Raw genomic sequence first — 65,646 nt, 5'->3', positions numbered from 1 at the left:
CTGTTTTCCCGAATGGAGTTACCGCCTTCCAGAATAACCGACCGCACAAGCATTTAGCCGACCGCTTGCGTTGTTTGCCGAACACTCTTCTTCCCGCATGTGGGTCTACCTGTCATCTTCCAGAATTGACCAAAATCCAGTGTTAACAGATTTATTTGAAGAATTATTTGTTTTTCTATTCCTTTATTGCTAGTGGTCATGCTCATTACTTATTTAAAACAAATAACATTCAAATATCACCACATAGAGCACCAACAGATAGATAACCATTTTACAGGAAAACCGGTACTAGTTTCATATTTTTCTGATTTAAATAAATTGTTTTTTGAGATTAAACTATATTTTTATTTTTAAAAAAATAGAAAACCATCTTCAAAACCGGTCAGACGACTGGATTTATTCGGTTTCGTAGTCCAGGTTGAAAGTTAGACTGTCGCTCACATGTACATTTATAAAACAAGAAGATCAAAGTAAAGTATAAAGGTAGGATGAAAACTGATAGAATACAAGTGGATATGATATGGCTATGAGTACTTGTATTTTTTTTATATTAAATTCCAAATGATAAGGATAGTGTCAAATGTATCGAATATTGATTTTCACCCTACATGTGTATCAAATATCTAACTCTGAGTATTTAGATTCAAATATGGCATGAATATTAGATATATGAATTATTCATTTAGTATCTAAACCCTTCAAAGACATCGATATCAGGAAATAACCATCCGATTTTCACCCTTAGAGCATCTCCAAGAGTTTCTAAAATTTACTCTCTAAATCGTTATTTGAGTAAAATCGCTTTCTATATCTTTGTACCCTCCAATACCTTTTCTATATCTTGTGCGCACTCCAGAGAGCCATCCATGCTCCCGATCTTTGGCTAGCGAGAAATCCAGAATAGTGGATTCCTATATTTGCATGTTCAATTAAAGAGACTGTTAGAGGGTATTTTTTCACTAAAATCCCTATTTCTATAAATTGGAAATGATATAATAAAGAGTCTTTTGGAGTTGCTAACCCTGCACAAGTAGCTACACTACTAGAGAACAGACTTTAGAACGATGTCCCAATTTAGCATTAGCCTCGGCATTTTTTGCCCCCGGGACTAAAGGACCCTTTAGTCCCGGTTGGTAATACCAACCGGGACTAAAGGTCCCTGCCCAACGGTCGTCCGCGGGGCAGGGATCTTTAGTCCCGGCTGGTATTACCAACCGGGACTAAAGGTTTACCTTTAGTCCCGGTTGGTAATACCAGCCGGGACTAAAGCTTTTAGTCCCGGTTTGGGTTATGCCCCGGGAATAAAGATTAATATTTAGTCCCAGTTTGGACCCCTAACCGGGACTAATTATCCCGGCCTATAATTCTGCTCAATTCTTCCTCCCCGAGCCCGAGCCATTCCATTATTCAAACTCACTGCCTCTGTTCTTCAGCTTGCTGTTGTTCTTGCACTCTCCCCCTCCATTGGTGTTGCTCTTCGATTTTGGAGGTAACAAACTTAATCCTCTTATGTTTTATCAGTAGCTTATCTCATTTTGTGATGTAGATGCATGTGTAACTTTATATGTTGGACTTTATTATGATTTTATATGTCATTTTTAGCTCAAAATCACATGATGATTTGCATATATGTTTGGATAAACAAAAGTTAAATTAGTTCATCAAAATCACGCCTCGCTCGTCCTCGCTGGAGCACGCGCCATTCTCGTCCCCGGTGGCTTACGTGATCTTAGAATTAATTTTTCCATGAAATGAAAAACTTAGAAAATTGTTAGAAAATTATAGAAAATCCGTACTAGTTGAACTTGCGGACCGTGTTCATGTCGGCGAGCATGTTCTCTGCCGAGCGGTAACGGACGTCAAGGAGGAGCTTTGATTCTACGAGGGAGAGCGGCAACGGTCGTGGAAGACCGTGTTCCCTTTCTCGTAGAATCAGAGCTCTTCCTTGGCCAAGTACGGTGCCGTCCGGTGGAGAAATGCTCGTCGAGATGATCACGTAAGCAAGGTCAACTAGTACGGATGGTTATTTATTGAAACATGTTTTTGAGCTATAATTTGATGGATATTTGAAAATATGAAATTTACACTAGTTTGCAAAAATAAGTATAGAAAGTAGATGACAACTGTTACTGGATCCTCGGCCTCTCGTTCGGTTGCTGAAACGACTGAGGCCAGAACTCCCTCTCATTATCTGCGGCAAGTGTAAGCAGAAGATTGTGATGGAGTACCGAGTCAAGAGACAGGGACCCAACAAGGGTCGTGTTTTCTACAAGTGCCCGGATCGCGATGTGAGTTTCTTACGTATTTTATAATTATGGCTAATTGACCTGCTTTTCTTGAATATTTTTGACTAAATATTTTTTGGCTTTAATTTCAGTGGGAGGGCAATGGATGCGATGGTTGGTACTGGGAGGAAGATTATGCTACATACGTGCAGAATTTGGGTGCGCTTGAGGTAGCGGATGCTGCTGATGAGGCAGTGAGCCAGCAGGAGAAGCTTATTGATATTCAACAGAAGAATGATTTGTCTATTTTAGTTGCGTACGATCACAAAATAATTATGTTACTGAAGTGCATTGTAGTTTTAGTTTGTTTAGTGATAGTTGGGATTGCTTACGTTGTAGCCAGGCTTAGTTAATTAATCAACCGTGTGTGTGTCATTTATGTTGTGTAATAAAATACTTAATTATGTTCAAGGTTTTCATAATTTGTCGTGTAATACAGATTATGTCACGCCATTGGATGTACAATGCCGATCGTCGCTCCCAAGACTTTATAGAGGGCTTGCACTATTTCTTAGGTGTGGCCGAGGCAAATAAGCGGGATGGTTTCATATGCTGTCCATGTGCCCTATGTAAGAATTTAAAGGAATATTCAAGCTCAATGAGTCTTCATTCACATTTGCTTAAGTCAGGTTTCATGTCAAACTATATATGTTGGACTAAGCATGGAGAAAGCGGGGTCATGATGGAAGAAGGTGAAGGAGAAGATTTAGACATTGATGACATTATTGCTCAGTATGGTGCCTTTGATGATACTACAATGGGGGGAGATGAAGAAGAGGTAGCGGTAGAAGATGATCTCGGTGATGCTCTTGGCGATGCCATTCGTGATGCACAACAAGAATGGGAAAGTGAAAAAGAGAAAGTTAAGTTGGAGCGCATGCTTGAGGATCATAGGAAGTTGCTATACCCGATGGCCGAAGAGGGGCAAAAAAAGCTGGGTACAACACTGGAATTGCTACAGTGGAAGGCAAAGAATGGTGTATCCGATAAGGCATTTGGGAATTTATTAAACCTCATAAAGAAGATGCTTCCGAAGCCAAATGAATTGCCCACCACTACGTACGAAGCAAAAAAGGTTGTCTGCCCTTTGGGATTAAAAATCCAGAAGATACATGCATGTCCTAATGACTGTATCCTCTACCATGGCAATGAATACGAGAATTTGGATGAATGCCCGGTATGTAAAGCATCGCGGTATAAGATCAGGCGCGATGATCCTGGTGACGTCGAGGGTGAACAACGTCCTAGAAAGAAAATCCCTGCCAAGGTTATGTGGTATGCTCCTATAATACCACGCTTAAAACGTTTGTTCAGAAATAAAGACCACGCAAAGTTGTTGCGGTGGTATAAAGAAGACCGTAAGGTAGACAATATGCTGAGACACCCAGCTGATGGGTCCCAGTGGAGAGCGATAGATAGAGAATTTTCAGAGTTTGCAAATGAGGTTAGAAACTTAAGGTTCGCCTTAAGTACAGATGGTATGAATCCTTTTGGACAGCAGAGCACTAGTCATAGCACTTGGCCAGTTACTCTATGTATCTACAACCTTCCTCCATGGTTATGCATGAAGCGGAAGTTCATTATGATGCCGATCCTCATCCAAGGTCCGAGGCAACCTGGCAACGATATTGATGTATATCTGAAGCCATTAGTTGAAGAACTTCTAGTTTTATGGAACAAACCAGGTGTACGTGTCTGGGATGAGTACAAACAAGAACACTTTGACCTACGAGCAATGTTGTTCGTAACCATCAATGATTGGCCTGCTTTAAGTAATCTTTCAGGTCAGACAAACAAAGGATATAATGCATGCACACATTGTTTTGATGACCTTGACAGTATATATTTGAAAAGATGTCGAAAGGTCGTGTACCTTGGCCATCGTCGATTCCTTCCTTTGAACCACCAAGTAAGAAAGAAAGGGAAGCATTTTAAAGGTAAGCCAGACCACCGGAAGAAGCCTCATAACCGAACCGGGGAAGATGTACTCGCAATGGTCAAGGATGTGAAAGTAGTATTTGGAAAGGGACAAGGCAGTGAATCTGTTCCCAAAGATGCTAATGGACATGCACCCATGTGGAAGAAGAAGTCCATCTTTTGGGAGCTACCCTATTGGCAAGTCCTAGAGGTCCGCAACGCAATCGACGTGATGCACCTGACAAAGAATCTTTGTGTGAACCTGTTAGGATTCATGGGTGTGTACGGGAAGCCAAAGGATTCACTTGAAGCACGCCAGGACTTGCAGTGCATGAAAGAACGAGACAACCTTCATCCAGAGAAGACAGGTGATGGACGTCATTACTTAAGTCCTGCTAGCTACACGCTTAGCAAAGAAGAGAGGGACAGCATGTTCGAATGTCTAAGCAGCATCAAGGTCCCATCGGGATTCTCCTCCAATATAAAGGGTATAATAAATGTGCCAGATAAAAAATTCCTAAACTTAAAGTCCCACGACTGCCACGTGCTTATGACGCAATTGCTTCCAGTTGCTTTAAGAGGAATTCTACCTCCACATGTACGTCTAGCCACCGTGAAGCTATGTGCATTTCTCAATGCAATTTCTCAGAAGGCAATCAATCCAGTGGAACTAGCTACTCTACAGAACGATGTGGTTCAATGTCTTGTCAGCTTTGAGTTGGTGTTCCCTCCATCCTTCTTTAATATCATGACACACATCCTAGTTCATTTGGTGAAGGAGATTAGTATTCTTGGACCTGTGTTCTTACATAACATGTTCCCCTTCGAGAGGTTTATGGGAGTCTTGAAGAAATATGTGAAAGTCCGTTCTAAGCCTGAAGGAAGCATCGCCCAGGGCTATGGAACAGAGGAGGTCATTGAGTTCTGTGTTGACTTTATTCCTGACATTGCTCCGATTGGCGTTCCCGAATCACGACATGAGGGGAGACTTAGTGGTAAAGGAACTTTAGGGAAGAAAACATATATTGGCATGGAAGACGATTATTTCAATAAAGCACACTACACAGTTCTTCAGAACTCGTCATTGGTGCATCCGTACATCGAGATACATAAGGAGTTCTTACGATCCAAGTTTCCAGGGAAGACTGAAGCTTGGATTAGGCGTCAGCACATGAAAAGTTTCAGTGGTTGGTTGCGAAAAGAATGTCAAGGCGATGACAATATTGATGAGCAACTGTATTTGTTGGCTAGGCAGCCATCGTGGCATATCCTCACGTACCAAGGGTACGAGATAAATGGGAATACATTTTACACAGTTGCCCAAGATAAAAGGAGCACCAATCAAAATAGTGGTGTTCGCATAGATGGCACAGATCCAAATGGGAATATACAAACATATTATGGCCGCATAGAAGAGATATGGGAACTAGACTACGCACCTAATTTTAAAGTCCCTTTGTTCCGGTGCCAATGGGTGAAGCTGACCGGAGGAGGGGTAACAGTCGACAAAGAGTATGGAATGACAACAGTGGACCTCAACAATATTGGATACAAAGAGGAACCATTCGTCCTTGCTGCCGATGTGAGTCAGGTGTTCTATGTGAAAGACATGTCTACAAAATCAAAGAGAGGAAAAAACGAAGACATCAACTCAATGATCAATGAGCCAAAGCGCCACATAATTCTTTCTGGGAAAATAAATATAGTAGGAATTGAAGACAAGTCAGACATGTCAGAAGATTACGAAAGAAATGTCCGAATTCCACCCTTCATAGTGAAGAAAGATCCAAGCATCATGTTAAATGATGAAGACACTCCATGGTTACGACAAGATCATAACCAAGGGTCATACGTCAAGAAGAAATTCACTGTTGTGCCCGCATGATACAACGATGCATGTTTAATATATTATGTTTTAGAGACGGATATTATGTAATATGTTTTCGGAACCCTAGATTGTCTAAAATTGAAAAGTTTTGAATACCAAGTTTGTTCATATCATCAATATCTACAATCCTTATATAGACCATTTTTTCATTTGAGAAAGCTTGAACAAAATGTAGTTCAATTTTCACAAGTGTGTGACATAGTTTTAGAAAGTCTATAAGAGATAAGGAAAATTGTGACTAGTGTTTGATAAAAATTTCTCAAATGGGAAAATGATCTATGTAACAATTGTAGATCTTGCTGAGATGATCAAACTTGGTATTCAGAGTTTTTTCATCTGAGGTCATTTAGTGTCTCATTTGAGCAAGTTTGACCAAGTCAAATTTGGTCAAATGAAAAAACAACACTTTGACCCTAGTATTATGGACTCTAAATGACTTCGAATTGAAAAGTTTTGAATACCAAGTTTGTTAAACTCAAAAAGATCTACAATTGTTGTTTTGGTCAACTTTCCATTTGAGAAAGTTTGGACGGTTCAAATTTATGATTTTTAAATTTTGACGCCTACAAACTAGTTTTCGGAACCCTAGATTGTCTAAAATTGAAAAGTTTTGAATACCAAGTTTGTTCATATCATCAATATCTACAATCCTTATATAGACCATTTTTTCATTTGAGAAAGCTTGAACAAAATGTAGTTCAATTTTCACAAGTGTGTGACATAGTTTTAGAAAGTCTATAAGAGATAAGGAAAATTGTGACTAGTGTTTGATAAAAATTTCTCAAATGGGAAAATGATCTATGTAACAATTGTAGATCTTGCTGAGATGATCAAACTTGGTATTCAGAGTTTTTTCATCTGAGGTCATTTAGTGTCTCATTTGAGCAAGTTTGACCAAGTCAAATTTGGTCAAATGAAAAAACAACACTTTGACCCTAGTATTATGGACTCTAAATGACTTCGAATTGAAAAGTTTTGAATACCAAGTTTGTTAAACTCAAAAAGATCTACAATTGTTGTTTTGGTCAACTTTCCATTTGAGAAAGTTTGGACGGTTCAAATTTATGATTTTTAAATTTCGACGCCTACAAACTAGTTTTCGGAACCCTAGATTGTCTAAAATTGAAAAGTTTTGAATACCAAGTTTGTTCATATCATCAATATCTACAATCCTTATATAGACCATTTTTTCATTTGAGAAAGCTTGAACAAAATATAGTTCAATTTTCACAAGTGTGTGACATAGTTTTAGAAAGTCTATAAGAGATAAGGAAAATTGTGACTAGTGTTTGATAAAAATTTCTTAAATGGGAAAATGATCTATGTAACAATTGTAGATCTTGCTGAGATGATCAAACTTGGTATTCAGAGTTTTTTCATCTGAGGTCATTTAGTGTCTCATTTGAGCAAGTTTGACCAAGTCAAATTTGGTCAAATGAAAAAACAACACTTTGACCCTAGTATTATGGACTCTAAATGACTTCGAATTGAAAAGTTTTGAATACCAAGTTTGTTAATTTTGGTCGAATTGAAAAAACAACAATCCTTATATAGGCCATTTTTTCATTTGAAAAAGTTGTACAACAAAAAATACTATATTTTCTTTATTTTTATAGGTTTAACAAAAATTTCCTGTCAATTTTGGTCAAAAACCGAGAAAAAATTAAAACATTGACGTTACAATAATGTGATAATAAATTTCCTATCGAATAATATTAGTTTTATTAATTTTAAGTTACAAATATATTTTTGCATTAACAAAATACTTAGTATTAGTAACATTTATATTCTATATTCATAAAAGAAATTAAAAACTATAGGTTACAAAATTTTCCTATTTACAATAAATAATTAGTTAATCAATAGAATTTTTTAAAATAAATATTGCAAAGTATTGAAGTTGCTATGGAATTAATTGATTAACCTAGTATTAAACAAAATCAAAATCCCAGGTCTTTCCAATTACGCTGGCGGGTTGCCAAAATTTTCGGTGCCTTCAGTCCCGGCCCAGACCAAGAACCGGGACTAAAGGGTGAGCGGCAATTTCGGTGCCCGCCCAAAATACTTTTAGTCCCGGCTAGTAACACCAACCGGGACTAAAAACCCTTTAGTCCCGGCTTGTAAGGCGAGCCGGGACTAAAGGGTTGGGCCTTTAGTCCCGGCTGGTAATACAAGCCGGGACTAAAGGGTTTTTAGTCCCGGTTGGTGTTACTAGCCGGGACTAAAGGGTCCCGGCCTATATATATCGAACGGTTTCATCTTCTACCTTTCGATCTACACGTCGATCATCGCCGCCGCCACCGCCATCTTCGATCTCGCCTCCGTCGCCCCAGCCCCGCCCGGCCGTACATCGAGCTCGTCTCTGCCGCGCCGCCGTCGTCTTCTACCCCCGCCCGGCCGCGCCATTCGCCCGGCCCCGTCTCTGCCCGCACCCGAGCCCCCTCCGTCGACCGCTTCCCGCGCGCCCGGCGGCCTCGTCGTCGAGCCCCGCCGTCTCCGCCGCCGTACGTCGTCCTCGCGCGATCGAGGTGCTCAGCTCGGCCCCGCGCGTGGCCGGCCAGCACGCCCTGCCGGCCCGCGCCATCCGCCTCGATCCACAGCCTGCTAGAGCTTAGCTTGCTCTCGGCCGGCCAATATTAGATTAAAATGTTAGATTTAATTAGTAGTTTTTGATATATGTTCGATTTAAATGTATTAAAATTTAATTAGTACTTTATTTAGATAGTTTTTTTAGATAGTTTTTTATTATAGTATTTGATATATGTTAGATTAAAATGTATTAAATTTTAATTAGTACTTATTTAGATAGTTTTTTTTAGATAGTTTTTTATTATAGTTTTTGATATATGTTAGATTAAAATGTATTATCTATTACTAGTTTATCTAATTTCATGTTAGATTTATTTAATTGGATTTAGTAATTATATATTCTATCTCTCTATATATATATATCTAGAGAGAGATTCTATATGTATACATATGGTACTTAATTAATTATTTCTATATGTATATATACATGTACTTATTTTCATGTGTTGAGAGAGAGAGAAAATTGTATCTAGAGAGACATTCTATGTGTTATCACATGCATATCTAGAGATATAGACATATGCACTTATTTCTATGTGTTGAGAGAGAGAGAAAATATATTGTATCATTCTATGTGTATATATATACATGTACTTATTTCCATGTTTTTGGATCGAAAGTGTTTTTGATTCGATTCCAAAGCCTATACCTTATTATTGTTTATCCTTATGAAATATTATGTGTTATTATATTTAATTGGATTTAGTAATTCTATATGTGTTATCACATGTACTTATGTTATGTACCATAATAATTCTATCTATGTGTTATCTTGAAGATACAAATGGCTGCTCCGGATGATAACTTGAGTGATGACATAATGGCGGATATTATCAACGCCGGCACCAATGTGGATGTAGATGACACGAGTCAGTACTTTGCTGATTATGAGGATATCCTGAATATGCCGGTGGTTGAAGATCAACAAATTGTCGCGCAAGAAAATACTGGCGAGGTATATTCGATTATCTATCATCTCTTATAGATGCATGCGTACGTATATTTGTTGTTAATCGTTGTGTTTCTACTCATGTAGCCGGTCTCTGGATCTACATCAACCACCGACAAAAGTAGGAAAGTCCGAGGGCCAAAAAAGCCATTAGAGGGCCGTTTCATAATATCAGAATTCGACACCGACACCGGCAAACCATTGGGACCACATGCTCAGACATATGTCAATCAATGTGGGTTCATTGTAAGGGATAGGATCCCAGTTAGTGCTCGTGAATGGAAGTAGAAGATATCCGCTCCTAATGTTAGTTTTGTATCTGATCGTGATAAGAACCTAGCTTGGAGAGATATCACTCAGCATTTCACATTACAAGCAGATGATGCTTTGAAGGAGCTAGTGAGGGATTGGACAATGAAGAAGATGGCAACATTGTTCCAGAGTTGGAAGAAGACATTGTATAAAAAGTTTATCTTGAAGAATGCTACGCCGAATTTCAATGCTAAGGCGTTTGTCAAGTTGGAGTCCCATTGGGATGCCTTCGTAGAATACAAGACATCTCAAGACAGTGAGGAACGTGTGATGAGGAATCGGCAGAATGCCCGACAGAAGCAATACCATCATCGCATGGGATCAGGTGGTTATAGGAGTGCTATTCCCAAGTGGCAGAACCTAGAAGCAGAGATTACTGCCAAGGGAATCATACCTGAAACAATAGAAAAGAACTGGCCTCAACGCGCGAAGAATTGGTTCTACGCTCATGGGGGAAGCCTAGACCCAGACACTGGCAAGCTAATTTTCGGCCAAAAAATTGAGAGAGCAACACAGAGACTAGCTCGTGCTAGGGAAGAAGCTGATAGTGGTGTTTTCAAGCCCAACAGAGAGAAGGATGAATTGACATATGCCCTAGAGAATCCCGAACACGGTGGTCGAACAAGAGGCTATGGGGCGGTTCCGTGGCTACACGCATTCCCAGCAGACAAGGATACCTACAGAAGCCGCCAGAGAAAGAAGGATGAGGAGGCAGAACAAATTCGTGCATTGGAGCAATTTGTTGATGAGTCACGACAAGCATTGCTTGAATCACGTGAACGAGAAAAATCTCTTGAGGCAAGAATGCAGGAGGAGATCAAGAGGCAAGTGCAGCTAGCAATGAGTCAAATGCAATCGCAATCAACGCCGGGAGTCACCATTAGCCCCGTTGGTCAGATGAAAAGCAGTTGTGCTTCTACGGAGCTGCCAGTTATTCAAGACGACGCTGGGTTGCGCTTCCCTGTTGATGACATTACCGAGCCTCTAACAAAATGTGAGCTGCACATTCCAGATGGTAATGCATCAATCATGGTGGCTGTCGGGGTTGTATCTCCAATAGACCGAACGAAGACACCAAGAATCCATGGGTCAGTTATTCAACCTGGATATGCTAGCGTCTCGGTCGATAGAGTGCTCAAAGGTTACAGCAATGTTCCTCTTGACATTGAAGGCGGTGATGGGGAGAAGACACTAGGAGAAACAGAGAAGACATTTATTCAATGGCGCAAATGCTTCATCATCATTCCTGGGGCGCCACCGCTTCCCCTACCTCACCCTAGGTACGAATGAAAGTGAATGAAATATTATTTTCCATTAATTTTCTATTGGCTTCAAAAATAATTGACACACAAATTGTTTTTATAGCAGGGTCTCTCCCCAGCCTAGCCTAATCATTCATTCCCCATCTCATCACAGCGTCGCGGGGGGCGAGACGACTTCATCCCCACGGCGATCGCCAACTCCTACACCGGCCCCATCGCCTCCACAACGATCTCCAACTCCTACACCGGCCCCATCGCCTCCACAACGATCTCCAACTCCTACACCGGCCCCACCGCCTCCACAACGATCTCCAACGTCTCCACGCCGGTCTCCACCAACACTGGCCTCATCGCCTCCACGCCGATCTCCAACACCGCCCCCACCCCCTCCACAGCGACGCACTACAAAGACGTCTAAGGTCCCGGCGGCAAAGAAGACCCCAAGAAAAAGAGTTATTTCTCAAGAAATACTTCCTGAAAAGACTGATGAGCAAATAGCAGCTGAAGAAGACAAAAAAGTAAAAGATTTTTTTATAGATATCAAAAACAAGAGTCAAGCAAAGCTTAAGGAGAAGCCGTACTTTTACATACCACGAGATGTGCTGAGGCAGAAGGTCGATGCTCACAAGAAAAAGATGATTGAACTTCGTAAGCCTTCGCCACTATCAGACTATGACCGCTCCCTCGTGAAGTCACATGATGCAGATAAGAAAAGGAAAAGAGCATCAGGGAAGGATGTCCCACAGCTCGGACAACAGAAGCAACCAATGCAAAATCTTGTTGTTGCTAATGAATATGGTTCCAACATAGAAGTCTATCGACCAGACAACTCTGGAGAAGTGTCGGTTCAAGCCCTTAATGCTTTTTTTAAAGATACTGGTTTAACCTTGGATCAATTGACGGGCAAAGCTCCAATCCAGAACCTGGAAGTTGATACCTGGAAGACTTATAAATATGGCAAAAGTCTATACAACCCTGCGGCTCTGAATGAATTGGGTACGCAAATGTACTTGCTCAACAAGTGGTACATGCAGGCGTGTGGCAGGGGTGAGCAGTGGATCTTTGTCAGATTTAGAGACCATCATTACTTCCGTGGCGATGACATCTTACATATTAGTTTCGAAGAATTGCATCAACTATTCCACTTGGACGCTCTGGACAAATCAATCATGAGCTCCTTTTGTTTGTAAGTGATTCTTACTTTTATTTAATAAACTCACTTCCATGCGTACGTGTATATAATTATCCTCACATGTAACTTATATTTATATATAGATTCCAGATGTCAGAGCTCCAAAGAATACAAGACACCAGTGTTGGCTTCATTGATCCTTATATCGTATTCAAAACCGATATTATTGTCAAGGACCACTGGGTATCTGAAGCACAGACGAATATCATGAAGTTCTTCGTGAAGCAGCACGACAAGACAACAACACTTTTCCCGTACAACTTTGAGTAAGTGTTAATAATAATGTAGTCTACACATTTTATGTAATATCAATACAACTTATATGCATGTACGTGTGTGTATAAACCAATGCAGTTTTCACTGGATACTCATTGTCATTGAGTTAAACTCAAGTCGGTTACTAATCTTTGACTCGTTGAGAAAAGAACGGGCACTATACCAAGATATGATAGACATTATCCAGGGGTAATTTCGATCTCTCGCGCACAACTATTATTGAATAGACTTTGCCATAATTTATTAACGATCGTACATTATTGGTCGCACAGGGTTTGGAAAGAGTTTATTCGGCAACATCGCAAGGATTGCAAGGCACCACTTAATGTAGTTGAAATACCAGTAAGTTGTACTATATACACTTCCCCACGTGTTTAATTACTATATCGTACTTCAATTTACGTGTGAGATGATGAGAATAATCTTCTTCTCGTACAGTGGTGTTTGCGGCAGGAACCAGGTAATAACTTGTGTGGATACTACGTTTGTGAATTTATCACTGCGCACATAAGAAGAACTCCTGAAGATGTCCTCAGAGTACGTATATATCAATTTTTATTTATTTTTAAATGAATATATATACATATATGTGTATTAATACTTTTCCTTTTATTTCAAATGCAAGACTGAATGGTTGAAACGAAGGGTCATGCAAAAAGACCATCTGAAAGCAGTTCAAGAGTCAATAGCAGGATATCTTCTAGAAAAAGTGCTAAATCCCAACGGCGAGTTCTACTTTGATCTTAAGGAATAAATGATGTAAATTAAATGTTTATTGATATCGTTATTTTCGAGAACAAGATTATGAAAGTGTTGTATATATACATATATATATATATATCTATAATATATATAGTTTCATACTTTATTCGAATATAATAATGCTCAAGATGAGAATTAGATGTAATTATATGCATGCGTGTATTTATATTAGCAACGTAGAATATGTACATAAAAACATATTATATATTAAACAAATACGTGTAACTGAACTGAAAACAAATTAAACAAAAAAAAAGAAAAAGAAAAGGAACCTTTAGTCCCGGTTGGGGTTACCAACCGGGACTAAAGGGTGAACCATTAGTCCCGGTTGGTAACCCCAACTGGGACTAAAGGGTGCGCCAGGTTCGCTCGGCTGGAGGGCCTTTAGTCCCGGTTGGTGTTACCAACCGGGACTAAAGGTCCCTCTTTAATCCCGGCTCGATGACCCGGGACTGAAGGTTCCACCTTTAGTCCCGGGATCATTGTCCCGGCGCGGTAACCGGGACTAAAGGCTGTTACCGCCCGGGACAACAGGTCCATTCTGTAGTAGTGCTAGTTTCTCACTATAACATTTGGTGTTTTCTATTTGAAAACAATTTCACAAGTAGTATTGTTGATTTATTGGATTATACTTGTCCTATGTCCATGCGCTTTCAGTGCATCTATCTGCAGAAACTCTCTATAGCGATCATCGACCCATTTTTTGGCTTAAATCTATTGATTTCTCCATCTACTTTTATAATCTGAATTAAATCTAAACGACCTAGATTAAAATAACCCATGAATAGATTATTAATAGTCCTGTTTATAATCTGAGTTATAATTATCCAAATATAATCAATCATGCCGTATGTTATGCTCAAATTCTATTAAGAAGTCGTTCGCACAAGCCATCCTGTTGTAGTGTTGTGTGTCTTCTCCCATACGCAGACAAGCACAACTTTGGTTTGCGCGTTAGTGAGAATGAAGGGACCAGATAGTTAGTGAGAATGAAGGGACAAGCACAACTTTGGTTTGCGCGTTAGTCAGGACTCAGGACTCGAGAGCTCGGTTCGTGCTTTACTTATTATTAGTCTTCAACCAGTGGCATCGCATGGCCAAGTTGCCCGCCGGCCACCACCACTCGTCACACGGCTTACGGACAAAGGTGGCCCAGCCGAAATAGATAAACGGAGGGAGAGTTGGTGAAAGGAAAGTGGTTACGGAGAAAACTGGAAGGAAACTTCGTGTCGTTCCCAGTGCTCCCGCGCAGAAATAGAATCCCAAAGATTTGTGCCACCATATATCCTCGGTGGCATCTCCACACCACCGCGCATGCTAGCTAGCTAGCAACCCACATAGAGCGAGTGCTTTCGAGTTGAGATGGCTGAAATGGTCGCGAGCGCCGCCACACACTAGGACAGAGAAGCTACGGCTCACAATGTCACTTAGTGACGGGAAACAAAGCTGTGCTGTGGACAGTACTAGTGACGGGTGCACAACCGTCTCAGATAAGTACATAAAAGAGATGGAAACCGTCTCTGATATGTAACAAATAGCGACGACTCCTAAGGCACTACCCGTCTCTGATAAGTTCATAAGAGTGACGGTTAATAACCACAAACCGTCTGTCATATGTAACAAATAGCAAAGGCTCCAAGGCACTACCCGTCTGTCATAAGAATAATACAGACGGTTGCCGATTTTTCACAATTAGTGATGGTACCGAACACAAATGTCTCTGGTCTGCTTAGTCTACTGACGGATATTGCTCAAGCGCCGTCTCTGATATTGCTCAAACAGAGACATTAGCGTTAATGGAGCCCGTCTCAATTTTGATACAGTACGTTTAGGCGCGGCTGCAATATGCTTGCATTAGAGACAGGTTTCTTGTAGAACGTGTCTCTGACGATGCTTATCACAAACGTGTTAGAATGCAAATCTATGTCTCTTTATATGCTCATCACAGGATAGTCATGAATTTCTCATCAGTAAAGTAGTTATAATTGTGCACAGATAAATAAACATACTGGCTAATTAAGTAACCAACTGCAGCACATGTCTCACAAGATCAATGTTTACAAACCCGCATAAGTCCAAAGTAAATTTCCCCTTCTCATTCATGCCTTCAGAGTTGTGACATCACGAATGAGGCAATAGTTTCTCGGATTCCCAATAGTTTCCCCTTCTCATTCATGTCGTCCATATGGCTGTCCTGCAGGTCTTGATCGTTAACGCCTTCCTCGCCATGCTTGTTCCAACATGGATAGTCATCCATGAAACCACGAATGATCAGGTGTGCATGGACCGTACATGAGCTGGAGTATTTCTTGTTATTCCTACAATGTTTGCATGGACACCACATAGCATTAGTTGCAGTGAGTCGACATATCCACCTCTGCTGCTGTAATGAATGACTTGAGACCCTGCAAATACTGATCACAGGTACGGTTCTTCTGATACATCCACGTACGGTCATCCATCTAAAACAAAATTAAATGTTCAATATATAGACAAACCTGTGTCAGTATGCATACATATATATATATCTATGTGCATCTCACAATTAATCAATCATTTGATTATATTATTAACTATACAAGTAGTTAATTATTGCTACAAACCTTAATAAGTACGTTGAAGATTGTCGGCCGAGAGAGATCAGGTGTGTGTGTGTGTATAAATATATATATATATATATATATATATATATATATATATATATATATATATATATATATAGAACTGCTACCCTATAATATATATAGCAGCAAAATCTTAATTAGGATATTAGACCTACTAAAGAAGGGGAACAATATAATATCGATTTGCAAGACAGCCGAGGCATGCGCAGCTAGCAGAGATTGAGTAGGGGGTATACCTATAAGCTCGATCGATCGACGGCCGGTGCGAGCGACCCATAGCCGGCTGCCGGCGGGAGACCTAGCAAGCTAGCTAGCTAATTCCACGCGCTGCCGCCGGCACCCCACGTTCCAAAACGATAGCACACTACACATATCCAGAGGCTAGCTAGGTCGATAGGGGATCCATCTAATAGCTAGAGCGTCGACTAATTGGACAGACACACCCAAGCGGCAATAGGTCAGAGTAATAGTGCTCAAGAGAGAGGACACAATAAGCCGGCCGGCCGTGTTATAGCTTTAGATCGATATCTAGCGAGGAGAAAGCCATCTTTGATACGACACTGATGGGGTGTAATATGCGCGCATCACTGCTACAGTTAGCACATAGACGGGGATATTCCACACGTCACTGATATTTTATTGAAAAATAGACGGGCTACAATCAAAACCGTCTCTGAATTTCTAGCCGTCTCTGATATGTATTTTAGAGCAGACTGGTAACAAAAGATCATGTCTCTGGATAATAAACCGTCTCTAATATATTTTATAGAACAGACGGGCCTGTCTTTGATATATTAGAGATGGCTTATAGTAAGACGTGTCTCGGATATTATGTCATCAGAGATTATATTGGTTGTGCGGCTGTGGACTAATATTTTAGAGACGATTCTTTATGTCACCCGTTAGTACTACTTTAGTGACGGTGTCTGACTTAGCGTCTCTGATTGACGCGTCTCCTTTGTTGCTTTCTGGTGCAGTGACGGGCGTGATGGGCTCCGTCATCGGCAAGCTGGCCGCCTTGCTCGGCGAGAAGTACCAGCTCACCAGAGACGTGGTGTGCGGGATCTGCTTCCTGAAAGATGAGCTGAGCACCATGGACGCCGTGATGCAGAGGCTCGCAGACAAGGTGTGGAATATCAGTGACGTGTGGAATATCCTTGATCCACTCGCCACTCGCCTATGTGCTAAGGTGTGGAATATCAGTGATCCACTCGCCACTCGCCACTCGCCATGCTGCAGAGGCACCTTGATCCACTCGCCAAAGACCAGAGGAACAAGGTGCATGAGCTATCCTACGATATCGGGGTTTGCTTGGTCTTCAACCAGTTGAATATTGTTTTTACTTCCTGGCATGACATCGCAAGTTGCGCGCTGGCCACCTTGGCGACATGGACAGACACCCTTGCCATTCAACGGCAGTCGCCAAGTACCTTCGTTTTTACAATCTTTTCTAGCTTGGGTGTGGTACTTGCTTGTTTAGCTCACTAGAGTAGAGTTAGTTGTTTAGTGAAGTAGATTGTTTTAGTTGCTTAGCTTGTTTAGCTATCTAGTATAGCTAGTAGCTGTCGAGTGGTGTTGTGATTTAGATTAGAAACCTGTTGCTACTATAGTTAATATTGTGTAGGGCAGTGCTTGGGTGAACCAGAGCTAGAGCAAATAGTGGCTATTAGGGTAATTTGTTGTACTAATCAATTTGCGCTAGTCTTGTGATCTTTGTAGAAATTTTTATAGGCTATTCATCATCCTCTAGCAATCTAGATCCTTTCACTAGTTTAGTCTAGGACCAGTGCTATGGGAGATGAGTTTTCATAGGATTTCAAGGGCCCTAGGTACATTGTGTGAGGTGGTGGGTGGGGGGGTGGGGGGGAGATGGCTCTAGGCATGATCCTAGTCTTATTTGTCATGACGCATGCTACTACGGTTTAGGTGCAGTCTGGTGTTAGTCAGCTAGATCGAAGAGCGGTGGTCACCTAGACATGGGCGTGCATTATTGATGGAGGACATGCGGGTATATGTGTACACACTCTTCAAGTTAAAATTTTATTTATAGCTACGATCTGAGTCATGACAATTCCTGTAGACTATTGGAACCTTATGGTTTCTCTCATACTTTGCTTTTCTTCCCCGAATATACGCTTGGCTAGAGGTCACTGAGACGAGGGGCATATGGAGGTTGCCTCGTTGCTTAGAGAATGTCCAAGGTTGTGGTAAGATAGGTAACATTTATGATGAGCACTACTAAATAAAAGATTTTGCGAGACAGTGCCGAAGGATTAATGGAGCCAGGCATAATAGAGTGCCTCCTCCGTTAATGTTTGCCCAACCCTAGGGACAAGTGACCACGTCCTTTAATGGTCTATTAACGGAGGCGGGCGCAGTAAGGGGACCACCTCCATTAATTGATTAACCGGGGTGGATGTTGTTAGGTAGCCACCTTGGTTAATAGACCATTAATGGAAGCAGATGTTATACGACAACTGCCTCCGTTGCTAGGCGATTAACAGAGGCAGGCTGTCTAAGGCACCCGCCTCCATCAGTCTTTAACAGAGGCGGGCTCTTACATTGTTTCCTATGACTCGTGACATGATTTATTTCTAAATCCACAGCAAAAACTACGTGAGAAAGAGTCGCACCATAAAAACGACAGGCGCTACTCAGGGTCTGCTGATAAAAGAGCAGCACATGACAGTCTCCTACTGGTAAAAAAATGCGCAAAACAGTATATTGCCATAGAATTGAAGGCCAATATGAATATTTTTTTATCAAATACTACATTGTTTCAGCAAGATCAAATAGAATAAATTGTACTCAAACATTAGTTTGGAATTGTATTTTTTAAGTCTACTTGTTGTAACCAATAAGACATAAAAAGTCCAATATATTCCAGGTGGGTGTAAACCAAAGACAACCTGTTGTAACCAAGAGCCCATCCGGAACTGACAAAAAAAGGCACGGTGTCCATGTCGAGAAATTAATTCCTTGAGCTCGATGGTCATGGCCACGGAAACCTCTAAGCGCCCTGTCCGTTTGGGCTGGTTTAGCTTATAAGCCATGGCTGAAAGTATTGTTGGCTGGTTTGGTGTGAGAGAAAAATATTATTCGTTGGCTGATAAGCCATGGCTTATAAGCCAGATACGAGCAAGCGAATAGGCCGAAGATAACTTGGCGATGACGACCCGTCTCTCAAGTCTTCCTCCATTAGTAAAAACAAAATAGTAATACTCCATCCGTCTCAAAATAACTATCGTCATTGGTGTACGTGCTGTAATTTGACTCGATTTATAGAAAACGAGTGCAACATTTATATCTCCAAATAAATTTATTAAGAAACTAGATTCACAGATGTTTTCAATGATATTAATTATGTACCATAAATATTAATATTTTTAAATATATATTTAGTCAAAGTTGTTTCTCGGAAAGTCGGAGAAGTTGGCTAAGGTTCATTTTCAGCATTGGCTAAGGTTCATTTTCACCGTTCAAGACGCGATGACTTACCCGGCTCTCAAGTCTTCCTCCATTATAAAAAATAGTACTATGTAGGAGTAGTTGGTTAAGGTTCCTTTTCAGCATTCAAGTCTCTTTCTGTGGGCTAGCAGGGTTGATGACAAGGCGGAGTACACGAGTATTTATCAAAGGTTCCAATTCGTCTCCACTGTTAATAGAAATCCTACAACTGGTGGATTGATGAGAGATTAATCATCCACATTTACAAAGCTAAATACGAAAGGTTCAGATTTTTTTTGAGGGAATGCCATTCGACGTGCTTTATTGATTCCTAAGAATAGTCATGGTTCATATATTATTTAATTACAAGGTGAAAACCTTTGTGAAATACTTCCTCCATCCACTGAAGAATGTAATTATGGGATCCGTGCCGGTCAAAATAGCTCACGTTTGACAAAATTTATAGTAAATAGTATTAGCATTTATGTCTATAAATAAATTTCTTATAAAAAATACATTCTATAACTAATCTAATGGTATTTAATTTGTATCATGAATGTTAATAATCTTTTGTATAATTTTAGTCAAAGTTCAAAGTGGTTGATTCATCGAAAAATAAGATTTACATTTTTTGTGGATGGAGGACGACCAAGTTACGTCCTGGTCATCAACCCAATTAAACTGAGTTTTTTCTGATCTTTATACGAGATACTTGTGGCACTCATTTTTTCAAGGGCTATTTGGTTGGAGTCCTAGCAGGCAAAGGCCTCTCAGGCAACAGATCCTGGCTCCAGGGGTCTAAAATCGGACGTCTGTGAAGCCTCTCTGGTCCAGGCAGTATATTTTTCAACCACCAACCAAACATGCCCTCAAGCATTGGCATTGGCTTATTCAACTGCGTGTAGTCAGTATCAAAACAACAGAAAATGAATAGCAACTTGTCAATGCCTATATTTCTGATATCTTCATCGGTGAGCCGTTGGATCTCAATGTTAAATCTATAAAGAAAAATTGTAGTCATCATATATTTATACATATTTATTAAACTTAAGATTCTATCGATGGAGGGAGTACGACAACATATTGGTTGAGAGTTGAGACAAGCTGACGGGTGAAGGCACCCTTACCTATAGTTCGAAACCAGGCCCGATGCAAATCCAACGGAAAGGCATCCAATGTCCAGAAGTAAAGGAAAAAAAACTTGAGAACTCCAAGGTCCAAAATGACCTGAGGGCGCCCTCAACGGTGGTCGAAGTAGCTAGCATATGTCAGACTTTGTCCAATGAGGAAGAAAGAGAATGGAAAAAGGAAATAAACTAGCAAGGTGCAAAGCGATAGTCTCGCACATGTATCGATGAACACTGTGTCTTTGGTTCGTCCCGTGATGCGTAGATTTACTCTTAAATTTATCTTTTTAGTGTCTCTCACTGCCACATGAGCTGACAATTTAGGATTGCTGTTAAAGACGCCCTAAGGACGTCTCCAACGGTATGAGCTAGCACTAGTTCTAAGCTACTAAATTTGGCGGAGAGATAGACTGCCCTGAACATTGTGTTGTTAGAGAGGAACACATCCTGAAGTGTGCGATACTATCTCTCAAATCCATGTTAGTTTCTTGTCTTGTGTACTATTTATTGATTAGAAAATTCATGAGCTCGTTCTAAGCTAGACTTTCGAAGACGCTCGGGTGTGGACTCACCGTGGCGATGACTAATAACCTGCCTCTCAAGTCTTCCTACATCTGCAAATACTCCCGGAGTTCATTAGGATTCCTTTCAGCATTGGAGACTCGCTTTCTATGGGCATGACTTATGTACGTATATATACGTTAGTTAGACTAGTAAATGCGCGTTAGATGAGGCAGGACCAAGAAGGTGTAGTACTCGTTTTCTTTGATGCGACGTGGACCATGTATTTTCAAGAAATTTGTTTCCATCAATTTCTATGAAGTTTTTCATATTTAGAGTGGTAATAATAATATAAAACAACATAAGCTTTTTGTGACTAAACTCATTAAGATGTACAAGATGAGATGTTTAAATAAGATATGAATAGTGGAACACCAACTGAGGGAGGCGGTGGATTTGGTTCATTAAATAATAGCTATCTGCTAATAGTTATCTTTTTTTTATCCAAATAGGTGCAGCTAATAAAATAGCTAATTGTTAGCTCGATCTCTAGATAATAACTATCTCACAACTTGGAGTAAATCAGATAATAGCAGCTAATTAATAGTTACTCACTCCATACAGGTAATTCAGGTCGTTTTGGACAAGACTTGGTCAAACATTGGGAATGTAAATCATGAATAACTTTTAAGTTGTTAAGTGGCAATGTAGAAACCATATGAATAGATTTGCCTTGAAAAATACTTTCATAAAAATAAACATATATCACTTTTGAATAAATATTTTTTATAAAAATAAGAAGCCAAAGTTATGCTTTGGAGACCGTGTGGCTGTTCAAAATGACTTTTTTTAGCAACCTAAAGGGAGTATCTTAGTAGTATTTTTCATTAGTATTTTTTTAGCAACCTAAAGGCAGGTGTGTCATTAGCCCACCTGACGTCAATCACCACTGTCATCATCGGGTATGCCCCAAGTACAGTACCGCTGGATGCGGGATCACTCAGCATGGCCGAAGGTAGACACCCTTGCCATGGAACAGCCTACAGAGAGCAACACCAGACATAACCTTCGAAGGTGTCACAAACGGTGGTGTGCCAAGTCAACGATAGGGGCTGGCGTCCCGGAGGTGCCAGGTTGGACAGGACGAAGCAGGGTCGAGATGTGACCGGAGGAAAGTCTGGTGGACCATAGCCGCCCCCGCCTTCGCCCGTCTGAGTTGTAGGGTTGGGATGTTTATCTTCTGTTTCTTATCGTCACATGGCTTGCGGATTGAGATGGCCAGGCCGAAATAGAAAAACTGAGAGAGAGAGAGAGAGAGAGAGAGAGAGAGAGAGAGAGAGAGTTGGTGGAAGAAAGTGGTTACGGAGGAAAGTGGAAGGAAACTTCGTGCCTTGGAGTGGTACTCGCGAATCTAGAGGAGAATTATATATTTAACTAATGCGATGCGTTGTTGTTAGCTGGCTAGCATTTCACCTATCCTCCCTCATGCCACCCCACAAGCTAGTTAGCATTTCACTCAGCCAGTAGTCGCGAGTCAAGATGGCCGAAATGATCTCAAGCGCCGCCACGGGTGTGTTGGGCTCCGTCATCGACAAGCTGGCCGCCATGCTCACCGACAAGTACAACCTCGCCAGAGACGTCAAGCAAGGGATCCGGTCCCTGCAAGACGAGCTGCGCACCATGGAAGCCATGCTGCTGAGGCTCGAAGACAAGGACGACGACCAGATCGATCCACTCGCCAAAGACTGGAGGAGCAAGGTGCGTGAGCTGTCCTACGATATTGAGGATTGCATCGACCGTTTTGTGCTCAATCACAGCCATGGAGATGGAGGTTCCACGGCCAACTTCATGCACAAGGCCATTCAAATGGTGAAAACGTTGTTCAAGGACAGAGGAATAGCAGAGGAGATCCGACGACTCAAGAGGCTCGTGAGCGAGCAGAGCGAGCGGGGGAAACGCTACTACGACATCAATCAATGTCTCCTCGCCTCTTCATCTCAGCCAGTGCTGTTGGATCCTCGAGCACCTGCACTCTTTCAGGAGGCCAGGGATGTTGTTGGAATCGATGCTCCTTGTGAGGAGATCACCAGCTTATTGAGATGTGAAGACAAGGAGCACAAGGTGGTGTCCATCTATGGGATAGGTGGACAGGGCAAGACCACTCTCGCCATGGAGGTGTACCACAAAATCACTGAAGCTGCTTTTGATAGCCGGGCTTTTGTGTCTGTGTCACAAACTCCAGATATGAAGAAACTTCTTAGAGATATATATATTGTCTCAAATAAGCAAGAGCCATTTTGACCAGTCACAGATGTTAGAGACAGTTGAGCAGCTCATCCGCACAGTGAAAGAATGCTTAAAGGACAAGAGGTAATAAATATTATTTCTTTTTCTAATAGTTAACCAGTTCATCTAGCTAGAATAATGTCGTGCAATATTTGTTCATCACATGAGCTCACCTAATTATTAGGCCATTTATGAAATTTTCTGGGAATTTTAAAAAATGATTCATTTTTTCCTGGCCTAATGAACTTGACAGCATAAAATTACCTCAGATACTTCAATGGCTCAGCATATCTATCAAATGTCATCATTAAAGATGTTGCAACAATGAACAAACTCAAGTCAACTGTGCATCATTTTGGTAAAAAAATTACTTTACACCATCTAATCCATATTCAATAAAATTACTTCTTGGAAAATATGACCAGAATTCTAAATATCCATAAAAATCTCATTTTGGAACTCAGTTTTTAAACTGAATGCATCATGTCTTTTGAGTGGGTCTCTAGGTGTCTAATGCGGCACTTACCATTTTGGAGGTTGTAACATATTTTTTAAATAATGGTAGTTTACAGACTGCATTTCTCATGTGTAATAATTACTGATAAAAAAGTGTGCCACTACGATCCATCTTACATTTCTCCGACATCTTTAACTTCACTGGAATACGCTTCAATTCATGGTTTGCCTTACATAATTAATAAGGTGATTCCACAACCAACGTATGCAGGTACTTCATCTTGATTGATGATATCTGGAGTGTATCAGCATGGGAGCTTGTACGATCTGCCTTACCTGTCAATGACAATGGAAGCAGAATTATTACTACAACACACGCATTGAAGCAGTAGCCAAATCTTGTTGTACTGGTATTGCTGCACAAATGTATCAAGCAAAGCCCCTTAGTCATGAGGACTCCCAAAGATTATTCTTTAAGAGGCTATTTTTGTCCGGTGATGATTGCCACCCAGATTTGAGGAAAGTATCCGATGATATTTTAAAGAAATGTTGCGGCTTACCACTAGCCATAATCAGTATAGCTGGTTTATTAGCAAACAGAAGCAAAGCAGTGGAAGTCTGGGTCAATGTATTGAGGTCTATTGCTGCTGTAGTTGAAAAAGATTCTCCCATTGATAAGATGAAAAGAATTCTGCTGCTGAGTTACGTTGACCTTCCTCACCATCTAAAGAGTTGTTTGCTATATCTAAGTGTGTTTCCAGAGGATTATCCCATTGATTGCCGACAGTTGATATTGCTATGGGTAGCCGAAGGACTGATTCCTGGACAGGACAGGGAAAGTATGGAGCAGCTAGGGAGAAGTTACTTGAATGAGCTCATCAATAGAAGTTTGGTGCAGCCAACCAAGGTTGGGGGACACGGCACAACAGTGAAACAGTGCAGAGTTCATGATGTCATACTTGAGTTCATTGTATCAAAGGCCGTGGAGGACAACTTTGTTACTATATGGAATGGTAATGGTTTTTCTAAAAATTATTCTTCGAACAAGATTCGCCGTCTATCCATCCAAAAAGACATTTCTTCCCGGGCGGAAGAGATTGCCAAGACAATAAAAAATGGAGCTCAGATCCGATCCATCAATATCTTTGGCTCAAATTCAGTTCTGGTTACTAAGCATGCCACAGAGTTCTTAAACAGACAAGTCTTGCGAGTGTTGAATATTGAAGTTGAATATTGTGAGGTTGGTGAATGCTCTCTTGGAAATGTCAAAAGTTTAGGTCAGTTGAAGTACTTGAGGATACACGGTCATGCTTCGGTCGGCAAGCTTCCACAAGATATAGAAAAGCTGCAACATCTGGAGACACTAGATGTGAGATGGCAATGTCTTGAAAAGCTACCAGCAAGTATTATCCAGTTGCAGAAGCTAGTGCGTCTTCATGTCGATCGGTCGGTGCGCCTACCCGATGGAATCGGAAGTCTGCAGGCGTTGGAAGAGCTATCATGGATTGATTTGTGTATTCAATCTGTAAAGTTTATGCAAGGACTCAATGATCTGACCAATCTGAGAATACTTGAAATTCATCACAAGGAAGCATGTATCTCTACGCTCTCCAGGCTGTTCGGGCACCTGCGAGAACTACGCGTGTGGGAGAGTGAACCTGATGCCACATGTTCATTCATGGTTTCGTGTGTCCCTACTCCACCACCGCTTCAAATGCTTCTTCTTGATACACATAACTTAAATAGGGTGGGCCCTCAAATTAGCTAGTCAACCTGACCCGCCTCTGCATTTTTGTCCGTGGTGAAGCAGGCAAGGAAGGAATAAATATCGTAGCAAGTTTACCCATGCTGCTCTCTCTTACTGTTGGCTTATTCAATGACTTAAATTGCATCGTCTACACAAGGCATGCAATCAGCAGACAAGGATTCCAGCGTTTGGTCAAGTTTCATTTCCGCTGTTGTTTGCGTGACGCGGCATTGGAGTTTGTGCCAGGAGCCATGCCAAAGCTCCAAAGGCTCAAGCTGGAACTGCATGCACGGTGCCAGTTCAAGTTTGGGGAAGGTGGCCTCGTCCTTGGGCTGCAGAATCTGGGACTAGGCCTCAAACATGTGGCTGTCGAGGTTGCCTGCGGTGCTGCTGTTGCTGACGAGGTGGAGGCTTTGGAGGATGACATCAGGGGCGCAGCAGCCGTCCATCCTAACCGTCCCATACTCCAGATCCAAAGAATTCATCAAGATTGCATGGCTCAGGGGTGCAGCAGGCAGGCGTCCATCCGACCATGCCATACATGATGTGGAGAATAAGTATGACCACCAATTATCATATTTGTTTTTCCGTTTTTAGGTACGTACGGAGTATGTAGGAATTGAACAAGGCAAATTCGACCTCTCGGATGGCAGGCGGCACCGCTGGTTGATAGCTATCTCAGTCTTTCAGGGAGCTTAAACTGGTGGTTCCAATTGCTATGTGGCTTTTAGTTCTGACAATGCCTAGATAGGTTTGCTTGCGTAGTTTTGTCTGGTACGACACTTCATTTTATTTTAGAAATTCTAGTCTTCTTTTTTATGCATTGAGTTCATCCGTCACATGGTTCATTATTGTATTTGTTTCCAAATTAAGATCGATCAGTATTTGTAACATAACTCCCAAAATTTTTGTGTCATGTGGAACGTTATTTTAAGCTTGAGTAGAATACATCAGTTACTCTTCTGTTAATTATTAGTGACATGTGTTACGGTGCTTGAGGGCAAACTGTGGTTCCTCCCCTTTGACCATTAATGAGCCGTTGAGACTAACTAGAAGTGCTTTAATGTTAAGAAGGGTCTTGTGCACTTGGAACTGCTATTACTTATCCGTGTCTCCTAGAGCCGCCAACCACTGCTCTGGGCCAGTAAAAATAAAAACAGTCGCGATGGCTGGTAACCTCGGACAAGGGCACCGCGCGTGTGTTTGTAGTGCAACTAGAATTTCGCTTGCAAGTCGAGATGGCCGACAAAGAAAAAATTGGTCTATCGCAAAAAGACGAGAATGAGGCAGGGAAAGTGGACATCGTATCTTTAGGAATAAATAAAGAAAAAAATAAAGTGTACTCCCTCAGTCCAGCAATAATTGCACGTTTACCATTCCAAATTTTTCCCAAAATAAAGAGTCACAATGCAGGTTATCACATCCACATGTCAGACTGAGCAGCCGCAGGTGGGATAAAAAAAATAAAAAAGTTCACTTGTGTCATCAAAATAAAAATAAAAAAATCAACCGAGGCTGTCTGGACGTGGACTCCAGAGGCTTCCAGATGCTTCTCGTGCGGATCACGGCAATAAAAAATCCCCTGATTCACCGGTTCCACGTGCCCCTGCGTCAATCAACAGTGACAACAGCAGCACTTTTTAGGGGTAGAATTGTAATTTGCCAGCTACAGTATTTTGCACATTCGAATCCTAGCCGTGCATTTAAACTGGGAGTGAGTGAGCAGGAGACTTCGAGGAAAAAGAATCCCACTATTTGCGCCCCCATGAGCTACGAATTGATGTGACATTCCTCCCTCACAGTACTCAAAGCAATAAATTCAGAGTGTTCAGCTGCTGGAATAAGCCGATGCTGCTGGCTGTTGGCACAGCGCTTTTGTGAGAGCCCGAAGCAGCGGCAGCAGAAAGCACTGTTCAAAACCGGCAGTCGAATTTTACAGGACAGGTGTAGTGTACGTACAGTAACTTGCACCTGGGCGGTCTGGCAGAGGCTATCATGTGCGTCCACAGTCTCCGTTCTGTCTTGGTCTCTCCTGGCGCAGGGCATGTGGGTCCACACCTTTGATCCCTCTCCGGCTCTCCCCGCCTCCCCGATGAAAGTGTCCCACGGGCAAGCACTGACCTCTTGCGCCGTGGCCCAGCTGTGCTCCCTGCTGCTGGATCTCGGCGGTCGACAATTATTTGGACGACAACGCGGGGACACCTTGACTTGACTTGAGAGTGAGGCACGGCCAACCCGCGTTGCTTGCATTTCACCACCAAGACAAGGTAGCTAGCATTTCACTGAGAGCGAGTGCTCTGCCTCTGCGAGTCCAGACGGCCGAAGTGATGGCGAACGCCGCCACGAGCGTGTTGGGCTCCGTCATCGGCAAGCTGGCCGCCATGCTCACCGAGAAGTACCAGCTCGGCAGCAACGTCAAGCGCGGGATCTGCTTCCTGCGAGACGAGCTGAGCACTATGGAAGCTGTGCTACTGAGGCTCGAAGACAAGGACGACGACCAGATCGATCCACTCGCTAAAGACTGGAGGAGCAAGGTACGTGACGTGAGCTGTCCTACGACATCGAGGATTGCATCGATCGTTTCGTGCTCAACCACAGCCATGGAGGTTCCAAGGCCAACTTTGTGCGCAAGGCCATGCAAAAGGTGAAGACGCTGTTCGAGGACGGAGGAATAGCAGAGGAGATCCGAAAGCTCAAGAGCCTTGTGAGCGAGCAGAGCGATCGGGGCAAACGCTACTACGACATCAATCAGTGTCTCCTCGCCTCTTCATCTCAGCCCGTGCTCTTGGATCCTCGAGCGCCTGCACTCTTTCAGGAGGCCAGGGATCTTGTTGGAATCGATGCTCCTCGTGAGGAGATCATCAGCTTATTGAGATGTGAAGACAAGGAGCACAAGGTGGTGTCCATCTATGGGATAGGTGGGCAGGGGAAGACCACTCTCGCCATGGAGGTGTACCACAAAATCACTGAAGCTGCTTTTGATAGCCGGGCTTTTGTGTCTGTATCACAAACTCCAGATATGAAGAAACTTCTTAGAGATATATTGTCTCAAATAAGCAAGAGCCATTTTGACCGGTCACAGATGTTAGAGACAGTTGAGCAGCTCATCCGCACAGTGAAAGAATGCTTAAAGGACAAGAGGTAATCAATATTATTTCTTTTTCTAATAGTTAACCAGTTCATCTAGCTAGAATAATGTCGTGCAATATTTGTTCATCACATGGGCTCACCTAATTATTAGGCCATTTATGAAATTTTCTGGGAATTTTAAAAAATGATTCATTTTTTCCTGGCCTAATGAACTTGATGATAGATTATAGAACCTCTAAAATCGTAGATCAGGGGATAAACTTGACTTAGATGGGGAAACTTGTTCCTGTACCTCGCCCAAGCGTAGTTGCATCCATGGCGCCGCAGCGTAGGCGCGGTGGAGTCCAGAGGACGGGGCGCGGCCGGCGGCGCTTCCCGTCACTTGCAACGCGCCCGCGATCGGAGGGGCATCTAGGGTTCTTCGGTAGGGTCTAGTGGCGGCGTCGAACCTCATGTATAGCGCCCCGGTCCCCACCTCTCTCTTATAGCGCTGTGTGACAGGGGCCCGCCGACCAGTGGTCAGTTGTGTGTCCCGATCAGGACACGGTCAAGGGGTCCGACTCAGTCGTTGGACTGAGTCGGATGAGATCAATCGTAACACTTGACAGCATAAAATTACCTCAGATACTTCAATGGCTCAACATATCTATCAAATGTCATCATTAAAGATGTTGCAACAATGAAAAAACTCAAGTCAACTGTGCATCATTTTGGTAAATTTTTTACTTTACACCATCTAATCTATATTCAGTAAAATTACTTCTTGGAAAATATGACCAGAATTCTAAATATCCATAAAAATCTCATTTTGGAACTCAGTTTTTGAACTGAATGCATCACTAACTATTTTGGTGTTCTAATGCAGCACTAACTATTTTGGAAGTTGTAACATATTTTTAAAATATTAGGAGTTCACAGTCTGTATTTGTCATGTATAATACAGACACACAGTAATACTTACTGATAGAAAAGTGTGCCACGACGATCCATCTTCTTGTTACATTTCTCCGATTTCTTTAATTTCACCAGAATATGCTCAAATTCATGGTGGCCTTACATAATAACATGATTCCGTAACTAATGCATGCAGGTACTTCATCTTGATTGATGATATCTGGAGTGTACCGGCATGGGAGCTTGTACGATCTGCCTTACCTGTCAATGACAATGGAAGCAGAATTATTACAACAACACGCATTGAAGCAGTAGCCAAATCTTGTTGTGCTGGTATTGCTGCACAAATGTATCAAGCAAAGCCCCTTAGTCATGAGGACTCCCAAAGATTATTCTTTAAGAGGCTATTTTTATTCGGTGATGATTGCCACCCAGATTTGAGGAAAGTATCCGATGATATTTTAAAGAAATGTTGCGGCTTACCACTAGCCATAATCAGTATAGCTGGTTTATTAGCAAACAGAAGCAAAGCAGTGGAAGTCTGGGTCAATGTATTGAGGTCTATTGCTGCTGCAGTTGACAAAGATTCTCCCATTGATAAGATGAAAAGAATTCTGCTGCTGAGTTACGTTGATCTTCCTCACCATCTAAAGAGTTGTTTGCTATATCTGAGTGTGTTTCCAGAGGATTCTTTGATTGATTGCCAACAGTTGATATTGTTATGGGTAGCCGAAGGACTGATTCCTGGACAAGACAGAGAAAGTATGGAGCAGATAGGGAGAAGTTACTTGAATGAACTGATCAATAGAAGCTTGGTCCAACCAACCAATGTTGAGGTAGATAGCACAACAGTGAAACAGTGCAGAGTTCATGATGTCATACTTGAGTTCATTGTATCAAAGGCCGTGGAGGACAACTTTGTTACTATATGGAATGGTAATGGTTTTTCTAAAAATTATTCTTCGAACAAGATTCGCCGTCTATCCATCCAAAAAGACATTTCTTCCCGGGTGGAAGAGATTGCCAAGACAATAAAAAATGGAGCTCAGATCCGATCCATCAATATCTTTGGCTCAAATTCAGTTCTGGTTAATAAGCATGCCACAGAGTTCTTAAACAGCCAAGTCTTGCGAGTGCTGTATATAGAAGGTGTGGTTGGTGCATGCCCTCTTGGACATGTCAAAAGTTTAGGTCAGTTGAAGTACTTGAGGATACACAATTATGCTTTTGTCGGCAAGTTTCCACGAGATATAGAAAAACTACAACATCTGGAGACACTAGATGTGAGATGGCATCGTCTTGAAAAGCTACCAGCAAGTATTATCCAGTTGCAGAAGCTAGTGCGTCTTCATGTCGATACGTCGGTGCGCCTACCCGATGGAATCAGAAATCTGCAGGCGTTGGAAGAGCTATCAAGGATCGATTTGGATATTCAATCTGTAAAATTTATCCAAGGACTCAGTGATCTGACCAATCTGAGAATACTTGAAATTGATTGGCCGTACTTTACTGAATTTTGTGATATGGAGGGCCACAAGAAAGCATGTATCTCATTGCTCTCCAAGCTGTTCACGCGCTTGCGAGAACTGCGCGTGTGGGGGAGTGATGCTGTTGCCACACGTCCATTCATGTCTTCGTGTGTCCCTACTTCACCACCACTTCGAAAGCTTGCTCTTAATACACGTGACTTAAATTGCATGGGCCCTCAAATCAGCTCCCTAGTCAACCTGACCCGCCTCCGCATCTTTGTCCGTGGTGAAGCAGGCAAGGAAGGAATAAATATTCTAGCAAGTTTACCCATGCTGCTCTCTCTTACTGTTGGCTTATTCAATGACAAAGATGGAGATTCAGGCATCGTCTACCCAAGGAACGCAATCAACCCACAAGGATTTCAGCGTTTGCTCAAGTTCCATTTGCGCTGTTGGCGCGAGGCGGCATTGGAGTTTGAGCCGGGAGCCATGCCAAAGCTCGAAAGGCTCAAACTGCGCCTGATGGCACGGTGCCAGTACAAGTGAGAAGGTGGCCTGGTCCTTGGTCTGCAGAATTTGGCAGGCCTCAAACATGTCGACGTCGATGTTAACTGCTCTGCTGCTGTTGCTGATGAGGTGGAGGCTTTGGAGAATGACATCAGGGACGCAGCAGGCGTCCATCCCAATAGTCCCATGCTCCAGGTAAGAAGACTTGATCAAGAAATATTTGGTTCCATGGCTCAGGGGTGCAGCAGGCGTCCATCTGACCATCCCATCCCATACTAGAAGCCCGATGACCAAGGGAATGCTATTTCCAGTTGTTATCCACTTATCCTCATGCACTACACGGCACCTCTGATTGTACTTATCTCAGTTCGTCCGGGTACTGTGTCTTTTAGTTCTAATAATGCTTAGACGTTTGCAAGGATTTATCTTGTGTTTACTTGGTTTCGTTTTAGAAAAGTCTGTTTTTTTTTCTTTTATGTGTTGAGATTATTCTTCGCATGGGTCATTATTGCATTTCTTTCTCATGGTAGCTCACTAGTTGCTTTAAACTAGTAGAGCAAAATGCATCGGTGACCCTCAATTTGTCCCGCCTTGTATATGGTCTCTTAATATATATAGAAAAACTTGCAAACAATGGCTTTGACATTGATATGTGGGCCTTAAAGATATTAGTCCAGATTGTTAGAAATAATCTGCCGCTCCCTCTGTACCCGCGCAGCAGGGGATGGCATAAAAGTCAGCCCTGCTGTCACATCTAGTCACTATAGCAGTATAACAATAGGACATGTCTGTGTACTAGAATTAGATAGGAGCAGTTGAGGGTTGGAGTACTTGCCAACCACCCTTGTACCTGGCAAGCTATGCAGCTTAGATACGGATACGATACGTATCGGATACGCGGATACACCATTTTTGAAAAAGCAATGACACAGGGATACGGCTGGTATACTTTAATAATATATTTAGTAACTAAATAACAAACCGATTGTAAGTTTCATGAGTTCAACAAATAGATATCTAGGGTTGAACTTAAATTACAGAACAAACTAATGCAGCGATTTAATTTAAAAAGGTGAAATAAGGAGCATAGAGACCTTGCGAGAAAATTCAATTATGACTCAATTTTCTTCTCCAGCCTCTGCAATTTTGTTTTGAAGTTGTTGAAGAACGGCTTCTGTCACATTGGGGCACACATTGATTCCACGTTATGAATAGGAAGCAAATGTTGATTTAATTGTACAGTAGGATACGAGGATGACCACACAGTATTTGCATCTGAAGTGCGCGATTCTTCCAACGCTAGTGGTGGCGCTGTAGATGCTGCACCAGGCGACCTCCCGTGACGGCGATGGGATGGATGATACAGAGAAAATCAAGCAGAAGATTCAAGGCTTCATGCCGGTCGAATTCAGCCAGAGATGGAGCTCGCCGGCCACCGGCCGCTGGATCCAGTCATCCCGATAGGCGCGTGAGAGAGGGATGTCCCGATGTACTAGCTCATGGCAGCGCGCCTGTGACTGCCGATTGCGGCGAGGGGATCGAAGGTCACACGGAACGAGCGGGCCTGGAGGTCTGTTTGACGTATTGGGCCGTATCCCATGCCGCCCAACCGTATCCGATACAAGTATCCGAGCCAATACGTGTCGGTGTTTCGGACCGGGAGGTCCTCAACCGACCAGTGAATTTGTTCTGCGTGCTCCCGATTCCGGATGGTGATGCAAAGAGACACAAGATTTATACTGGTTCGGGCAATCGGTGCCCTACGTCCAGTCTGAGAGATCGAACTTGTATTCCTTGCACCGAAGTGCTCGTAGTAGGGGGTTACAAGCTAAGGGAGAGAAGGAACTAGTCCCAGGTCTCGGCAGGGTGTCGTGTGGGCCGTCTGAGACGTTGCTCTCAAGCGGCTGGGATGTGTGCGTGTGTGTTACCCAGTGTTCTTTTTTGTCCCCCCCCTTAGTGGCCCAAGTCCTCTCCTTTTATAGTTGAAGGGAGGACAAGGGCAGTACATGCATTACTATGCGGCGTCGTACCAACAGGGGTGGCATGTCTGAGCCCTGTGGCCTGTTCCTGTGGCGACGTGGTCGTCGGAGAGGTCCGTCCTTGGAGCACTGGGGCGGCGTGGCCGTCACATCCGATCCTGTGCGTCGTGGGAGCCCCGGGACAACCTCGGAGTGGGTGCGGCGGCGATCGTGCAGACCACTGTGGACGGACTGTGTGCGAAGCCGAGGCTTGGTCGGTGCCGAGGCTGCATTGCAGTGGAGGGGTATCGGTAGGCACGAACCCCAAGATAGCCTAGACCTTGGTGTACGGTGCCGAGGCCTCGAGTGGGCGGCCGGTCGTGGGCACAACGTTAGGACACAGTGGCCGGTAATCCCTACCGTACCCTGTCCCAGCCGGTATGGCGCAGATCGTGGACACAGCGTTAGGACACAGTGGCCGGTAATCCCCGCCGTGCCCTGTCCCGGCCGGTATGGCGCAGATCGTGGACACAGCGTTAGGACACAGTGGCCGGTAATCCCCGCCGTGCCCTGTCCCGGCCGGTATGGCACTGATGCGACCTCGGGTCCCGTCGGCCATTCTGTGGCGTTGAGCCATCGTCCGGCTGAGATTGCGGGAGCGGTTGAAGCATTAATGAGACATGACACGCCGTCGGGAGGGTCGGCCGAGGCGGGGGGCGACGGGCCGCGGACGAGCCGGCCTCGAGCGACACGGAGAATGAGGCCTCGCGCGAGACGGAGATCAGGCTCCTTGCCGAGGCCTCGCGCGAGAGGCCTCGCGCGATACGGAGAACGCACCTCCTGCCGAGGCCTTCCGTGGAGAGCCTCGGGCGAGGCGGAGACGGCGTTCCCTGCCGAGGCCTTCCCTGGGGAGCCTCGCACGAAGCGGAGTTTGTGTCAGGATGCCGAGACCTCCCGCTCGAGGCTCGAGGCGAGGAGGAGGACCCAGTGGGCTCGGTCGTGGCGGGCGAGGGGCCCTCGACTTACCTTCTACCTTTTATTTTTTTAGATGGGACTTTAGCGACCCATTTGATGTTTGCTTGGGGTACCCCGTTCTAAGGTACCCGACAGTAGCCCCCGAGCCTCGGGGGGAGTGCGTGCACTCCCCCTGAGGGTTTGCCGAGGCTTGGTTTATATCTGCCCCGTAGGAATTGGGGTTTGTTTTTTGAGGTTCCGGTGGGTGCGCGCGAGCGCACCCGCCGGGTGTAGCCCCCGAGCCCCTAGAGGAGTGGAGTTACTCCTCCAGGGGCTTTCTTCATTTTCGCGTCTGAACGAGTAGTTCTTATTGCATTTGCCGAGCCCCCAAGCGCAAGTTCGGGTTGCGGGGGTCTCGGTGAGGCTGCAGGAAAAAGCCCTCTAGCCTCCGCACGGAGCGAGAGGTTCGTCAGGGGTCCCCTGACTTTGGGTATGATCCTCACGCTTCCTTTCGCTCGGAAGGAGGGGTGGAACGTGCCAGGCTACCCTCGATGGGCACGAGCGTGGACACTTCCGGTGAGCTGTTAGCGGGTAGTCCGAGTGGAGGCCCGAGCCCCGTTCGCTAGGGGACGGCTAGCGGTCCAGAGACGCACTCCAAGAGTACCAGGGGGTTTCTCTAGTGGGTGCCGAGGCCGTTCGCCGGCCTCGGTGGCTCGGTGCCTCCCTACGGTGGGATCCCATTCGGATACTTCCCCGCCGGTCTCGAACACGACTTAGGACGCCCCGAGCAACCGTTCGCTCGGGCCTGGGACATTCGTAGGCTCACCCCGATGTCGTCCCTGACTCTGTTGCCCTAGGGCGGCTGTCGAAACCTCTTGGAGGCCCAGCCTTCGAACCCTTGGACCATAACGGGCTTGGTGCCCTTTATCGTGTTTGTAGCGAAACCTCTAGCGCAGTTTTAGACCCGTTTGTCTTTGTCTTGGGTGTCCTGGCCCTTTCATCTGATCTTCACATGTCCTTTTCGTTCGGACGGAGGGTTAGTTTGCCGAGCCCATTCTGGTCTCGACAAGGTTGCAGGAAGAGCCCCTAGCCTCTGCGTGAGAGGGCCGTCGGGAGTTCCCCTAGCTTTTTATACGCCCCTCGCGCGTGAGGGTTTGTTTGCCGAGGCCCCTTTGGGCGCGAGCCCGGGTCGTGGGGTCTCGGCATATTTGCAGGAGGAGCTCCCTAGCCTCTGCATAGAGCGAGAAGGCCGTCGGGGGTTCCCCTGACTTTTTATGCGACCCTCGCGCTTCCTTTTCGCTCGGAAGGAGGGGTGGAATGTGCCTCGCTACCCTCGATGGGCATGAGCGGTGGCACTTCCGGTGAGCTGTTATCGGGTAGTCCGAGTGGAGGCCCGAACCCCGTTCGTTAGGGGACGGCTAGCGGTCCAGAGACACACTCCAAGAGTACCAGAGGATTTCTCTAGTGGGTGCCGAGGCCGTTCGTTGGGCCTCGGTGGCTCGGTGCCTCCCTATGGTGGGATCCCATTCGGATACTTTCCTGCCGGTCTCGGACACGACTTTGGGCGTCCCAAGCGTTTCGCTTGCTTGGGCCTCGGCCCCGTATAGGCTCGCCTGCAGTCGCCCCTGACTCTGTTATCCTGGGGCGGCTGTCGAAACCCTTTGGGGTCCAGCCTTCGAACCCCTGGATCGTAATAGGCTCAGAGCCCGGTTCCTTCCTACGAAAGGAACAGGCCGCGGGGAACATCTTCCCTATTGGCTCGGCAACAGGTGGCGCGCCTTTTGAGGCGGTTTCATGGGGAGGCGAAACGACGGCTACTGCCGTAGTGGCCGAGCGTAACGTGATGGACGGGACGTAACTGTCCTCGCATTTAATGCAGGAGACGTGGGCGCGTGGGCCGACGAAATCGGCTCGTGGTTAACTGCGCCGGACGGGGGGAAAACCTCCCCGATTTCGTCGCCCGTTTGTTTTGCCTCCTCCCTGCATAAATATCCGAGGAGTCTCACCCCTCCTCGTCTTACCTTGCCCACATTAGCATCGCCTCCGTCGAGCCGTCGCTACAGCAGCGGGTGCCGGGAAGAAGAGGAGAGAAGAGCGAGCCTAGCGAGAAAAAAGCGAGAGCGCGGGAGGGACAGAAAAAACTCACCGCCGCACCCGATTCCTCCATCGCACCCATGGCCGGCAACGTCGTCGTTGTCGAGGCGGACCCCTAGAATCCGTCGGACGTCACCGAGGAGATGCTCCAGTCGCTTGTCGACGGTGGACTCCTCCGCCCGGTGACAGACCCCACTAGGCCAGAGTGGATTGCTCCGTACGGCGAGCCGGAGCCGAGGGCTCACGACGGCTACGTCGTAAGCTTCGTCTCGTTCCACGAGCGTGGCCTTGGCGTCCCGGCGGACCAGTTCATGCGGGCGCTCCCGCACTACTACGGCGTGGAGCTCCACAATTTTAATCCTAACTCCATCGCTCAGGCGGCTATCTTCGTTGTCGTCTGCGAGGGGTATTTAGGGATCGCTCCCCATTGGGAGTTGTGGCTCCATCTGTTCCGGGCGGGGCATACTACCAAGCCGACGGGCATGTCGGGTAGGAGGAAGGCGTCGAGGGCCGGAGGCTGCACTCTCCAAGTGCGCTAGGACCGCCTGCACCTCTACATTCCGGCCCACCTCGCGTCCTCCAACCGCTGGTGGTACACGAGTTGGTTTTACCTCCGCAACGATGACGGAGGACTTCCCCCCTACACTGGGCGAATTGTGGGGAGTTGCCCGGAGAGATGGAAGTGGGGTGTCCCGAAGGTCGACCAGCCCAAGCTGGAGCCGCTCCTGGAGGGGCTGGCGAGGCTGCGGAGCCATGGCCTCACCGTGGCTGTGGTCGTGGCCGCCTTCCACCGCCGAAGGGTGCTGCCGCTGATGGCTCGGCGGCGGCGGCTGTTCGAGATGAAGCCGGGTGAGCCCATTGAGGGCACCCGGATGTCCTCCTTCGCCCTTTCCGACGAGGAAATTCTCCGTCGGGTGGGGGAGACGGTAGAGGCGAAGTTGAAGGGCGGCAACTTGACCCCCTTCGCGATGCGACCATCATGGGGGTTCCTTTCGCTGGTAAGTTGTGTGCCGCTGTAGCCTTTGAGCCCTCTCAATCTCCCCTTACCCCTTGTTTCCTTATGCGCGTCCATTGTTGCGCTCCTCTCCACCGCCTGTTCCCGAGGACGCGAGGCGGCGGGCGATCAACCGCGCGCACACTGACGCGTAGAAGAAGCGAAAGGACGCTAAGGCGGCGAAGCGTACGAAGCACATCCTCGCACGCGAGGAGCTAGATAAGCGCCGCCGTCAACAACGGAAGGATGGCCTCCCGTTGGAGGAATCCCCGTCGCCGTCACTGTCGACGGAGGCCTCGGACGGGGATGACGAGGGCGAGGGGGGGCGAGGTCCCCTGGACCACCTCCCTGACGCAGTGGAGGTGGTGCTTGGGGCACCGGCAAGCAGCCCGGCACCCCCGGGAGGGGGAGGAGAAGCGGACCCGGGGCCGGCGGTTGCCCGCTCCGGGGCCGAGACCAACACGCCCGAGGTGCGGGCGTTAGGCAAACGCGCCGTCAGCCCGGTAAGCTCGGCGTCCATGGTGGAGCAGGTGGCGGTGGAGGCGACGCCACCGCCCCCGCAGAGGACCGAAGGGGCGCCGGGGTCCGCTGAGGACCGACCGGCGTCGATGGATACGGATGCGACGCTACTGCCGCCGCCTCCGCCGTTGCGGATGAGGTTTGCTGTGGCGAAGCGGGTGCCGCCCCGTTCAAAGTAAGTGTATTTTTGGCAGGGTCATAGTGTCTTCCGTTCACTTTTTTGGTCTCGCGCTGACCCTGTAGGTTAATTTTCTTTAGTCGGAAGCGGCCTACGGACGACCTCCCCTTGGTGCCCCTTAAGGCGCTTAAGGCGAGCCCCGGCTCCTCCGCCCACTGGGTGGCGGAGGCACAAGCCGCTATCCAACGCGGCGCGGCGTCGGCGAGGGTCGACCCAAAGGGACCGGCTGCCCAAGGAGGGGTTGCCGAGGCGGCCCCTACACAGACGAGGGAGGGAGTGCTTCCGCCTCGTGGGGGCGAGGCTCACGAGTCGGATGGGGCCATCGTGCCCTTTGTTGCCGAGGCTCCTAGGGTCTCCGAGGCTGAGGCGACGGAGGCCACGGCGCCCATGACCATCGAGACCGCAGTGGCCGCGGTCGGCATCTCTGCGTCTGCCGAGGCAACGATGGCGGAGGCCGGAGCCCCCGAGACCGCCGAGGCCGTGATTGCAGAGGCCGGAGCCCCCGAGGTCACCAAGGCCGTCGTGATGGCGGCGAGGCCGTCTGTGCAGGAGGCGGAGATGCAGGCGGCGGAGGCCTCGGTCGTGCCCTTGGTTCAGGGCCCGCCGTTGTTGCGGGAGAGCACCCGGGAGGCGGAGGTCTATCCGATCTCCTCCGACGATACTTCCCGGGCGCGGGAGGTGGTCGACGCCGAGGAGACCGATGCCGTGGAGCAGCTGGCGCCGCTCTTGGACGAGGGAAGCTTGGCCCTCGTGCGGGTGCGACCCGAGCCTCGCGGGAGGGATCACCCGCAGGTACTGTGGCGGAGCCGGGACGACCCTGAGGGGGAGCCTCTGTTCGCCCTCAAGGACGCGGCCGAGGGCGGGCGCTGGAGCACCTTCGAGCAGTACCGCGAGCTGGCGGAGCGGTCGCTACGGACGGCGCTATCCGTGGTGGCCGACAAACTGCCCAGAGTCGCCCAGGTTCGTGTTTTCCTTTCTCGTTGTTCTTTTCTCGGTTTTGTCGCAATCGACGACCTCTGTTCTGCCTCCTCAGGAGCTCGAGACCCGGTCCCTCGAGAAGTCGGTCTTTCTCCGGCGGGAGAGGGGCATTTGGTACCAGCTTCAGCGGCAGAGGGGCCTTCTCGCCGATGCTAACGAGCTTCTGTCGGCGCGAAGCGCGGAGGTGGAGGACCTCCGCCTTCGCTGTGCCGATGCGAAGGTCGAGGCGGCCACAGCCCAGATGCAGCTCGCCCCCTTGGCGGCGCGGGTCAAGGAGCTAGAGGAGGAGCTTACCCATGCCGTCAGCGATCGGGATGCCTTCAGGTCCCGGGCCGAAGAAGCGACGGCCTCGGGCAAGGCCCTCGCCGGGCGGCTGGGGGCGGAGGAGAGTGCGCACCGGCTGACCAAAGGCGCTCTGAACGAGGCCCTTGCTGCAGTTGAGGCCTCGCAAATCGAGGCTGTGGTTTTGAGGGGGACGGTCGAGGGTGAGTTCCAGTCCCCTTGTTTTGTTTCCTTCTCCTTATGTTCGCTCCCTAACTTCCTTGTATGACGCAGAGCTGGGGAGTGAAGCTTCCAGGGCGGCCGAGGCCTCTTGGGTCGAGGCCCAGCGGTTGAAGGAGAAGGCCGAGACCCGACGCTGGGAGCAGAAGGCCAAGGGTGAGTTCCGTGGGCTTTCGTCCCTAACTTAGGTTGTTTTTTCTCTGGCTCGACCTCATTCCATTTTCCGCGGTGCAGAGTCAGAGGTGGAGTTCACTCGGGCCGCCGAGGCTTCCAGCGCGGTGCAGACAGTGCTCGATATCGAGATCGAGGAGCACGAGGCGCTGAAACGTGCCACCCTTTCCGCCTGCGAGGCCTTGGAGGTCGAGGGGGTTTAGTCAGGTAGCTCCCTTGGGAGCCGCTTGATTGCGCTGAGCAGCCAGATGCGCGAGCGGCTCCAAGGGGCGCTGCACACAGGTGTCAAGCGGGCGATGGCCGTCATCTCCTCTCACTACCTTGGCGTCGACCTCCCGGCCATCAGTGATGGCTATGTTCTGCCTGATGATGACGAGGAGGCCGATGCGGCGGTCACGAAGCTGATGGAGGCGGCGGAAGGCCCTGGCACGGCGCTGGCGACGCTCTTCAAAGAGGAGGTGGTTCCTCCCCTACCATCTGCCGGTGCTGAAGGCCCTGAGCCTTAATCTGGGCCCCAGGGTCTATGTAAAGATAGAATAGGGGTTATTTCTGTATCATAACATTTGTGGCCGTCGAGGCCTCTATTTCTGAAGTATTTGTGTTTCTTAGTTGTTTTTCTCATGTTTCTAAGCCTTTGTCCTCTGTTGCTTCTGATCAGATTTCGTTTGCAAAACACCCCTTTGGGGCCTAAGCCGTCCCTTGAGCGAGAGGTAGTGAGGGAGTGCCGTAGCCTGGGGGCGTAGGCCGTCTCGCGACTCTACCGGCCTCTTGCTTAGGAAACAGACCTTGGTCCGAGGAGTCTTTACAAATGATTCATCAGAGCCTGCTAGAGTCTTGGCATAGGAATTTTTGCGAAAAACAACTAAAGAATGGTGCGTGGGACCTAGGGGGAGTCCCCCATCTAGCCCCCGAGGGAGGCTTGGTTCTGCCGAGGCAGAGCCGAGTCTCCCTTGTCGTGTTTATTGTACTGCCGAGACCTACGATGGGCTCGGGGGGTTTCTCGAAAAATTAGGCCAACTAAAGAACGCTTTTTAATTGTATTTCGAGAAACGACATATACAATGCTTGGAAATTTAGGGATAAAAGCGACGTAGCTGTTCTATGTTCCAAGCGTTGGTGAAGATTTCGCCCTTCTCGTTTGCCAGCTTGTAGGTCCCGGGCTTCAATACTTGGGCGATGATGTACGGTCCTTCCCATGGCGGGGTCAGCTTGTGGCGACCCTTGTTGCTCTGTGCTAGCCTCAACACCAGGTCGCCTACCTTCAAGTCTCGACCTCGGACGCGTCGGGCCTGATAGCACCGCAGGCTCTGCTGGTATTTGGCCGAGTGTAGTAGCGCGACGTCTCGGGCTTCCTCTAGTTGATCGAGGGCGTCCTCTCGGGTGGTGCAGTTACTTTGTTCGTTATAGGCTTGCAGCCTCGGGGAACCATATTCCAAGTCGGTGGGAAGGATGGCCTCGGCCCCATAGACTAGGAAGAAAGGCGTGAATCCCGTGGCTCGGCTTGGAGTGTTCCTCAGACTCCAGATGACCGACGGGAGTTCGGCGAGCCATTTCTTGCCAAACTTTTTCAACTGGTTGTGAATCCTTGGCTTGAGGCCTTGTAGGATCATGCCGTTGGCACGCTCTACTTGGCCGTTGGTCCTTGGGTGTCCTACGGCCGACCAGGCCACACGGATGTGGTGGTCGTCGCAAAACGTCAGGAACTTTTTGCCGGTGAACTGCGTCCCATTGTCGGTGATGATGGTGTTGGGGACCCCAAACCTGTGGATAATGTCAGTGAAGAACAGCACCGCCTGCTCGGATTTGATTCAATTGATCGGACGAGCCTCGATCCATTTGGAGAACTTGTCGATTGATACCAGTAGATGGGTGTAGCCCCCGGGGGCCTTTTGCAGAGGCCCGACCATGTCGAGCCCCCACACGGCGAACGGCCATGTGATGGGGATGGTTTGCAGGGCCAGGGCCGGGAGATGTGTCTGCCGAGCATAGTACTGGCATCCCTCGCAGGAGCGTACTAGCTTGGTAGCATCGGCGACTGCCGTCGGCCAGTAGAACCCTTGGCAGAAAGAGTTCCCTATGAGCGTCCGAGGCGCCGCATGGTGCCCGCAGGCGCCTGCGTGTAAGTCCCAAAGCAGGGCTTGGCCCGCCTCGGAACTGATACATCGTTGAAGGACACCTGAGGGACTTCGCCTGTACAATTCGCCATTGTAGAGGGCGTAGGTCTTGGCTTGGCGCGCAAGCCGTCGCGCTTTGGTTCTGTCGTCAGGAAGCTCCCCCCGATCAATCCAATCGAGGAACGAGACTCGCCAATCCGCGTCCTGATCAGTCTGCGGAGGCTCGGTGTTGACTTCCATGACCTCGGGCTCGGTCAAGGGGGTCTCGGCAGCAGAGGGGGCGTCGAGCTTTGCCATGGGTTCCACAGGTGGGCCCTCCTCTGTTGTCGAGGTGCAGCCGATGGAAGGTTTGTGGAGGTCTCTGGCGAAGACGTTCGGGGGGACCGGGGCCCGTGCCGAGGCCATCTTTGCCAGCTCATCGGCGGCCTCATTGTACTTCTGTGCGACGTGATTTAGTTCGAGACCGTCGAACTTGTCTTCTAGGCGTCGTACCATCTTGCAGTATGCCTCCATTTTGGGGTCGAGGCAGTTTGACTCCTTCATCACTTGATCTATGACGAGCCGCGAGTCGCCTCGGACATCGAGGCGCCGTGCCCCAAGCTCGATGGCGACTTGTAAGCCATTGATGAGGGCCTCGTATTCGGCCACGTTGTTGGAGGCGGTGAAGTGGAGCCGCACCATGTAGCGCATGTGTACTCCGAGGGGCGAAATGAAGAGCAGACCCGCGCCTGCCCCGGTCTTCATCAGGGATCCGTCGAAGTACAGGGTCCAGCACTCCGTCTGAATTTGAGCAGGTGGCAGTTGGGTATCTATCTATTCAGCCACGAAATCGGCCAAGACCTGAGACTTGATCGCTTTTCGAGGCGCAAAGGTCAAGGTTTCCCCCATAAGCTCGACAGCCCACTTGGCTATCCTGCCTGAGGCCTCCCGGTTATGAACTATCTCGCCTAGGGGGAAGGATGAGACCACAGTCACTGGGTGCGACTCGAAGTAGTGGCGCAGTTTGCGCCGGGCCAGGACCACGGCGTAGACCAGCTTCTGGATGTGGGGGTAGCGTGCTTTGGTCTCGGAGAGCACCTCGCTGATGAAATAAATAGGTCGTTGGGTGGGCAGAGTATGCCCTTCTTCCTGCCTCTCTACCACTACGGCAGCGCTGACCACTTGGGTCGTTGCAGCGACGTAGAGTAAGAGGGCCTCGTCCATGGTCGAGGGTATCAGGACAGGAGGATTTGTGAGCAGCCTCTTGAGTCTGTTGAGGGCTTCTTCGGCCTCGGGGGTCCAGGAAAAGCGCTCGGATTTTCTCAAGAGTCGGTATAGAGGCAAACCTTTTTCGCCGAGGTGCGAGATGAAGCGGCTCAGGGCCGCAAGGCATCCCATGACCCTCTGCACTCCCTTGAGGTCTCTGATTGGTCCCATGCTGGTTATGGCCAAGACCTTCTCTGGGTTGGCTTCAATGCCGCGTTCCGAGACTATGAATCCCAAGAGCATGCCTCAGGGGACCCCGAACACACACTTCTCGGGGTTGAGCTTGATGCCCTTCTCTCTAAGGCATTTGAAGGTTGTCCTCAAGTCGTCGACAAGACCCTCGGCCTTTCTGGTCTTGACCACGATGTTGTCTACGTAGGCCTCGACGGTCCGCCCAATGTTGTCGCCAAAGACCTAGGTCATGCACCGTTGGTATGTGGCACCTGCGTTTCTGAGGCCGAAGGGCATCGTCACGTAGCAGTACATGCCGAATGGTGTGATGAAAGAAGTCGCGAGCTGGTCGGACTCTTTCATCTTGATCTGATGGTAACCAGAGTACGCATCAAGGAAAGACAGGGTCTCGCACCCTGCAGTGGAATCAACAATTTGATCGATTCGAGGTAATGGGAAGGGGACCTTTGGACAGGCTTTGTTCAAACCGGTGTAGTCTACACACATCCTCCATTTCCCATTTTTCTTCTTGACTAACACGGGGTTAGCCAACCACTCTGGGTGGGACACTTCCTTGATGAACCCGGCCGCCAAGAGTTTCTGCACCTCCTCTCCAATGGCCCTGCGCTTTTCCTCGTCGAAGCGGCGCAGGCGTTGCCTCGCCGGTCTAGATCCGGCCCGGATGTCCAGGGCGTACTCGGCGACCTCCCTTGGTATGCCCGGCATGTCCGAGGGACTCCATGCGAATATGTCAGCGTTTGCACGGAGAAAGTCGACGAGCACGGCTTCCTATTTGATGTCGAGGGTGGCGCTGATCCTCAGCGCTCGGTCGTCGGGGCAGGCAGGGTCGACCGGGATGAGTTTGATGGTTTTAGCGGGCTCGAACGCCCCCGCGCGATGCTTGGAGTCAGGCACCTCGCCATTGAGTTGGTCGAGGTGGGCGATGAGGGTCTCAGCCTCCGCAAGAGCCTCGGCGTACTCGATGCATTCGACGTCGCAGTCGTATGCATGTTCGTACGTGGACTCAACCGTGATGACACCGCCAGGGCCTGGCATCTTGAGCTTGAGGTAGGTATAGTTGGGCACTGCCATGAACTTGGCATAGCACGGCCACCCCAGGATGGCGTGGTAGGCTCCCCCGAACCCGACTACCTCGAAGGTGAGGACTTCCTTGCGGTAGTTGGAGGGGGTGCCGAAGCAGACAGGGAGGTCGATGCGCCCGATGGGTCGCGTGCGCTTCCCTGGCATGATGCCATGGAAGGGGGCGACGTCTCCTTGGAGCCTCGACCGGTCGATCTCCAAGAGCTCCAGGGTATTGACGTAGAGGATGTTGAGGCCACTGCCTCCGTCCATCAACACCTTGGAGAGTCGGGTGTTGCCGATGATCGGGTCGACAACCAGTGGGTACTGCCCGGGATTCGGAACATGGTCAGGGTGGTCATCTCGATCGAAGGTGATTGCCTCTTGAGACCAGTCGAGGTACTGGGGGGTGGCCACCTTGACCGAGAAGACTTCTCGGTGTTCCCTCTTGCGCTGCCACGCTGTAAGGCATGCCGAGGGCCCACCGAAGATCATGAAGGCGTTGCGTACCTCGGGGAACCTGTCGTCCTTGTCTTCGTCCCGGCCGCCAGCGCCCTTCTGCTTGGTGTCATCGTCGGGGAGCCCGAGCCTGGCGTAGTAGCGCCGCAGCATGGTGCAATCCTCGAGAGCGTGCTTGACCGGGCTCTGGTGGTAAGGGCAGGGTTTCTTGAGCATGTCGTCGAAGGGCCTAGGGCCTTTGAAGCCTCGAGGATTCTTGCGCTCTGTGGCCACGACGAGATCAGCCTCCAGGACCTCCTGCTTCCCTAGGCGCCCCTTTTTCTTTCTCTTGGGGAGGTGGGAGGCTGAGGCCTCGGGGACCTCGTCCCTCCGCTTACCCTTGGTGTCGGTGTCGAGGAAGATGGCTCCGACAGCCTCTTCACCCGAGGTGAAGCTGGTGGCGATGTCGAGGAGCACGGCAGCAGAGCGCGGCACGTTTCGACCTAGCTCTCGGACCAAGTCCCAACAAGTGGTGCCGGAGAGGAAAGCCTGGACGATCTCCGAGTCGCCGACGCTGGGCAACTCGGTGCACTGTTTGGAGAAGCGCCGGATGAAGTCTCGGAGAGACTCATCCGGCTTCTGGCAACAGCTCTTAAGATCCCAGGAGTTCCTAGGACGCACGTATGTGCCCTGGAAGTTCCCGACGAAGATCCTAACCAAGTCGCGCCAGTCGTGGATTTGCGAGGGAGGAAGGTGCTCGAGCCAGGCTCGCACCGAGTCCGACAGGAGCAAGGGGAGATTGCGGATGATGAGCAGGTCATCGTCCGTGCCACCTAGCTGGCAGGCCAGGTGGTAATCGGCAAGCCATAGTTCAAGGTTGGTCTCGCCGCTGTACTTCGCGAGATTTGCTGGTTGCCGAAACTGGGCGGGGAAAAGAGCAGCACGGATGGCCCTGCTGAAGACCCGAGGGCCTGGCGGTTCAGGGGAAGGACTGCGGTCCTCCCCGCTATCGTAGTGACCGCCTCGGTGTGGGTGGTAGCCCCGAGCGGGCCCCTCGTTGTCGTGGCGTCGTCGCCTGCTGACCACCTCATGGTCTCCCTGCACCTCGCGTCGTTTGCCGAGGCGGTCCAGAAGCACGGGGACCCTGTGGGCTATTGGTGCTCGGTCGGGCTCGGGACGAGCCGGGGCTTCCCTGTCCTGCCGAGGCGGTGCCGTGGGCAGGTTCGAGGCGCCCCCATGTCGCCGGGAGGCGGAACTCTCGGCCTGCTGAACCGCGGCGGTCTCTAGGAGATCCCGGAGCTCGCCGCGGACCCACCGCCCCTCCGTGGTAGAAGGCTCGGGCATTGCGCGGACCAGCATTGCCGCAGGCGCGACATTCTGGCTAGCGCGATTGAAGACTGGGGGTTGCTCACTCCCTTCATCGTCATGGATGCGGTGATGCACATCGCGGGCCCTCCGTCGGGCTCCTCCGCCTTCGCCGTGAGCTCGCTGTTCTTGTTCGAGAGAGTCTCGAAGCTGCTGCAGAAGGAGTTGTTCTTGTTCGACCTTGGCCTGGAGCTCATGGAGCTGCTCTAGGTCTGGGCGCTGAGGTCGTGCAAGAGCGACGTTCTCATTTCGTGCGGCCGGCAGGACATTGCGTGGGGGCGTGGCGGCGCCCGCCCCTGGACGAAGCGGGGAACGACTACCTGCCCCCTCATCCTCTTCGCCGGCCCTCGGCATCCCGAGCCCGACGTGAAAACACTCGCGAGTGGGGTCGTAAGTGCCTTCGTCGTCGGAGTCGGAGTAGCCGAGGCAGTAGTCGCTTGCGGCCAAGAACTGGCGCAAAGCCCCAGGGTCGTGGAGTCTGGAGAAATCCAGTCCGGGCCATGCCTCGTCCTCATCCGAGGAGTCGGCGTGGGTGCTCAGGTCAAGAGCGAAGCGCTAGCGACGTTCCGAGGGATCCTCGTGAGCGGCAGTGTAAGCGTAGGCGTAAGAGGCGGCGGCATTTCTCAACCCAAAGGGGTATGGGGATGGTGCCGTCGCCAGATTCTACTCCACCGGGGTCGGTTCTTCAGGGAGTGGTGGAGCGGAGCTTGATGACTAGGCATCGCCGCGTGCCACCAGCGATTTTCCTTTGTCCAAGCTCAGGCTAGACAGGTCCCCAGCCAGGGACCCTGTGCCAACAGCTGGTCATAGGATATCAGCGGGGAGTGGCGTGCCGCCCCGGGTTCGCATAGCATCGGGGTGGCCTTGCTCGCGTCGTGCCTGGCGAGCGCGGCGAGAGCGGCCGCCCGGGCGCCGCCTGCGCATGGGCTGCCGGTGCGTAACTTCATCGTCGGACGGTGGGGCTCGAGGAGTGAGGAGTACCATGTCGTACTCATGCCCTAGAGACATGAACTCTAGGCTCCCGAACCAAACTACGGTGCCGAGACGCAATGGTCGTATGGGGTCTGCCATCCGGAACCTGCTGGGATGACGAAACTGACACGCAGAGGCCCCTACCTGGCGTGCCAACTGTTGGTGTTTCGGACCGGGGGGTCCTCAACCGACCAGTGAATTTGTTCTGCGTGCTCCCGATTCTGGATGGTGATGCAAAGAGACACAAGATTTATACTGGTTCGGGCAATCGGTGCCCTACGTCCAGTCTGAGAGATCGAACTTGTATTCCTTGCACCGAAGTGCTCGTAGTAGGGGGTTACAAGCTAAGGGAGAGAAGGAACTAGTCCCAGGTCTCGGCAGGTTGTCGTGTGGGCCGTCTAAGACGTTGCCCTCAAGCGGCTGGGATGTGTGCGTGTGTGTTACCCAATGTTCTTTTTTGTTCCCCCCCTTAGTGGCCCAAGTCCTCTCCTTTTATAGTTGAAGGGAGGACAAGGGCAGTACATGCATTACTATGCGGCGTCGTACCAACAGGGGTGGCATGTCTGAGCCCTGTGGCCTGTTCCTGTGGCGACGTGGTCGTCGGAGAGGTCTGTCCTTGGAGCACTGGGGCGGCGTGGCCATCACATCCGATCCTGTGCGTCGTGGGAGCCCCGGGACAACCTCGGAGTGGGTGCGGTGGCGATCGTGTAGACCACTGTGGACGGACTGTGTGCGAAGCCGAGGCTTGGTCGGTGCCGAGGCTGCATCGCAGTGGAGGGGTCTCGGCAGGCACAAACCCCAAGATAGCCGAGACCTTGGTGTACGGTGCCGAGGCCTCGAGTGGGCGGCCGGTCGTGGGCACAGCGTTAGGACACAGTGGCCGGTAATCCCTGCCGTACCCTGTCCCAGCATGTATGGCGCAGATCATGGACACAGAGTTAGGACACAGTGGCCGGTAATCCCCACCGTGCCCTGTCCCGGCCGGTATGGCGCAGATCGTGGACACAGCGTTAGGACACAGTGGCCGGTAATCCCCGCCATGCCCTGTCCTGGCCGGTATGGCACTGATGCGACCTCGGGTCCCGTCGGCCATTCTGTGGCGTTGAGCCATCGTCCGGCTGAGATTGCGGGAGCGGTTGAAGCATTAATGAGACATGACACGCCGTCGGGAGGGTCGGCCGAGGCGGGGGGCGACGGGCCGCGGACGAGCCGGCCTCGAGCGACACGGAGAATGAGGCCTCGCGCGAGACGGAGATCAGGCTCCTTGCCGAGGCCTCACGCGAGAGGCCTCGCACGATACGGAGAACGCACCTCCTGCCGAGGCCTTCCGTGGAGAGCCTCGGGCGAGGCAGAGACGGCGTTCCCTACCGAGGCCTTCCCTGGGGAGCCTCGCACGAAGCGGAGTTTGTGTTAGGATGCCGAGACCTCCCGCTCGAGGCTCAAGGCGAGGAGGAGGACCCAGTGGGCTTGGTCGTGGCGGGCGAGGGGCCCTCGACTTACCTTCTACCTTTTATTTTTTTAGATGGGACTTTAGCGACCCATTTGATGTTTGCTTGGGGTACCCCGTTCTAAGGTACCCGACAATACGTATCTGATTTTTGAGACACGCCTGGGATACGTATCCAAGACATATCCGTATCCGATACGTATCAGATACGCGATACGCTACCCTCTAGAAGTATCCGCGCATCATAGCTGGCAAGGTACAGCTAGAGTTGTACATATACTCATGCATAGCTGTGGCAGAACCACCTAATCTAATGTCTTTCAGGAGTACTTGCCTTCCATTAGACACTAAGTACTCAAGGGAGAATACTAAATTACGCAGTTCCGTCGAGCACACCCAAGGGAGAACCCGAAAATCCACATTTTTTCATGAGGATCACAAATGAGAGAATAAAACTTACAACATTCTTAAGCCATTTCTTACATCACTTTTAATACAACATCAGAGTTATGAACAATTTGATTTAACAGCGGAATATAAACATGTGATCAGAGTTACAGTAGAAATAAATATCTATTCATGGTATGATGAAGCATTGATATATAACTAATGACAACAGATTATAAAATTTCTATTTATAAAAACCTTTGGTGAGAGTTATAAATAAAAACTAGGATCGCAGCGTAAAGGAATCCCATCTGAGCCACCAGGAGGATTCCACACACAAGAGTCAGCTCTATTATCCGCCTGTCACCTCCAACAGGGGGAAATGAAACCCTGAGTACTAAATTGTACTCCGCAAGACTTATCCGTCAGGAGAAAAGAAAAGACTAAGGAATATGCAATGCTCTCTAGCTTGTGGATTTATTGCATCTGCAGGAGTCATTACTAAGCGTGCATCCTTATATTTAATTTTATTAGCAGTCATCATTAGTTCATTAACTATCCATTCTAGGTAAGCACCTTTACTACCTTCAAGCAGATGGTAAGCAATCAGAACCATTTTACCATATTTCATATTCCAGTTCTTACTACGATGCTAGACTGTAGACAAATCGTATAGGATCACCCGATGATTCGTGAACCAATGTATCCCAGCTGGGTACCCTGAAACACGCGCCTCGCTTGTACCCCAGGCACAAGCAAGACCAACCCACTATCCTCCTATCACGGGGTCTAGGTTCCCGTCTAAACTTGGACTTCAAGCCCCGCTCCTGAGTCCCGGACTCAGTGCGGTGCTTAGACCTCCACCATCCCCACCTCTAATTAGTCGGTCCGGAAAGAGCCGGAACCCATGACAAGAGAGCAATGAGCCTTTCCGCGCCCATACACAAGTATGTGTTCAGGATAATAAGTCTGTGACCTGACTACCATCCATTGCAACGGTCGGTCCTTAACCGACACATGCGGAACAAGTGCATCCCGAGCCTTGCTCGAATGCCAAACCAAGTCTAGATCCAAAGCACCATTCCGCCCGATCTTCAATTATCATTCATATATATTTTCCAGGTGATAATAATATAATAGCAATAATAACATCTTTCCTATCTCTCGCGAGTGACAGGCAATCACTCGACTTCTACCGGAGTCCTGTAGCATAGCAATCTACATGATCCTATCATACTAGTTGGACTCATAGGATAAAGATATATATATGCAAGTAGGTTTCATTCAACTCCTTAAAACTTAATGCACAAGCATAAATTAAAGTGCAGAATAGTAGGGGTTATGCACCGGGGCTTGCCTGGGTAACATATAACCAAAAGTTAGTATTTCATCTTGGCGACACGATCTCCAAAAGTACAATCTCACCAGCAACTCCTGATGACTCCACGATGCATCGATGTCCCTATTATGGTATGCAATGCGATGCAGAGATGATGCAACAGTTAATTAACAAGGCAACAACAACTCTTAAAACAGAGTACATACTACGAACTAACAAGCTAGCTATAATGACTAATGTACTAATCTATGTATCAACGTCATCGAGAAAGGTGTCATTTCCCAACAAGTGTTTTAGTTATAGAATTCCAAGGTGTTTCTTTATTTCATTTATTTGATTTACTATATATTCAAACTAGGGCTCATTTGCTATCTTAGCAATTTAATTTCTCTGCAGCTACAAAAAATTACAGAGAACACCTGATAACACTTCTAACCTACAGTAAAATTTTTAGAGCTAACACTATCACTGATTTATCATGGAAATTCCTACAAGTTTATGTCTTAACAATATTATGCATGTTAAAATAATTAGAGCAACCCTAAAACATATAGAGCCTATGCGAACGAAATACACTATCAGATAGATCATGATTTAAGAAACTTAACAAAATTGGTTTGGCATTTTTGTGATTTTCTACACTTTTTGACGGATTTATGAAGTTTCTGCAAATAAGAAAAAGGAAAAAGGGTCGCACTGGGCTCGGCCTCGGCCCAGAGCGAAACGCGCACACGTGGCCCAGCGGAGGCCGGCGGCCCACTGAGCACGCGTGCAGCGGCCCACAGTCAGCTGTGGTCCACGGGGCCGGGGCCCTAGAAGGTGGCGCGACACTAGGCCCAGGCGGGGTGCGCATTTTGCAGAAAAGCCCCCACACTTCTACCTAATCAACCCGCAATACAACATACACTATTCGACACTATTCATATGAGTCACAGATTTGCATTGGGAACCCTCTAAAAGTTTCTATTCTCACCCTCATCCTTCTTCTTCCTCCTCACGAGCAGAGCAGGGGCAGGGGAACCGGTCGGTGGCCGATTCAGCACGGTGGGTGGCCGGCGATGACGGAGGCGGTGTGCAGGGGCAGCGAGGGTGTCTGTTGCTCTTGTGGGCGTTGGCGGCATGGCCAGGGGCAGCCCGAGGCACCCTGGCCACACACGCAAGTGGGGTGACTGTTGGGCGGCAGTGGCGCGGCCCAGCAAGGTCTGCCGGAGGACACACGGGGGCAGCGGCGGGCGGCCACGGCGCACCGATGGGTGGCCGTGGCCTCGCTGGAGGCGTCCCGAGGTGGTCCAGCCACGAGCGCTGGCGGCCGGCTGGGGCGCAATGGTGGCAGCGGGCGAGCAGCACGGAGGCGGCGTGGAGCTGCGGCTGTCTCGACCGTAGGCGGTAGCGGCCCGACCGGGCATGGCCAAGAGTGGCCTGGCCACTCGCAGGGGCGGCGGCCATGGCGCTCTGCGGTGGTGAGCCACCAAGGAGGAGGACACGGGTCAGGGCAGTGGCGGCCATGGCCTGGCATTGGCCAAGGTGGCCAGGTGGCTCGGCGCAAGATGGCTAGGAGTAGTGGAAACGGCTGCGGCCGGCAGCAGCAGGAGCTCATCGCGGTGGCCATGGCGTGCTCTCGGCTCGGTAGAGGCAATGAGAGGGAAGGAGAGCACATGGGAGAGAGCGTAGAGGGGGCGAGCGTGAGGGCAGCAGCGGCTCGGTCCACACCTCATTAACGCAAGCGTCGGACAGGGGCGAGGTAGGTGAGATGAGCTGCTGAGTGCGAGCGCTGAACGCTAGTTCGTGAACGAGCACCAGATTGTAATTCGCAGTGCGTTCTTAGCGAAGTTCGAACAATTTATGTGAGGGTATCGCAACAACTAACGCGATTATAACCTACACTATGCTCAACTTGGGACAACCAAAAGTGCTCCAACATATAAAAATTGCTTAATCATTTTTGTTGGAATTTAAATGTCGAAATGGCATCATCGATTATCGTTGCAGGCTTAGAAAGGACCGGAGTCCCGCTTGAACTAAACAACCATCAACACCTTTGATTGAATTTTTAAAAGGTCGGAACTTTGTCTATTTCAACTAGACAACATGTCATGACCTAGTCCATACTTCGTACTAACTCATGGGAACAAAATATTAAAGCACTATTTTAAGTATTTTGCACATTAAAATTCTTCAAAAATGGCACTTTCTAATTATAAGCTATGTCACATTTTTATTTACATAAATCGTTTTTCATGTCGAACATCTAAAACAACTTATCCTATTTTTCTTATTAGAATTTCATAAGAATGTTTACACATTAATTGAACTAACTCGCAATATCCCATTCGCTTTTCTTCTCATAGAAATGAGACCTACAATTTAATTATCCTTTCTTGTGAGTTTTAAAATTTTTAACACCCAAAAACTTGTTTTGTTAATTTCTTTTAGGCCTTAATCTAAGTACTAAGCAAGATCGTAACACCAAAGGTGTTACAATAGCAATAGACATCAAAAGTTCAGTTCACAACACCCGAGCAGAGTTTTGGCCAACGCTGGTTCATGTTTGGGGTGGGTGTGCTGTTCTCACTCCCCCTTCAACCTCTATCCTAGTGTGAGTGTGCGAGAGCGTCGGTGAGTGGATTGCTCACCCATGCGAGAGATCTTAGGCCAACAAGTGGTATCAGAGACGAGGTGGCTGTTCGCCTTCGATGATGGAGGGCGACGGTAGTTAGGGCGGTGGCGAGAAGTCACCACGGCAGTCCCAGTCGCCGGTGCATCACGAGGTGGTCATCCAGAGGGCCGTGTAGGATGTTGGTGGAGCCAACTGGCCGGTCCTCACTCGCACCAACTATGGTGAGTGGTTGGTGACCATGAAGGTCAAGCTTAGAGCCCAATGGCTCTGGAAGGCGGTTGACCGGGGCACCGAGGATGAAGAGGAGGACTGCTCGGCGCTGGAGGCAATCCTAGCGACCATGCGTCTAGAGTACCGAGAGCTGTTGGGGTCAAAGGACTCTGCCAAGGAAGCTTGGGATGCCCTCAAGGCCATGCGGGTCGGGTTCGACCGCGCAAAGAAGGCGAAGGCACAACAACTACGGCGGGAGTACGACGACCTGGCGTTCTGCGATGGGGAGGTGGTGGAGGACTTCACCCTTCGGTTGTAGTCCCTCATCAGCCAACTGGCAGCGCATGGCATCGTCATCGACGATGAGGAGGCAATCTCCAAGTACCTGCGTGTTGTACCACCCAAATACACCCAGATCGCTCTCTCCATCGAGACGATGCCGGACCTATGAACCCTCACGATTGAGGATCTAACATGGCATCTGCGGGTAGTGGACGACCACATAGGGGCGACTGCAACATCGATCGGCGGCAAGCTGCTGATCACCGAGGAGGAGTGGACTACTCGGATGCAGGAGAAGCGGTCTGGGGAAGCCTCCTCCAGCCACGGCGGTGATGGAAAGTGCCGTGGCAAGGCCCCGCAGTTGAGGAAGAAGAAGGACGGTGAGCCCCTAGGTAGGGAAACTTGCCGCCACTATGGGAAGACTGGCCACTGGGCCAAGGAGTGCCCGAACTAAAAGAAGGAGAAGAAGGCTGAGGCTCACCTAGCTTAGGTGGACGACGACAAGCCAACTCTCTTGATGGCGATGTTCTATGCGCTGCACGACGTCGAGATAGAGGAGAAAGCAGAGGAGGTGGCGACTGTGGAGCAGGGGACTGCATCGTGGGCCATCAACATCGACAAGCTATGCGCCCAAGTCCATCTCGGACGAGTCGGTGGTGAGGTGGAGCAGAGGTGGTACCTAGACTCCGGCGCTAGCAACCATATGATCGGCTCCAAGGCGGCTTTCTTCGAGCTTGACAGCGGCGTGACGAGGTCTGTGTGGTTCGGTGATGGCTCAAAGATGGAGATTCGAGGCCATGGCACTGACATCTTCTGGTGTCAGAACGGCAAGCACCGCGTGCTGACGGATGTGTACTACATCCCATAGCTGTGCTCGAGCATCGCCAGCATCAGGCAGCTAGACGAGCGCGGGTGCGAGGTACTGATCGAGAGCAGGATCTTGAAGATCCGCGATCGAGAGCGGTGTCTTCTCGCCAAGGTAAAATGCTCCCGTAATCCGTTGTACTTGCTCGATTTGAAGGTGGAGCAACCGGTGTGCCTAGCGGCATGGCACACTGAGGAGCCGTGGCTGTGACATGCCCGGTTTGGACATCTCAACTTCGATGTGCTCAGTTAGCTAGAGAAGATGGTCCGAGGGCTACCCCACATCGAGCACGCAGGTGAGCTGTGTGACAGTGCCTGGCCGAGAAGCAGAGGAGGTTGCCGTTTCCAAAGGCGACCATGTATCGCGCGACAGACGCCCTCGAGCTCATCCATGGCAACCTCTGTGGGCCAATCGCGCCGGCCACGCACGGTGGGCGGTGGTAGTTCCTTCTGCTCGTGGATGCTTATAGTCGCTACATGTGGCTGCAACTCCTAACGAGCAAGGTCAAGGCAGAGGAGGCGATCAAGGGGTTCCATGCGTGGGTGAAGGTAGAGTCCAAGAAGAAGCTACGCGTGCTGAGGACAGATCACGGCGGTGAATTCACTTCAGTGGAGTTCGCTGCGTACTGCGCATATCAGGTTGTGGTGTGACACCACACTACACCATACTCACTACAGCAGAATGGCATGGTGGAGTGGTAGAACCAGATGGTGGTTGGCATGGCTCGATCCATGATGAAGGCCAAGAGCATGCCGGCACAGTTCTGGGGTGAGGCGGTGACCATGGCTGTGTTCATCCTCAACCACGCGCCCATAAAGGCCTTGAAGGGCATGACGTCGTTCAAAGCTTGGTATGGGCGCAAGTTGAGCCTATCCTTCTTCAGGACATTAGGTTGCATCGGCCACGTCAAGAAGACGAAGCAGGTCCTCACCAAGCTAGAAGATAGGAGCACGCCGATGGTGCTCCTAGGCTACGAGGAGGGCACCAAGGCGTATCGGCTCTATGACCCAAGTGGAGGCAAGGTGGTTGTCTCGTGCAACATCATCTTTGACGAGAAGGCGACCTAGGACTGGGATGGTCCGGGCACGGGGGAAGCTGGTGGCTATAGCAGCACCTTCGTCGTTGAGCACTTGGTCATCCACGGTGGTGGAGATGCTGGAGAGGAGGTGTCGACCACTCCAGCAGCAGAGCCGATCACTCTAGGAACGGTGCCCAACACTCTAGCTAGGGTGCTAAGCACTCCAGTAGTGGTGCTGAGCGGTCCTGCAGTGGTGCCGACCACTCCAGGATGGGTGTCGAGCACTCCAGTAGCGGAGCCAAGTGGTCCTGCAGTGGTACCGACCACTCTAGGACTGGTACCGAGCACTCCTGCAGTGGTGCCGACCACACCAGGAGTGGTGCCGAGCAGTCCAGGAGTGGTGTTGAGCACTCTAGCAGGGGTGCCAAGCACTCCAACAGCAGTGCTGACCACTCTGACGAAATAAGGGACTCCATCGACACTGATTGAGTTCGCCTCTTGTCCAAGCGACATTAGTGAGTTTGTGGATGCCTTCCACGATGGCGAGGAGGTGCGGTTCCACAGGCTGGACAACATCGTCGGCAACATAGGGTCCTTAGGCCTAGCGAGTCGACTGCTCGATGATCTAGAGCTAGTTTTCATCAGTGCAGAGGAGCCACCCAAGTTCACGCTGGCCGAGCATGATGCCAATTGAAAGACGGGCTATGCTGAAGGAGATGAAGGCGATCGAGGAAAACGAGACTTGGGAGCTCATCGATCCACCTCCAGGATGCCGTCCGATCAGGCTAAAGTGGATGTACAAGGTGAAGCGGGATGAGCACGGTGCCATCGTCAAGCACAAGGTGTGCCTCATTGCTCGTGGCTTCATCTAGCACGATGGCATCGACTTCGAGGAAGTTTTTGTGCCGGTGGCGCGCTTGGAGTCTGTTCGATTGCTGCTAGCTCTGGCAGCGGCAAAGGACTGGCGTGTCCATCACCTGGACATGAAATCAGCCTTCCTCAATGGTGAGCTAGAGGAGACGGTGTTCGTTAGGCAAGCTCTAGGCTTCATCATCAAGGGAGCAGAGCACAAGGTGCTCAGACTGTGCAAGGTGCTCTACAGGCTATGGTAAGCCCCGTGGGCGTGGAATGCCAAGCTTGATGCCATGCTAGGCGCGCTTGGGTTCATGCGTTGTGCTCAATCAAAGCGCGTACTCCGATGAAGGAGCGGCTGAAGCTGACAAAGGCTAGCACCACGGTGAAGGTAGATGGAACACTCTACCGAAGCATCGCCGGCGGGCTGCGCTACATAGTGCACATGAGGCCGGACATTGCGTTCGCCGTGGGCTATGTCAGCCGCTTTATGGAGGATCCCCGAGAGGATCATTGGGCCGTGGTGAAGTGGCTACTGTGGTACGTTAAGAGGATGGTGGATCAGGTGATCGTCTTCCCCAAGACTGGTGGTGGAAGTGGGCTACGGCTCACGGTCTCCAGCAATGCAGACATGGCGGGCGACATCGATGGAAGACGAAGCACCTCCGGCTTGCTCGTCTTCCTCGGGTTGGCCCCAATTTCCTGGCTGTCGCTGAAGCAGATGGTGGTGGCACTGTCTACGTGTGAGGCAGAGTATGTGGCGATGGCCACAGCGGTGTGCCAAGCTGTTTGGCTATGTCGGCTGCTGAGCGAGCAGACAGGCGAGGAAGCTTGTCCGCCAGCACTAATGGTGGACAACTATCCCGCCATCACCCCCGCGAAGAATCCAATCCTCCATGATCGGAGCAAGCACATCGACGTCAAGTTTCATTTCCTTAGGGACTGCGTCGATGGAGGGCAGATCGTCATCGAGTTCGTCGAAACTGGTCGACAACTCGCTGACATCCTCACCAAGTCACTCGGATAGCTTCAGTTCTCTGAGCTGAAGAAGATGATTGGCATGGTGGAGGTCAAGGCATCGGGTTAGCAGCAGGATTAGGGGAAGAATTGTTAGAAATAATCTGTTGCTCCCTCTATACCTGCGTAGTAGGGGATGGCACAAAAGTGATCCCAGCTGTCACATCTAGTCACTATAGCAGCATGGCAATAGGACATGTGCTGTGTACTAGGATTAGATTGGAGTAGTTGGGGGTTGGAGTACTTGGCAACCATCCTTGTACCTGGTAAGGTACAACTAAAGTTGTACATATACTCATGCATAGCATTAGACATTAGAAGTTCAGTTCCCCACACCCGAATAGAGTTTTGGCCAACGCTGATGCTTGTCCGGTGTGTGTGTGCTGTTCTCACTCTCTCTTCAACCGCTAGCCTAGTGTGAGTGTGCGAGAGTGCCAGTGAGCGGATTGCTCACCCGTGCGAGAGATCTCGGGCCAACGCAGATCTAAATAGTGTCACTTGAGAAATCTATGTACCATTGGTGGTCGTTCGCTGCAGAAATTAAGTCACTAGGGTCCATGCTCATAGGTGTTACCAAACATTATATTTGGATCAAATAGCCTTTTTTTAGGCATGCATTGTTTACAGAGAGGCAAAATGGTGGTCTCGTGAGAGAGCCACCAGACCGAAATTTTCACTTTGTATGAGCAGCCGTGGATCTTAAACAACGGTACTGGTTTGTTTGATTCATTGGAATTTTAGTACAGAGGCCCACCTAGACAAGAAAAATGTATGCGGGAAATGTCAGCATTCAAGATGCTTCATTGGCTACATCTATTGGTTCTGCGACAGGGAGGGTGAATATCGCCTCAACACAAGGCAAAGAGCCGATCGTGGCAACAGGGTCGAGCGCCAACTGAAGCTGTACCACGCGTACAAGCAAACGGGTTAAGCCCAACCCAAAACACGTAGGCGGCGACTGGGCCTAAAGCTTGGGCCAAGAAACAGAGGTGTTTTAAGGGCCAGTTTGGCAGAGCTTCACTCCTAGCTTCTTTGGAGTGGATTCTATGGATCCCTGCCAAACAGTTAAAATGCAGTTAGATTCTGGTGGTGAGCTGATGAGAATCACTTCTCCATACGAGCTGGGAGCTAAAAAACCGTTGTCCACTGTTTCCCACTATTCCCCATTCATTTTCCATAGGAATCACTTCAGAAGTGATTCTCACCTACTCCCCACCTTGCTCTCCACGAGAATCACTCCTTGGGAGAATCCAGAAGTGAAGCTCAAAAATCAGGAATGAGAGCTCTATCAAAGTGGCCCAAAGCATGAGGTGTAAATAGTTTCAGAGAGAAGGGAGGTGTACGTAGGACTGGGGAAAAACATATTATGAGGACCTAGGCTAGATAACATGCCGAGCTGTCTGGTTGCCAGTGGCGATCAGGAGACGGGCTTGTAATAATATATTAGCCTTGCTTTAATACCTATACTACCATAGCCAGATCTTACAACAAACTTTTCATTGTCTTATTCGTGGGCACCACACGTCCACACGATCAACATCACATGTGCCTTGATGGCTCTTAACTTTAATTATGATCGACATTGTATTCGGGACAGTAGCGGCAATGTACAATGACCCCACCCCACCTAGAAGGTTGCACCTTCTCCTGCTCCTTGACGTTGGCCACAATGCCTTGTCAGGCGGTATCCCTGCCACCATCGAGAACGTTATTACAATGCCTCATGCTCTTGATCTCAGCTTTAACCAGCTTTCTGGTCCCATCCCAGTAGAGCTACAAGGCCTGTGTGACCTTGACCGCGCGAGTCTCCAAATGAACTACAATAGTGGTTTCATACCGAATGAACTGTTCAACAATACACCATTTGTTGATAGCCAAAATTGGCCAAAGTGCATAATGGACTCTGCCATCATATTTCTATCATCGAGACGGTCGGAAAACATATTTAGATCATCTCATTTGGAGTTCGGACGAAGAAAACAACTTTTCGGGAGGCTGACCCAGCCGAAACCGATTCCCAAAACTGGCTAAACCGCCAACTTTCTTAAATGCAAGAATGGATTGCACCACTGCATTTCTCTCGTGGATTGCCTCATTTAGAGTCTAGATGAACTAATTATGATTTTCAGAAGGTTTTCTGCCTTGGACTAGTAGAAACCTGCTAAGCCGGTTCTAGAACCGGCTAAGCCGCTTTTGGCAGGCCCAGATCCAATCTAAAACATGTTTTGACGTTATTTTTAAGGGGTTTCGACCCCTTGAGGGATAAGACCATCGCCTCCTTATAAATATAAAGGCTTGTTTACACCAAAATTCGGAAAGAAGAATGCGGGAACTCGAAGCTTCCAAGATTAGGTCAATCAAGGAATCGACTGCATTAGGATCGATATCAGCTGATTCAGATGTGACACCGGAATCGGCTCTCTTCGAATGACATCAGCAGATAACAACAAGGAGCTACGGTTGGCGTCGGGAAATACATGTCGGACTTTACAAAAAAGGGAAAGATTAGGATCCAAGTTATCTTAAGTTAGGAATGTTTTCTTTTATACCAAAGATTGTGATGAGTCGTACTTGAGTAGGATTCATGCTTAGACTCTGGGTATAAATATTGGACCCCGGCTATTGTAAAATATATCCAATCAATCAAATACAATTTATTTTTTTGGCTCCGTGCCAACCCTTAGGAGTAGGAGTAGTGTAGATCTCGGCGAGTTCTTCAACAAGCAGGGCTGCATCGATCTGGCCGACCTCTGACTTGTCTGTAAGTACCGTCATGGCTTATACTTTTGTTTGTACGGCTGCATCGGTTAAGTTCGACCTCCACTGTGAATTCTAGTATAAGCTAGTTATCGACTCTTATCTAGTTCAAGTACGGCTGCATCGATCCGGTCGACCTCCACTGCTAGATCAAGGTCAAGTTATTGGGTCTACCTAAGGGTAGCATCCTTCATATAGATTCATTAAGTTACCGATCTTGCTGAAGTTTTTATTGTTATTAGTTTGCAACAACATCAATCTGCCCGGTCAAGATCGATTTAGATCGGCCTCATATCCTTTTAGTCCGTCATTTGCTTTGTTACAACACAACGTTTCTTACTCTGAGCGGCGGGTTATGTTCCATCAGCTGTTTTTACTTCAATCTTGATCGTGCATAGTACGCGGTTAAGGCATGTATGATCTCGAAGAGGTTTGCTGGCTAGTTAAGTCTGGTCTATAGTTCGCTATTATGGCTGTAACGATCCGGTCGATCCCCACTAATGGCACTATAGATTAGAGGATGCTAGTTAGTAGATCTGTTCTTGATTAGGCGTGACCTTAACTGGTTGCTATTACTACATCGGCTAAATAGCCGATTGCCTATGCGTTAATGCCTATAGTGTGTTTACATGATTCTGTTAAACATGAATAGATCTGTTTACTTTAAAGGTTTGATTTGTTGTCTTTATCACGGCTGCATCGATCCGGTCGAACCCCACTGTTAGAGATAGCAGGTTAGGTCTGATGAGTCCATAGGTTTGTCTATGTGAAATAGTTGATTGTTCACACACTGTAGTCCCTTTTCACCTGAATTGGCTATTTTAGCCAATTCACCTGAGCCTTCACGTATAGCATGTCTTTCAGGAAGTCTGTCGAAGTATAGATGGTTTTTATAGATTCTTCGGTTTTAGTTTGTTATTATCATCATAGCTACCATCGATCTGGTCGAACCTCACTGTTGATGGTAACAGATTAGATTCAGAGCGTTTGGAGGATCATTTGTACTAGACAGTCGATTTGTTCGCATGCTATATCCTTTCTCGTTAGATTTATCGGATCAATGCTTTATACTGATAATATCTACCTAGCTGATGATCTCACTTACATCTACGTGTACTATACCTATTGGCATAAAATCAATCGATACCCACGATCTTTATAGTCTGTAACAGCCAATTTCTTCGCGTATCGGCTATTTAGTTAATTTTTCCATCTAGCTGCTCCCGAAGCGGGACATTTGGAACTGTCTGGGCAAAGACCGGCATGTTCCACCTTAAATTACTGATAAACTTTCTCTCCTTGTCAATTGCAGGGTCAAATTGACTGGCACGTCTCAGGAGGAATACGCAGGATCGGTTAACCCTGCGTTGAAGCCAAGCGGATCTCCGGGCTCATTCTAAGCAGATCCTTCTGGCTTGCTGTGTACCGACACGTTTTCGTGCCGACACACGTTTTGGCACGCCCGGTGGGACCCCACAGTCATCATGGTGACTTACAACAACAATGACATCCTTATGGTGCCTTATGAAGACCTACCTGATGGAGATAAAGATGTCATCAGCAAAGCTATAGAAGAATTTTAGAACAATTGTTTGTTGTCCTACACCAAGACAAGTGACAATAAAATTATTTAGAAATATCTAATACCAAGAGTTCTGTTGCATGGGCAGACAGATGCAGATGAAGCTAAAGACATGCGTTTTTTCGTAGAAGCTATAAACAAATCTATTCATGATGCCATGTCAAATCATAATGAAGTTTTCTTGAATACATTCCACAATACTATGAAGGAGGTGTTTCATGGATATCCAATTGATCAGATTGGACTGACTTATTACAACATTCCACATCCGTCAACCCAGGAGACTAATCAAGCTGGTACTAGCCATCAAGAAGCAACACCAGCTGGTAATGGTGATGTCCAGGTAGTTCAGAGCTCATCTGAGCAGATTCAGGGTACCACCACCAATCAGATACAGTATAATCCTAGACCATCAGTGCAACATGTGCAACAACCGATGGGGCAATGTTAGAACCAGATGATTAGTTTTGGCACATCAGGCCAAATACCGTCGTCGGCTCAAAAAATAGCGCCATCAGTTCAAAAGATTCGTAGAGATATAGATCCTAATATCTATAACCAGAGACTTCAAGCAGCAAACCAGCAAAGGACCTAGCAAATAGAAATTCCACAAGGGTATCATTATGGCACTGATTACAACACCCTCCACATAATTCCAAATCTAGGGTATCAAGGTACAAGGGATTTTAATCCATAGATGGGTCAGTAGTTGTAGAGAAATCCAAATTCAAATGCTGATGAGTTGTTGCTTAGAGTGACCGAGATGATGAAAAATCAGTTCGGTTTGAAGCCAAAAGGGCAGACCTTCTCGTACAAATGGCCATATCCAGAATGGTATGATTTGGTCGCTCTTCCTACAAATTATAGGCTCCCAGAGTTTGCTAAGTTCACTGGCCAAGATAGCACAAGCACAATAGAACATGTAAGTCGGTATCTTACACAGTTGGGCAAAGCATCCATTGAAGAGGCCCATCGAGTTCGTTTCTTCTCCTTGTCCCTGTCAGGACCAGCCTTCACTTGGTTTTCATCACTACCAGTTAACTCCATTGCCAATTGGGCTGATCTAGAGAAGAAGTTTTATACATATTTCTACACTGGGACAGGAGAAAAGAAGATTACCGATTTGACGACTATAAGGTAGAGAACTAATGAATCGGGCACCGAGTTTCTTCAGAGGTTTCAAGAGACTAAAAATTTGTGCTTCTCATTGAACTTGACTGATGATCAGCTGGCTGCATTGGCCATTCAAGGAATGTTGCCAACATGGAGAGAGAAGCTGCTGGGATAAGAGTTTGACAATTTGGGTCAGTTGGCTCAATGAGTGGCAATGCTCAATAGCCAATTCCAGAATATGCGCAGAGATACCCGATTCTAGAAAAGTACCGCAATTGCCGAAGCCAATAACCCATATTCAGTCGATGACGGCTATGAGGACGAAAAAGAAGAAGAGGTTGCTGTGGCCGAATGGAATTGGGGTAAGAAGACAGTAATGGTGCCAAATGCTTGGGGGAAAAGGAGTCGAAGAGAGCTATGATTTTGACGTTACAAAATCAGACAAGCTCTTCGATTTCTTGCTGGAGGAGGGACAAATCAAGTTGCCCGATAATCATGTTATGTTGCCCTCTGATCTGTTGAGGAACAAGAAGTTCTACAAATTTCATAACGCCACTTCTCATTCCACTAATGAGTGCAGAGTTTTCCGGCAACATATACAGAGGGCTATTCAGCAAGGAAGGCTCAAATTTGATACACCTCGAAAAATGAAAGTCAATGATAATCCTTTCCCAAGAGATCAGAACATGATTAATGCTAGGTTGCTCAAAGGAAAGACTAAAATTCTAACATCAAATAGATCAAGAGAAGCTAGAATAGTCGATCCAGAGATGCAGATATCGGCTGATGAATATAGAGAGATCAGAAGGCATCGTGACCAACAGAAGAGCAGATATGAGCAGGGAGAGATGTCGAAGGTTGGGGTGACAAGGCCGCGTGTTACATCTCAAAATTTGTTGAATAAATGGCAGCGGCAAAAGGAAAAGGATTATTAGCGTTGGTTAGAAGAGCAAGAATACCAGCGTCAACAAGAGAAAGAGAGGTATGAAAGAAAGCAGGTTGAATCACATTAGAATTGTCCTTTCTTCAGACATTGCTGGAACGAAGGTTTGAAATTGCCTACCAGAAATAATTGCCCAGAGTGCAGTGAGCAGTATTGGGAGTTCAGGCAATCTCAAACCAACCGCTGGTCTATCCATGCTCAAGAAGAGTATCATCATGATAGTATGGATCGGCGCTTAAAAAAAAGAAGTGTTCATGATCGGCTTGGCAAGCAAGTTATTGATCAAAACTGGGCTGATTATGAGAGGAAAGTGATAAGGAAGAATATGTTTGGCAGGAAGGCCAATGGTGTCCAAGAGGTTTGACGAGAAGCCAGAAGAGAAGAGTGCAACACCTAAGGAACAGGGAGCTAGAATAGGCTCAGGCATTTGGCAGATCTCAAGTATGGCGTGCTAAGCAAACAGCCAATGGGGGGCAACCATCGGCTAATATTCAAATGGCTTTTCTATTACCGTCAGAATTCAGGGCTCCAGCAGATCAAGAAGTTTATTCAGATTTTGATGAATCGGAGTATGAAGAAATAGTTGCCAAGTTGACTGTTATACAATAGGCTATATTCGATAAGCCAGTCAAGTATCGGCACTTAAAGGCTTTATATGTAAAAGGTTTTGTTGATGGGAAGCGAATGAACAAGATGTTGGTGGATGGAGGCGCTTCTGTCAATCTTATGCCTTACACCACTTTTTGGAAACTTAGCAAGGTACCAGGAGATTTGATTGAAACTAGTATGATGCTTAAGGATTTTGGAGGTAATGCGTCCAAGACCCGTGGGGCAATGAACGTCGAATTAACAATCGAAAGTAAGACTTTGCTCACCACATTCTTCATCATTGATGGAAAAGGTTCATACTGTCTACTCCTTGGTCATGACTGGATTCAAGCAAATAGTTGTGTGCCATCAACCATGCATCAATGTTTGATTCAATGGCATGGGGATGATGTCGAGCTAGTTCACGCTGATGAATCTGTGAGTATCGCAACAGCCGATCCAGTGTATTGAGAGCTAGAAGACTTCGAGTGTTTTTCTAGCAGGCTGTGGGAAGGAGGCTTCATTAAGATCAGTGATGAAAGCCAACAGCTGATCCAAGCAATCAGCTCTAAGAATTTGTTTTAATGAATAATCATGGCTTCGCATCGGCCGTTGGATTAAGGGAATTAAGCATTGGTCCTGGAAATAGGTTTAGGCCGACGTATGTGAGTGCTAAGTCAAATCCTGAGTACAAGCCAGAGTTGATAGATTTATTAAAAGTGAATTTGAAGATTGTTCTGCATAATAAGATGCTTGGTCTGGATCGGTTGATTGTTTAATCTTTGGTCTGAAAAGTTCTGGTGCAACCTACGAGTAGACGATCGATGGAAAATATTTGAAGGAATATTATGCTAGCGTTTGGATCAACACTTGACAGCCAATTTGTTCAGTCATCGGCTCTAACAGCCGGTACCAGAAGGGTATCGCCTCTAGTCCAAAATCAACCCCAAAAGGAAGAAAAGCCGATACGATATGTATCGCCTATAGAGCAAAAACAAACGCGGGGAAAATCATAGCACTGTAGGAAGTATACAAATACAATCATGGAAAGATGGAAGATTTTAGTCATTGATCAGTTTGCCCTAAATACAAACTAATCAAAGACATTGTTTGTTACATCCTGAGCGGATGTGATGTCCACAATGGCCTCCGCTGCCTCAACGAACTCCACGATCAAGTCCTCGTGCTCCTCGGGGTCGTCGCCCATCAGGAAACCGGTCTCCATGGTATGGAGCTCATACCTAGTCTGGACCTGCACTACGGCCAGCGCCACCGATGCACCATGACGAACACCATGAAGAGCGATCTCCTAGACGT

General features: G+C 48.1%; 1 protein-coding gene and 2 pseudogenes across 1 annotated transcript; all 3 read left to right on the top strand.

The window, feature by feature from the left end:
- The first annotated feature begins 22,428 nt into the window (after positions 1-22,428).
- Positions 22,429-26,217, top strand: LOC136479763 (disease resistance protein RGA5-like; annotated as a pseudogene).
- Positions 26,218-26,785: 568 nt separating this feature from the next.
- On the top strand, positions 26,786-32,160 carry LOC136479762 (disease resistance protein RGA5-like; annotated as a pseudogene).
- Positions 32,161-56,675: 24,515 nt separating this feature from the next.
- Positions 56,676-57,356, top strand: LOC136479761 (secreted RxLR effector protein 161-like). The gene has a single exon (XM_066477516.1). It carries the CDS (start codon positions 56,676-56,678, stop codon positions 57,354-57,356), a length of 681 nt encoding a protein of 226 aa, XP_066333613.1.
- Positions 57,357-65,646: the final 8,290 nt, after the last annotated feature.

Source organism: Miscanthus floridulus, chromosome 9 (genome assembly GCF_019320115.1).
Source record: "Miscanthus floridulus cultivar M001 chromosome 9, ASM1932011v1, whole genome shotgun sequence".
Taxonomy (NCBI): domain Eukaryota; kingdom Viridiplantae; phylum Streptophyta; class Magnoliopsida; order Poales; family Poaceae; genus Miscanthus; species Miscanthus floridulus.
This window is presented reverse-complemented; position numbering and strand designations above follow the sequence as displayed.

Coding starts and splice junctions, on each gene's coding strand:
- LOC136479761 (XM_066477516.1), top strand. CDS start 56,676: ATGAAGGAGCGGCTGAAGCTGACAAAGGCTAGCACCACGGTGAAGGTA.